General features: G+C 57.7%; 7 protein-coding genes across 15 annotated transcripts; 2 read left to right on the top strand and 5 right to left on the bottom strand.

Annotated features, from left to right (window-relative positions):
• The first annotated feature begins 2,327 nt into the window (after positions 1-2,327).
• LOC309636576 (glutathione S-transferase P) lies at positions 2,328-5,171 on the top strand. Its single transcript, XM_082409841.1, has 7 exons — positions 2,328-2,449; positions 2,643-2,678; positions 2,982-3,082; positions 3,193-3,280; positions 3,665-3,768; positions 4,617-4,724; positions 4,903-5,171. Coding segments are annotated over exons 1-7 (627 nt in total). The 5' UTR covers positions 2,328-2,448; the 3' UTR covers positions 5,092-5,171.
• Positions 5,172-17,612: 12,441 nt separating this feature from the next.
• On the top strand, positions 17,613-23,105 carry NDUFV1 (NADH:ubiquinone oxidoreductase core subunit V1). The gene is made up of 10 exons (XM_082409802.1): positions 17,613-17,794; positions 18,892-18,974; positions 19,048-19,218; positions 19,950-20,133; positions 20,958-21,147; positions 21,585-21,797; positions 21,941-22,107; positions 22,415-22,496; positions 22,705-22,850; positions 22,955-23,105. The coding sequence occupies exons 1-10, from the start codon at positions 17,723-17,725 to the stop codon at positions 23,039-23,041; spliced, it is 1,395 nt and encodes a 464-aa protein (XP_082265928.1). The 5' UTR covers positions 17,613-17,722; the 3' UTR covers positions 23,042-23,105.
• A 337-nt stretch (positions 23,106-23,442) lies between these two features.
• On the bottom strand, positions 23,443-29,368 carry LOC309636567 (double C2-like domain-containing protein gamma). Of its 7 annotated transcripts, none has more exons than XM_082409809.1 (10): positions 29,238-29,368; positions 27,401-27,507; positions 26,925-27,303; positions 26,683-26,762; positions 26,537-26,608; positions 25,857-26,319; positions 24,317-24,474; positions 24,126-24,207; positions 23,844-23,944; positions 23,443-23,765 (listed from the first exon to the last, which is right to left on the bottom strand). In XM_082409809.1, exons 5-10 carry the CDS (start codon positions 26,569-26,571, stop codon positions 23,639-23,641), a joined length of 966 nt encoding a protein of 321 aa, XP_082265935.1. In that variant the 5' UTR covers positions 26,572-26,608; positions 26,683-26,762; positions 26,925-27,303; positions 27,401-27,507; positions 29,238-29,368; the 3' UTR covers positions 23,443-23,638. The 7 variants fall into 7 exon arrangements, with proteins under 7 accessions (XP_082265935.1, XP_082265938.1, XP_082265939.1 ...); XM_082409812.1 differs by having other exon boundaries at positions 25,857-25,910; positions 26,217-26,319; positions 26,537-26,762; XM_082409813.1 differs by lacking the exons at positions 24,317-24,474; positions 26,683-26,762 and having other exon boundaries at positions 26,000-26,129; positions 26,217-26,319; positions 27,132-27,303.
• Positions 29,366-31,480, bottom strand: NUDT8 (nudix hydrolase 8). Of its 3 annotated transcripts, none has more exons than XM_082409838.1 (4): positions 31,194-31,479; positions 30,419-30,551; positions 29,777-29,854; positions 29,366-29,633 (listed from the first exon to the last, which is right to left on the bottom strand). In XM_082409838.1, exons 1-4 carry the CDS (start codon positions 31,385-31,387, stop codon positions 29,448-29,450), a joined length of 591 nt encoding a protein of 196 aa, XP_082265964.1. In that variant the 5' UTR covers positions 31,388-31,479; the 3' UTR covers positions 29,366-29,447. The 3 variants fall into 3 exon arrangements, with proteins under 3 accessions (XP_082265964.1, XP_082265963.1, XP_082265965.1); XM_082409837.1 differs by having other exon boundaries at positions 29,366-29,675; positions 31,194-31,475; XM_082409839.1 differs by lacking the exon at positions 29,777-29,854 and having other exon boundaries at positions 29,366-29,675; positions 31,194-31,480.
• A 218-nt stretch (positions 31,481-31,698) lies between these two features.
• On the bottom strand, positions 31,699-38,815 carry TBX10 (T-box transcription factor 10). Its single transcript, XM_082409851.1, is given in 8 exon segments — positions 31,699-33,004; positions 33,008-33,153; positions 33,588-33,879; positions 33,881-33,964; positions 34,278-34,433; positions 35,418-35,589; positions 35,946-36,047; positions 36,139-38,815. Coding segments are annotated over 8 exon segments (1,305 nt in total). The 5' UTR covers positions 36,351-38,815; the 3' UTR covers positions 31,699-32,863.
• Positions 38,816-41,473: 2,658 nt separating this feature from the next.
• On the bottom strand, positions 41,474-46,268 carry ACY3 (aminoacylase 3; the record flags this gene model as incomplete). The annotated part of the gene is given in 8 exon segments (XM_082476801.1): positions 41,474-42,492; positions 42,496-42,498; positions 44,184-44,290; positions 44,418-44,526; positions 44,747-45,086; positions 45,088-45,171; positions 46,030-46,244; positions 46,248-46,268. Coding segments are annotated over 8 exon segments (1,140 nt in total). The 3' UTR covers positions 41,474-42,231.
• A 2,923-nt stretch (positions 46,269-49,191) lies between these two features.
• On the bottom strand, positions 49,192-56,091 carry LOC309636582 (aldehyde dehydrogenase family 3 member B2-like). The gene is given in 9 exon segments (XM_082409850.1): positions 49,192-52,027; positions 52,264-52,363; positions 52,958-53,124; positions 53,827-54,213; positions 54,480-54,561; positions 54,663-54,724; positions 54,727-54,747; positions 55,062-55,479; positions 55,865-56,091. Coding segments are annotated over 9 exon segments (1,716 nt in total). The 5' UTR covers positions 56,027-56,091; the 3' UTR covers positions 49,192-51,710.
• Positions 56,092-66,663: the final 10,572 nt, after the last annotated feature.

Below are 66,663 nucleotides of genomic sequence, written 5' to 3' on the forward strand. Positions count from 1 at the left end.
ACACACACACACACACACACACACACACACACACACACACACACCCTGTGCCGTGGTCCAGCATGCAGGAACAGTCCAGGACTGCCCTGCAACCTTGCTGTGGGAGGAGGGAGGGACAAGACAAGCTAAAATGAACCCTGGAGATCTCTGATGGTCCACAGGGCACAGGGATGGAGGTTGGGAGTAGGTAAATGCTCCTGCACACCCCAGGGCCATCAGGGAGGTTGAGTTGGGCTAATGTCTACTCAGAGCGATGGGAAAGGGACAGAGACCTGGAGCTGGGGCCACAGCAGGACGGGTGGGGGAGGGGAACACCAGCCAGGGCCACCCCCCTCCTCCACTTCCCCCCCTCCCCTCCCCTCCCCTTCAATTGCCCAGACCTAGCACCCTGCCTACACAGGAAGACCCTGAGGTCTGGCTGTCCCTGTTAGGCCCTGGAGAGCTCAGAGGGGAGGCCTCAGTGCTGCCTGGTGAGACTTCAGTTCCTATCATTTTGCGTGTGTGTGTGCAGGTGTATTTGAATGTGTGTGACAGTGTGTGAAAGGGTTGTGTGAGTGTGTCTTTGGAGATGGGGGCGTGTTGTCTTTGTCAGGGCTGTGGAATTTGCTGCAAAGAGAGAATGTAGCAGGAAGGGAACTGTTCAGGTTATTTTTTGATATAACATTGCAACTGTTTCTTTCCTTTATTTTTTTCTTTGCTCTTTGTAGCTCATTGAATACCAAACGTTCAGAACTGGGGAAGGCAAATTTCAGGTTGCTTTTTGCACAGGTCAAAGGAGCAAAGGAAGCTCTTCTGGAAGAAAAAGAGGAAAAGGGTTTTGTGTGTTAAGGGATAAAAAGGGTGTTGGCGGGACCTGAGGGAAGAGGGTTGTGAATGGCGGAGGGGCGGAGACCCTAAGTCCTGGCCCCCTGGGCGGGAATCTGGAGCCTGTTCTAAGGCCCAGGCACTTGCTGCCGGCTTGGCCCAGCCCTCCCTGGGTCCAGAACTGTCTGCCTCAGAACAGTGCCTGTCCTTGCCTGTACGACCTTTGCCTGCACCACCTTTGCCTGCACCAGTCCCAGAGGGTGCAGTCAGGAAATGACCGTTTCATTATCCACTTAGAAAGTTATAAATTGACCGTGTTTTTCAAGTTTTGCATCGCCCCTGAAGAATCACTGCTGGGGTGGGGAGGGCTGGGTGGTGTAGGAGATGTCAAAAGTGAAGAAAGGAGAAGAGCACTGGTCCTTGAGCAGGAGTGTAGTTCTCCTGACTCCGCCGAACTCCTGCCTGGGTTTTCTTTCTGCCTCTGGACGCCCCCTCCTCCCTGCCAATCCCACAGACGCCTGGACTCACTAGGTCCAACACGGGACATACGATGTCCTCCCAGTGCCTGCCTCTCCTCCCGGGTCCCCATCTCGGTCTCCCTGGAGGCCTCCTTCCCCACACAGTCACCAAGTCCAGAAGCTTCCACCTGGATGTGTTTGGGGAACTTGCCCGGGGCCCAGCCCAGGCCCCATCTGGGGCCTGGCTTCCCTGCAGTCTCAGCCCTCTCAGCTAGCTCTGGGGGAGGGAGAGCGGTCTTGATGAAATGCCGCCTGGACAACCCTCACTGAAGCTTTCTCCATCACTGCCAGGGGGGACCCAGAGTAGGGCCTGAACCCCCAGAAAGGGGTTGCCCGGTGGACAGATGGGGCTCAACAGCGTTGGTGCTCGTCCTGGAATCCTTTAAAATTGCCCTCAATCCTAATGGGACTGAAGGACGGTGACCAGCTTGGTGTTACCGTGCCAGAAACGTGTAACCTTGCCAGGGATACTTTTGAAAAGGGAGGGTCCAGTGTCCCATTGTCTAGATAGATTTCAAAAACCATATCGTTCTCCTGTCGTGATTTTTACCATGCCTACTTATCACAAGTGGTGCCCGCTTCCACGTAGGGGAGTGAAACAGGTTTCCTGTGAAGGTAAGCGTATCTGAGTTGAAGAAATGAGGTAATTTAGAGAAAAAAAGTAAGAAGGAAGCAGCGGGATACTCCAAACGGCGGATGGGTCTGAAAATCCAGCTTGGGGTGTGAGTTGAGTGTGCGTGCGTAGGTGCACAGGGGGTGTGTCCGTCTTTGTACAGCATCTGGGAACGAGTGTCTACACGTAAGGGTTTGTGTCTCTGGGGTCTGCGACCCCAGCAGGGGAAGGGGCTGGACTGCGCGCTCTCTCAGGCCTCTGTAAGGTTCTGGAATCCAGCCCTAGCTGTGAACCCATCAGCCCCGGCTGGAAGTCCGGCAATCGGATGCAACCGGCTGGGACTGGCTGCGCGGCGGGGTTGAGGGGCGGGGGAGCGGCTCGCAGCCAGCGCGGTGACTCAGCACGGTGGGGCGGGCCGAAGCGGGGCGCGCCCACCCGTATAAGGCTCGGGGCCGCCGTCGCGGGCGCCGGAGTTCTGCCGCAGCCGCTGTTGCTGAGGTCCGCGTCGCCATCAGTGAGTCCCCGCCGCCTGCGGCTCCCAGGGGGATTCCGAGGGGGCTCCCAGGGTTTTGGGGAGCAGTTGGGGCTCTCGGGGGGCCTACAGCGCCCAGAGCAGGGGATGCGACCCCAGGGAGGACGGGCGGGCGCCCTGTCCCCCGTAACACGCCTCTCCCAGATGCTAACAGACTTCTCTCTGCATCCTGCAGTGCCGCCCTACACCATCGTCTACTTCCCTGTTCGAGGTAGGGGCCTGTGACGGGGAGGGAGGGGAGGCAGAGGTTGGAGGCTGCAGCAGCCCACGCCCCTCACCCACCTGAGGGAGTCCCCAGCCTCCCTTTTCCTTCCATCACGTGGCTACTAGCTCCGCCTTCCCTGTGCCCCGGAGCTGCCCCTTGCTGGAGTACGCAACTTCCCGGCCCTGGCCCGTCCCTCCGCAATGTGCTGGGAGATCATCGGAGGCGTTCTCACCTCCTTGGCTCTTTCCCAGGGCGCTGCGAGGCTGGGGTCCCTGCCCATCCCCTCTACCCCGTCCTCCCCTCCCCCAGGGCGCTGCGAGGCCATGCGCATGCTGCTGGCCGACCAGGACCAGAGCTGGAAGGAGGAGGTGGTGACCATGGAGACCTGGCCGTCACTCAAGGCCTCCTGTGTGAGTACTAATGTCGTATCCCGGGTCAGGGGCTGGGCACTGGGGGGCAAAACTAGAGGGGGGGGGCAGCCAAGCTCAGCACCTCTGACAGAGCTGTGCATTCCCCCCAGCTGTACGGGCAGCTCCCCAAGTTCCAGGATGGAGACCTGACCCTGTACCAGTCCAATGCCATCTTGCGTCACCTGGGCCGCTCCCTCGGTGAGTCCTGAGGCTGCAGGGGACCCAGTCCGGGGCAGGGGTCGGCGGGCATCGGTCAGAGTTCCTGAGCATCTGCTCAGTGTTGGCCCCCTGAGCCTCTTCCATTTAAATCAAATTGTCCTGCAGCCCTGTGGAGCGGAGGCAGGTGGAGGTTATCTCACTCGCCTAGGGTCAGGCCCGGGTCTGTCGAGCAATCCCTGCCCCGTAGCAGGCCACCTCCCGCTGAATTCTGAGCATGGACTCAGATGGTCCTTTTCTTCATCCACATCCTCCTCCCTCCGCCCTGGCGGAGGCTCACAGGCAGCCACGTGGCCTGTCTGGCGGGTCAGGCTGTAGTGGCTGGTCAGGCGCCCCGTCATGCTGTCTGCTCTCCCGCCACCCCAGGGCTGTATGGGAAGGACCAGCGGGAGGCGGCCCTTGTGGACATGGTGAATGACGGCGTGGAGGACCTTCGCTGCAAATACGGCACCCTCATCTACACAAACTACGTAAGCACAGACACGGGGACGGTCACTGAGGACAAAGAAAGAAAGGGGCTGGCTTCCTTCTCACCCTACACAACACCCCTCACGCAGCTCTGACTGATCCTTCCCTTGGGCTGCTTCTGGCTCTGCGGGGGCGGGGGGGGGGGTCGAGAGCCATTATGGACTGGACACAAGACTCGGCCTCCCTGCCTGGGGGAGGGACCCAGTCAAGTAGCAGGCAATGGCAGAACAGCGTGAGGACAGGAGACATCCAGCCACAGGTGGTCCCCGATCCGCAGCTGGGGGAGGCCAGGAGCACTTCCTGGAGCCAGGTGCAGGAGGAGGAGCACCTACAGTCAGCTTCTAGAAGGGGTGCTGGCACTTTCAGGTGCACGAGGTATCAGGCACGGAGCACATTCAGGGACTTGGGACCAGTTTAGCAGAGGCAAGGCATGTGTGCCTGTGTGTGTGTGAGAGAGAGAGAGGGAGGGAGGGAGAGTGTCAGGAGATGGAGCTGGAGGGGGCAGCAGGCCCAGGTCCTGAAGGCCTTGAACCAGCTGGCTTGGATGCTGTCTTTGGGGAGTCTAAGCAGGGCGGTATCTGTGAGATCTGGAAAGATCCTACAAGGCTTTTGCAACAGTCTGGTGAGCGATCGTGGCAAGAGTGAACTAGTGAAGAATCGGCAGCTGAAATGGACAGGATGTGGCAACGGCCTGGGGTGGGGGGTGAGGAGAGGAGGGGCGGGGGCTGGGTGAGCGGCGATTTACTGAGGTGGGGCAGACAGGAGGGGACGTCTCAGGGCAGGGGCAGAGGCAGGGCGTGCAGCAGCGTGAGCGTCAGGAGGATGGTACACAGTGGCATCTTTCTGGCAGGAGGCGGGCAAGGAGGACTATGTGAAGGCACTGCCCCAGCACCTGAAGCCTTTTGAGACCCTGCTGTCCCAGAACCACGGCGGCCAGGCCTTCATCGTGGGCAACCAGGTGAGCTGGCCCTGTCCCGCCCCTTCCCCACCACCCTCTTCTTACAGATGGCAAACCGGTGCAGAGAGAGCACGTGAGCCATTGGTTCAGCAAAGCTGGGCAGACCAAGGGACCGGCTCAGGCTCCCTGCCTCACACCTCCCACACCCACTGAGTCCCTGCCCCTCTCTGCCGTGCAGATCTCCTTTGCCGACTACAATCTGCTGGACTTGCTTCGGATTCACCAGGTCCTGGCCTCCAGCTGCCTGGACTCTTTCCCCCTGCTCTCGGCCTACGTGGCCCGCCTCAGCGCCCGGCCCAAGCTCCAGGCCTTCCTGGCCTCCCCGGAGCACGTGAACCGCCCCATCAATGGCAACAGGAAACAGTGAGGGCTTGTGGCACCCTCAGCAAGAGGCAGGGAGCTGCCTGCTTCCCTTTCCCCAGGACCAATAAAGTTTCCAAGAGAGAAGCAGTGCTGCGAGCATTGAGTTTTCTGGGGAGGGGGCTCCCTGATCCTCTCAGGCTTGGGGGAGGGACAGGCAGCTGGACAGGATACTTGAATCCTAAAACACAGAGTGTCCTCCTGGAGCCCTCAACCAGCTCTGTGTTTACTGAACTCCAGAAACAAAGAGAAAAGAAAAGAAAGAAACAGGAAGAGAAATCAACCATGGTCCCTGCTCTGGAGATCCCCACAGTCTACAGAGGACAGGCTCACTTAAATAAACATGCTTTCTGCTCTCAGCAGGCCACCTGCCAGAGGGCCTCCATCCAGGACTGCAGGAGCTGAGGGGCCCTTGGCCGAGGAGGGGCGTGGGGAGGAGCTGAGCCGCTCAGAGCAGCCCTGGGCTGGGTCGGTGGGAGGATCAGTCACCTCTGCTCAGATGGGGCTCTCCTTTCTTCCTTGTGCGTCGTGGGCATGGGAGCCACACTGGGCGATCCAGGCGGCTCACCTCCTGCCTTCTCTCACCATCTTTGTCAGCTGGGCAAAGAATGACCCAGCCTGGGTGAGCTGGCTGTGGGGTGTCCACAGTGGGGAGGCATTGGGGTGCAAACAGGTTGTGGCTCTCGGGGCTCCCACGGATGGCTGGAGGGGAGGGCCTGTGGGAGGCCCCCTTGGTGCAGCCTGGAGGAGCAGACCCTTCTCTGGGGAGCCTTGCCCAGCATCAGAGCCTCCTGCCCAAAGCAGGGAACCTCTCAGTAAGTCAACCTCTCTTATTCCTGAGAGAACTCAAAAGTAGGTGAGACTTCCAGGAAATGTTATTTGAGGGCCCAGAGGGAAGCAGCTCTGCAGTGACTAAAGTGTCCTGCCTGCATGCTGCAGGGGTGGTGGGTTGACAGAGGGGTACCTGCACCCATCCCACATACAGAGCCCCAGTTTAGGAGCCATTCATGGTCAGAGCAATCATGGCTCCAGCATCAGGGCAGCCATGATTCAGTTCATGCCTAAACACCCTCGGAGCACCGCAGGAGCACAGAACAGCTGAGAGCAGTGCCATTGGGCAGGTGGCTGGGGAAATGGGTTAGAGGCTGGAACAGACATTGCCCGTGGGGGACATTGGCTTCAGGAAGTGTGGATCAAAACTAAGAGGCATGTATCCCTGAACCATCTATAGCTGCCCTTGCAAATAAGGATAATAATTGCTAAAGCTAATGGAGTACCTTCGATGCCAGGCATTACACTAAATGCCTTAGTATATTACCTTCCTTAGTCCTCACCACCCTTGCGTAGGTACTCTTATCCCTAGTTATGAATGAGGTAACTGAGTCACAGAACGTTTAACTTGCCGAAGAGTGAATAGAGGCACCAGCAGGGTTATCATTACATTATTGCCTGTGATCACAACAGGTTGAAAATAGAACAGGTGTCCATCAGCAGGAGACTGCCTAAGTACATGAGGTGCACACACACAATGGATTTTGCTACTGTGAAAAAGAGCAAGGAGGCCTGGATCAGGCCTCTTGGGAGCACGGGGCTGGGCCAACAGAGTGCAGCCCTCTTGGCAAGAGACTTCTTTCTATTGCTCACCGATGATATTTGGGAAAATGACACTTCCCTGATCCCTCTGCAGTTGGGAGGGGCCATATAACATGTTCTGGCCATGTTGGACTGTGGGCAGAGTGGGTGAATCACTTCCAAGGACACCATGGAGCAGGACACGTGGTGCGGTTGAGCAGTGGCCTGTGGTTTTACACTGCTGGCATTTTACAGTTGTTTGTTATTGCAGCATAACCTGACCCATCCTGTCTGATCTATCCTTTTTTCTCAGCTCAGGCTAACGGAATCCAGTCACCTCCCAACTTTGTCCTGCCTTTGAAGGTGATCAGGGAAGGGGAGGGGGCTATGACTCTGGGGTATTCTCCCCACTCCAACAGTAGGCCCCTCTGGCTCTCCCAGACCAGCCCCTGAGAGCTGTCAGTGATGGGGAACTGAGAAAATGTCTTCATCTGGGAGTGGAGGAAGACACCCAAGCTGAGGGAGGTGATCAGAGAGAGACTAAAGGGCCCAGCCCTCTCCTTGGCCTGGACATTTGGCTGCAGGGCCAAAGTGGGACAGATTCTCCTGGAGACAGCACCTGGACCTGGAGACCATGGCTAGGTGGCTTTGGCCACTGCGGAGAGCAAAGGATGGTTTCAGAGCCGGGCCGGGCCTGCTCCTTCTGCCTGGGAGCACACTGCACTTGCACACCTCGTCCACTGCATCCCAAAGGCCCGCCCCCACGGACTGATGGAGACCTTCTGCACTCCACCATCTCCTGACCTCAGCACCTCCCTCACCTCTCTTTTGGAAACTCCACTTCCCTCCTAGCTGGTTCTAGCTGCCCTCTGTGAAAATAAAGGCCAGCAAATGACAGCAAGCTGTATACTCAGAGCTGGCTCCAGCAAGGGAATCGGCCACTGCCAAAGCCTGGCTCAAAGGCAGGCAGAGGAGTGAAGAAGCTTTATGGGGGAAAAGGGAGACTTCAGCTGTGTCCTGAATGGAGGCTGTCGGCCCGGGGAGCTGTAGGTGGGCTGACTGGAAGTTGGGGCATCCTATGTCACTGCTTAGGGGAGCAGATTTGGCTTCCTCTGGTTGGTCGTAAGTTGGACAAGGGGATAAAAATTAAGGAAGCTGTCACTTATTAAGTCCTGGACATTTGGGGTGATTATTTACAAGGGTTATCGCTGGCTTTCCGGATTGTTCCTAGAGATAGCAGTCTGACTTCCTACAAGTCTGACCTATAATGGGCTGGCTTCCTGTCCGGTTATTGTAGATAAGAGGTCGGTTTCCAGGCAGGTTGCTGCAGGTTGTGGGTCAGATCTTTTTCCATACACGGTCTGGCCATTGTCCGTTATGTGTTCAGTCTCCTCTGCAGAGAGGTGACCCCAGCTACAGCAAGTGGAAGCCTTTTCCTCAGGCATTTACCTTGAGTGGAGAAATCCTGTAGGGGGAAAGCAGGAGCCCACACATTCCCCTTTGAGGAACAGTCCCTGGCTCATTTCTGGGCCCTAGAGGAGACTGAACACTCAGGGGGCACCAGAGGATCAGGCTGAGTTGCCCATGAGAACAGCGAGTCAGAGATGGTGTGCCAAACAGCACTGCTTCCAGGACACGTGAGGGACTCGGGAAACTGCAGGAGTTCGTGGTTCACGTTGCCAATGTGCCTGCACCTGCCACACCCGGTCTGGAGGGCCCTGGGGGCTAACCAGGAGCTGGGCTTCCCCAGGGCTCTGTGCAGCTGGGCTGCTGGCTCCGGCCAAGGTGGGCAGCCCTGAAGGGCCCTGGAGAAGGAAGCTCTCCCCAGGGAAGAACTTTGAGTGGCACCTCTCACTGCCCACTTTGCCAGGAAAGAGAGAAGGCCAAGGTCAGCATCCAAAGTCCTGGGCAGAGAGAGACCAGTGCTCAGGAACTTGGAAGGGGCAAGATGCGGGGCGGGGGGGTGGGGGGGAGGGGGGCAGGGGGAAGCGGGGGAGGTAGGAGCTGGCGTTGAGGTTGTTGGCATAAAGGGTTAAGGGAGGGCCTTAGGGTGGCCAGTGGGATGACCCTGCTGCAGAACAAGGCTCCAAACAATCGGGGGCGCTGACCTCTAGAAGGCTCGCTGCTTCCTCCTACCCCAGCCGACCCAGTGCCTACTCGGTGGGTTTCCAGGCACCTATTGCTGCAGAACAAACTTGGTGGCATCACTCTCTATCAGGAATACAGGCCGGCCGCCGTAGGCCTGATGCTGCACAGGCCTGATCTGGCCTCCCGCCCTTGGCTACATGCAGTGGGCGGGGCTAGCAGCCTGCGAGCCGCGGGCGGGTCCCCAAGCTCCACTCGAGTCTCCGCCGTACCCCCGCCCAGAGCATGCGCAGAGAGGTCCGTAGCCGGCTGGGAGAGCAGCGGAGGCCCCCGCGAGAAGTGGAAACTGATCCAATGACAGGTTCTGTAGCCAGCAAACCTGCCACGAAGTTTACGGTCCCCTCGGTCACCCAGAACTTCCGTCAAACTTCCTGCTCGCTCCTAACACGACAAATATCAACGGACAACAAACAATTGCCAGATATTTGAGGGAAATCTCTAACATAAAAGAGAGGAACAATAATAAACAGGAGGGGGAAAAGGAACTCAGAGAAGATACTGTGCAGGCTGTGCATGAGAAAACTTCAAATAAACTTTAATCAGTATCTTCAGGGAGATAAGAAAAGTTATTACATCTGGAGGATAAAAGGAGGCTATTAAAAAGAGCGTTTCCCGGAAAAATTAAAAATATAATAGCAGAAATGAAAAATCTCAGGGGCTTCCCTGGTAGTGCAGTGGTTAAGAATCTGCCTGCCATTGCAGAGGACACGGGTTCTAGCCCTGGTTCGGGAAGATCCCACATGCTGAGGAGCAACTAAGCCAGTGTGCCACAACTACTGAGCCTGTGCTCTAGAACCCGTGAGCCACAACTACTGAGCCCACGTGCCACAACTACTGAAGCCCGCCAGCCTAGAGCCCGGGCTCCGCAACAAAGAGTAGCCCCTGCTCGCCGCAACTAGAGAAAGTCTGCGTGCAGCAACGAAGACCCCACGCAGCCAAAAATAAAGAAATAAAATAAATAAATTTATCAAAAAAGAAAAAAGAAAAATCTCAGATGGTAAAGTTGAAAAATACATATGAAAATAGAACAAAAAGATAAAAGCATGGAAAGATGAGAAAAACAGAGTATTATTCGAGGGAGTCTAGAGAGAGGGAGAGAAGAGGGTAGAAAAAAATCGGATGGAGCAGATTATCAAATGAATAATACATTTTCTCAGGACTGAAGAAGGTGAGCTTTCACGTTGAAAGGCACAATGAGTGCCCAGCACATTGAATGAAGAAGGACCAAAGACTGATACAAAAGCAGATCATGAGATTCCAGAGCCCCAGAAGGCAAATGAAGACCCTGCAACCTTCCTGAGAGAGAAAAACACCACACACGAGGGATAAAGAATTTGAAATCGTGTCAGATATCTTGTGGTGGTGATGAAACATGTCCACAAATACTTCGACGCTCCGGCATCTCTATGCTCTCCCGTGGAAGCTGGGCAGGACTTTGCTGCTGCCTCAGTGAAGAGAAAACAGTGGAAGCCACACGATGGGGCTTCCCAGGCTAAGTTTGAGAAGGTCACACAGCTTTGCAGTTTCTCTCGAGACACTTGCTTCAGTCATTGTGCAAAAGGTCCAGCCACCCTGAGGCTGCCACACAGAGAGCCCATGTGGAGAGACCAGAGATGGGGAGAAAAAGGGAGGGAAGGAGCAGTGATGAAGACACACCTGCTCCCAGCTGCCCAGCCCTGGAAGTGACACTCTTCACTTCTGCCCCATCCAGATACAAGGGGGCTCTGTGCCCAGGAGGAGGAAATAAGTTTGTCATATCTTGTCAGTCCCTACCACATACAACATCAGATCTATACATATACAGGAACTTGATGTGTGATAGCAGTGACATCACAAATACTGAATAAGTTTGAAGAGTTATTTCGTATTAGTAAAACTGATTCACCATATTGAGAAAAATGACTGGATTCTCATCTCACGCCATTTACAACAATAAACTCCAGAGAGATCAGTTGTTCTCAGCTGGGGGTGATGTTGTCCCCCAGATTATGTTTGGCCACGTCTGGAGATATTTCTGTTGTCACAACTTATGGGGTGCTGCTGGCACTTAGGGATGTTGCTAAGCTTCTCACAATGCACAGGACAGCCACTCACAGCAAAGAACTGTATAGGCCCGAATGTCCACAGTGTCAAGATTGAGAAACCCTGCCATAGGGTTCACCTATATGTGAACGAGAAAAATAAAATAATAACAGGAAAAAAGTAAGAGATTTCTTTATGACCTTGGACTGGGGATGAATTCCTTAAATAAGGCCCCCAAATGAATGAACTTGACTACATCAAAACTGAGGATTTCTCTTGTACAATGATGATTACTATTTATCAGATTATCAGATAAATGATCAACTCAAAGGAAATATATTTGCCACATCTGACGGGGGAGGGAGGACCAGTGGTTTACAATGTTGGAGATGGTGTTCCCACTAATCTTTCAGAATCCCCCCAAAGGGGGCCTTCCTGGTGGCACAGTGGTTAAGAATCCACCTGCCAGTGCAGGGGACACGGGCTCCAGCCCTGGTCCGGGAAGATCCCACATGCCGCGGAGCAACTAAGCCCATGCGCCGCAACTACTGAGCCTGCGTGCGGCAACTACTGAAGCCTGCGCGCCTAGAGCCCGTGCTCCACAACGAGAGAAGCCACCGTGATGAGAAGCCTGCGCACTGCAACATAGAGTAGCCCCTGCGCGCCGCAACTAGAGAAAACCCGCGCAGCAACGAAGACCCGACACAGCCATAAAAAAAACAAAACAAAACAAAACACAAAACCCCAAAGCCACAAAGACCATAAAAAACCAAACACACACTCCTTCTCTCATGTATGTAGGAGACATCTGAAGTGATTACAGTTATGAGCTTCTATGCACCAAATAACATACCCTGACGTACATAAAGCAAAAGCTGATGGGAAGACGGGGACTTAGGCAACTGGAAACAACAAATGTCCAACTCTGAAATAAGAAAACAGAGAAGGCACTGTCCTTTCAATTGCTCATGGGACATTTACTATAGTAACCATATGTCATGGTGCAGAGAAAGTTTTAGAACATTCCAGAGGGAAAGAGAGGAACAGTACAGACAACAGTCTCTCATTATAAGGCAATAAAATGAAAAATAGCAAAACCCAGGGAACAAAAAGACTGTAATGTTTACAGTTATAATATTTATATTTATAAGTATATTTATAAATCTCTCTTAAAATGGCATGGGACTTCCCTGGCAGTCCAATAGTTAGGACTCCACGCTTCCACTGCAGGGGACATGGGTTCGAACCCTGGTTGGGGAATTAAGATCCCACATGCCGTGGTGTGTGAGGCAAAAAAAAAAAAAGAAAAAGAATGGCATGTCAAAAAAGAAATCAAAACCAGAATTGCAGAACTTCTAGCAAATTATGATAAAGAAGCACCATAAATCGGAAGTGTTGGTCTGCTTGTCTCGATTACTCTAGCTTTATCATTAATCTTGCTATCTGGCAGGGCAGATCCCCCCAACCCTCTTGTTCCTCTTCAAAATTGGTTTGGCCTTTCTTGGCCCTTTGTTCTTCTATATCCATTTTAGAATCAGTTTTCCCAGTTCCATGAAAAGCCTTGATGGGATTTTGATTGGAATTGCAAAGAGTTTGTAAATTAACTTGGAAAGATGTGGTATCTCTATGATATTGTCACCCACCTGTTAAAGTCCCCTCAGCAGCTGCAGTACTGGCTAGAGGCAAAGGGAATGTGGGATTCTTGAAGGACGAAGGCAGCCGTAAACACTGGCTATGGTGTCATGACCCATTGCAGAAGTGGCGCCCCTCCATGTGTCCTTTGTGGCTCTGAGTTTTGTGTATTGGGAGGAAATTGTCTTTGGAAGGTGCAAAGTAGTCACGGGAAGAAGAACATGTACCAGAAGATGAATAGCTCAACCTGTCTCTAATAAACACTCAACTGGTTTTTCTTTTTGCTGATTTATAAGGTAGGGCCTGGCGTTTCTAAAAACTGAACCTTGAGTCTCACATTTCTAACAGCTTGGGATTAGTCAAGGGGTGTGTAAGCTCTTCCTGGTATTTGTCCTCCCAAATAGCCGTCAAGGGCTACACGGGGCAAAGAAGAGACTACAGTTTTTGTGTTAAGGGACAAAGGGGGTGTAGGCAGAACGCCAAGGAACAACTTGAGGATGGGAAAAGGACCAACATGGAGACACTCCAGATACCTAGACCTGATCTACTGGGTGTCTGAGTGTGGATCTGCTGCCAGGGAGGTGCCAGGGTGGGTGGGCTGAGCGGACTGTACCGGTCCCTGGGACCTGTGCCCAACTGAAACTTCACAGGTCCTCCCTGTTGGAGACTGCATGATGGTGCCCAGTGCTTCAGGACCAGTATGAGCCAAAGAGGGACCCTGAGACACTGGCAGCCTGACAGGGAGTGGTTCTCACGCCAGGACGAGAGTCTGCAGAGCATGTGAGGGCACCCTACCCTGGAGGGCAGGGAAGGAGGCTGGGTCACATGCATCGTTAATTGTGTTGCTTGCCCCAAATGCACTCACATTGTCCTGTGTGCACCTCACCAGCCATGACTGATCGACTTTACTTTCTCGAATTTAAATTAATGGAAAAAAAGATAGATTTCCAGTTCAAGATATTAGAGTAGAACCTGAAATGCACCCTGTCCTTCTCAAACACATCAAAATCAGAGAAGGAAAAAAAGCGTTAATAATGATATTCCAACCACATAGAAATGAAAAGGGGAATTCTGTGTAGACTTGACATAAGGCTCTCTTTGAAGGAAAGAAATAGGAAGAAACCCACAGCCTGGGGCGGGAGCTGAAGCCTTGTGACTTAGCCAGGAAGCAGGAACACAGCCAAGCCAAATGCTCAGGCTTGGGGCCAAGTCCTCAGTCTGTACCCAGTGCTGGAGAGCAAGGCTGAGAGCCTCCCGTGACTGAGGCCAGGTCTCCACCAGGAGCATGAGGCAGGGGGCCAGAAATGCCCTCCCTGCCAGGTCACAAACAGGGCCAACCCAGAAAACAGGAGTGCAGAATTTGGGATGGAAGTAAGTACAGAGGGAAGCAGTATACCTGTTTTTGTTTCATATTCAGCAGGAGGATAGACGTATGAACTAGCTTTTGCTGGAAAAAGAAATTTTGTCATGACTGTTAAAAATGTAAGGGAGGGGACTTCCCTGGTGGCGCAGTGGTTAAGAATCCGCCTGCCACTGCAGGGGACACAGGTTCAAGCCCTGGTCCAGGAAGATCCCACATGCTGCGGAGCAACTAAGCCTGTGCGCCACAACTACTGAAGCCCGCACGCCCAGAGCCTGTGCTCCACAACAAGAGAAGCCACCACAATGAGAAGCCCGCTCACCGCAATGAAGAGTAGCCCCTGCTCGCCACAACTAGAGAAAGCCCGCGCGCAGCAACGAAGACCCAACGCGGCCAAAAATAAATTAATTAATTAATTTTAAAAAAAAGGAAGGAAAAAAATGTAAGGGAAACCACTAAAAATAGAAATAAAATGTATAACTTTCAAACCAATACTGGGGAAGAAGGGAATAGCACAAAGAAAACTCAATTAATTCAGTAGAAGTCTGGAAAATAGAGGAAAAAGAAATAAAGAGAAAGAATGCTAAATAGAAAACACAATATAATATGGCAGATATATGTTCCAATGGCAATACCAATAAATGTAAACAGGCCAGACTCTCTTTTTAAAAGACAGAGATTGATTGAGTTAAAATAAAACAAAATGAAATTTAATTAGATGTTGTTTTAAAAGCCATCCCTAAAACAAGAGAATGATTGAAAATAAAATGAAAAAAACCCCCAAATACTAATAAAAAGAAAGCTTGTGTAGCAATAGTAATATCAGAGATCATAGACCTCAAGGCAAAATTGTTAAAAGAGATGCAGAGAAATATTTTATATTAGAAAAAGGAAAGATCCATCAAGAAAACATTCTTTAAAATATAGGTGTTCAGGAACTTCCCTGGTGGTCCAGTGGTTAAAAATCCACCTTCCAATGCAGGGGATGTGGGTTCGATCCCTGGTTGGGGAACTAAGATCCCACATGCCTTGGGGCAACTAAGCCCGCATGCTGCAACTACTGAGCCTGCACGCCACAGCTAGAGAGAAGCCCACGTGCTGCAACAAAAGATCCCATATTCCACAACAAAGATCCCGCGTGCCGCCACTAAGACCCGACTCAGCCAAATAAATAAATAATATTTAATAAACTAAAATAAAATAAAGTATAGGTGTCCAAAATTGGCTCAAGGAAATAAACAAATAGCCATAAAAGAAATGGAAATGGTGACCAGATCACTCCTAAGCAGAGCCCCCAGTTTCAGATGGCCTTACAGTGAGTTCTAGTGACACTTCAGGAGATGATAACTTTTACCTTCAGAAAACTCCTGCAATGTATAGGAAAAGGTGGAAAGGGGCACACCTCATTTTAACAAAACTGGAAGAGATCTCCTGGAGAAAATCTGAGCTGGATCTGGAGAGGTCAGCACGGGCCTTGAGTGCCAGGGCCAGGGACTTGGGTTTTGTCCTGAAGACACGAGGGAACCATGAAGGGTCTCAGGCAGGAGAGGGGCAAAATGGATCCAAGGTTTACAACAATCCTGCTCGTTCCATGGTGCAAAGAAGTGATTGCGGGGGCCGAGACTTGAGGCTGGGGGACCTCAAGGAGGCTTTGCAAAATTCCAGGGGAAAGCTGATGGGTCACTGCCATGGGGCAGGGCCTGAAGGCACGGGAACAGGGTGTGTTCAGAAGGCAGAGTTGGCAGGATGCGGTGGATATGGGGACAGGGAGGCATCCTGGATGCCTCCCAGCTTCTGGCCTGGAGGCTGGTAGGGGAGACAGACATGGACAGTAGCATAGGATGAGACAGGTGAGAGACGGTCTGGGATGCCTTGGAAGAGGGCTTCCTGGAGGAGGTGATACTGAGTGGAGCCTGGCAAGTGGGTGCTCTAGATGGGTGGGGACTGAGTGGGGGACTGAGGGTCAGGAGACCTCAGGCCGAGTTCTGGCAGCTGTGCCGACTTGGACAGGCAACTCAGCGTGCCTAATGTACTCTGTCCTCTTCTGAAAACGGGGGCTTATCACTCCCATGCCCTGGGTTGTGGGAGGGTTAAGGAGATAACACATGGCAAATGCTTGGCACAGAGCCTGGCGCTGGATGAACTGGAGCTCCTGCCCCTCACTCTTAGTTTCCCACAGGCCCATGCCCAGCATCTCCCGTCCACAGCATCCCCTGGCTGCCTTCTCCCCATGGCCTTGTGTTCCCTTGACCCCGTTAGATAGGGATGAGGAAAGAATCCACCCTCTGGCTCCATCTTGCCCCCCTTCTGCCACCCCAGAGGGAGGGATCCATGGACTCGGGTCTGAGCTCCGGATTAGCTGTGTAATCCCCAGCTCTGTCTGGGCAGTCTCTTTCCCTGCCCAGGAGAGGGGGCCTGGGGCTGGCAGTCAGGACTGCTGGGCCCTGGGCCTGGTACTGCCCTACCCATCTGTGAGCCCTCAGACAAGGTGCCCAGGCTCTTGCCGCCTCTTTTGGAAACACCACTGACATCCTGCAATGACTGTCACATGTGTGCCGTGTCTGGGGCACTTTGGGAAGGAAGAAAGGCCCGGGGTTGATTCTAGCTCTACCACTCAGCACCTTCATACCCATGGACAAGAGATGAAACCTCCATGGGCCTCAATTTTTTTCATGTAGAAAATGGAGTTAACACTATCCAGGGCTACTGTGGGGAATATATGAGAAAAAAAGGGCATATTACTTTGTAAATGGCACATCTCTTGAGAGATAGGAAAGGATGGTTACAGGACAAGAGAATAGAGGAGCTGGGGAGGGCAGACCAAAACCGACATGCTTATCATGGGACTCAGAGCCAAAGGGTTCCAGAGAACTGACAAACTGATTAACAAGAGTTAATCAGGCTTCCAAGACTTCAAGAGAAGGCAAAGAACAGAGGCCCTCCTCAGGTCACGGGAGCATTGCGGGATGGGGAGGGAGTGGGCAGAAATGCCCTAAAGCCCCAAGAGGAAGAGGTCCTGGGGAGAGTGGGCATGATGTGGCCTGGGCCTGATGACCTGCATCATAGTGGCTGAGTCCTTAAATGCCAGGTTGCCGAGGCAGTAGGAGCCGCTCCAGGATTTTGTGCAGGAGCACCAAGTGCCAAACTCTCCTGACGGGGGCTGAAGAAGGAATGGCTGGGAGAGTTTAGCAGCACTAGCAAGAGGATGTGCCACCCACTGACTATCTCCACCCTCCTGGCCTCACCCCAACCTAGGGCTCTAGACACACCTCCTCTGGGGAGACCTCCGCCAACAACCCCCAGTCTGCCCCGGCTCCTTGCGGCTAATGAGCAATCCTTCTCTGAGCCCAGGGGTGCCCGTAGTGGGTGAGGGGAAAATCATAGTCTGGGAGGGTTTTGGACGGGGACGGAATAATTACAAGGCGGTCATGAGGGTCGGGCTGTCACCGATCTGATTTCTCCTCCTTCCCCCATACATTTCTGCGTACAACAGGAGCACGCGAAATGCGGAACTTGCAGAAAACACCACCAGCAGAAGGTGACATGCGAGGTTTGTTTACTTGGGGATTGAAAGGCTGAGGGTCCACGGGCTAATGCGATGGAGCAGCGCGGGGGAGCAAGAGAGTAAATACCAATCGCGCGAAAGGAGAAAGGAGGTCCCAAAGCCCGCAGGACTGCGTCTCCCAGCAGCCTCAGCGCCAGACAGGGCACTTCCGGCCTTTCCGCCCTCCTACGAGGAGGCGGGGCCAAGGGCGGGGCGGGAGCGGTGCAGAGGAGTTTGGGCGCGCCGTCGGCGCCAGGGCGCGTGACGTTATTCCTGTGCGCCGCCTAGCGTCTAGGTCGCGCCGGTTCCTCAGCCTCAGAGCCGTGAAGGTGACAGCGGGAAGTGACCGGGTTGGCCCCCGCGATGCTGGCGGCACGGCGGCTGCTGGGCGGGTCGCTCCCCGCACGCGTGTCTGTGCGATTCAGCGGCGATACGGTGAGGCCTGACCTGGCTCGGGCCAGGGGTGCTCGCGGGCCAGCTCTCGCTGCCGCGCCTGTGCGCGCACCATCCCTTGGGTCTGTAGTGCCTTCTGGAGAACATTCTCATCTCCGCAGCCCGGCAGGAAGGTTGCCGATCCGGCCTGGGTGTAGAAGGGGAACGGGTCCAAACGGGAGGCTGACTCACCCCCGCCCCCAGCCCTCCGGCACCTTGGCTTTCCTTATTTAACAGCCGCGCGACTTAGCGGAAAATTTTGCAGGTGGCAAAGCGTCCTTGTCTCATTCCTTTCCCGCCACAGCTTTGTAGGGCGTGAAGGGGCCACTGACCCATTTTACAGATGCAGACAATAGTTTTGGAGAGGGCCGTGCGCCTCCTCATTCTTCGTTCAGCGCTCCGATCCCCATATTGGCTTTTAAGGGGTTGGGTGTCTGGAAACCAGGTCCCCTTAGCCCTCAGCTGGGGTGCTTCTCACTGGGTCACGTGGAATTCCAGACCCATCTCTCCTCAACAGTTTTATCCCGAGCGGGCCTCCCTCCGTCATCTTGTGTCCCAGCCGCAGTGAGGCATTTCTTTTCCTTCAGAAAGTGCATTTTGTCGCCAGCAGAGTTTAGTAACACAAGGCTTTGGCCTAACCAAGTTTTGGTCCAGCAGCACAGCCAGACAAGTAAATGGACATAGCATCACACTGGGCTCGGGGGTAGTATGTGCTGTGGCTCAGGTGTGGGCTTTGGCCACGGACGCACCTGAGCTTAGATTTCATCTGCTCCTTTGGGCCGTGTGCCTTTCATAAGCTCATTTTGCTCTGAGCCTCAGTTTCCTCTTCTGTAAAATGGAGGAAATCATTCCTGTCTCAAGGTTATGAGGATGAAATGGGGTCTTGGATATAGAAAGCTTAGCTTCGTGCCTGCTAATAGGAAGTGCTTACTAAGTGGTGATGGCAGCTATGATACTACGAAGGGTTCTTAGGCTTAGGCCCCTGCCCTCCTCCCAGCCCAGCCCTCTCTAATCAGGGGGACTCAAAACTCTGTACCTTTTGGCCTGGCCCCTCATGACCCCAGAGCTCTGCTGGGCCTGCTGACCCTCTGTGTCCCCAGACAGCGCCCAAGAAAACCTCATTTGGCTCGCTGAAGGATGAAGACCGGATCTTCACCAACCTGTATGGCCGCCATGACTGGAGGTGAGATGGTGCCCTTAGGCCGGTGGTTCCCGAGGCAGGGCCTCCCCCTCACTGCCTTCCCCACTCTGTCCAGGCTGAAAGGTGCCCAGAGTCGAGGTGACTGGTACAAGACAAAGGAGATTCTGCTGAAGGGGCCTGACTGGATCCTGGGTGAGGTCAAGACATCGGGCTTGCGGGGCCGTGGAGGTGCTGGCTTCCCAACTGGCCTTAAATGGAGCTTCATGAATAAGCCCTCAGATGGCAGGTGTGTGTAGGCAGGCAGAAATGGGGTTGCAGGAGAGACCTTGGGGGTGGCTGTGGCTTACCTGGGCCTTTGGGCTGTTTCCTTGGAAACTGAGAGTGAATGAGGTGGGAAAACATAGCCAGAGCTCAAGTAGGTGGGACTCAGTTCTCTGTGGTCTTCCTCAGGGGAGACTTGAGGGGTAGCAGAATCAACACAAAATTTTGACTCAGTCAGACTTAACTGATCAATTCCTAGCTCTGCCTTTTAATCATATAGCTTTGGGCAGTCTCCTGGCCTTTCCGAACCTCAGTTTTCTATTCTGTAAATGGATATTATATTGTGCAGGGATGAAAGAAATAATGTTCTTACAGCTTTTGGCCTGCCCTTTGGTTGGCACATAGAAAGCAAAGGCTAAATGTCGGCTATTTTGCCTCCTTTTGGCTCCAGAGATATGGTGGAAGTTCACGGAATGCTCTTTGTGACCAAAAGCAGATTTGGGCTCTTGGGAAAGCACTAGGAGAGACATTTGGACAGAACAAAGACTTTTCCTGTGGTCATAGCCACCTAAATACGGAATAGGCAGTGAGCTCCCTGTCATCGGTGGTGAGCAAGCAGAGCCCCTGGGAACATGTCAGGAGGACAAAGAGGGATTGGCTGTCAGAGGAGGCTTCCCTGGGTGGAGTGGGGTGGCATGTGGTTGAAGGCCCAACCCTGGTGGCCCTGTAGCCCGACTGACCTGCTGGCCCCCACAGGCCCAAGTATCTGGTGGTGAACGCAGATGAGGGGGAGCCTGGCACCTGCAAGGACCGGGAGATCATGCGCCACGATCCCCACAAGCTGGTGGAAGGCTGCCTAGTGGGGGGCCGGGCCATGGGTGCCCGTGCCGCCTACATCTACGTCCGCGGGGAATTCTACAATGAGGCCTCCAATCTGCAGGTGGGCAGGGGCGGGGCGTCAACAGAGGAGAAGGTGCTCAGTGTGCACTTACGTGCCCCAATCCTAGGCAGAGTTGTTCTTAGATTTTAGTTCCTGATCTGTCTGGCGTCGCACTAGGAGAGTGGCGATCACTCCTGCATGCCTTGTGTCCTGAATGGGACATGGCCCCCAATGCCTCTGTCTCTTTCTGTATGTTCCAGAGCGTCAACTTGGGCTCCATGACTCCTGGGGCAGGGGTAGGCTGGGGAACTCCCATATGGGCATTTTTCCTGAAGGGTCAAGGGGTCATTTCAGTAATTCTCAGCTCAGTGACGCCTGTAGTAATTGGTCCAGGGCCAAAGCCTCACCTTTCTATTAGGCTCCTACACAACAGTGATGAAGGATGTGGGAATAATAACCTGGCACATGGTAGCATTATGTGTAAGTGTTATTATTATTATTATTACATATTTAAAAATAAGCCTCCAGGGTCTTTTCCTCTACTCAGAAGCAGTACTCGCTCATTATGAAGATAGGAAACCACACACACACAAAAGAAAACTCTCCCACAGATCCACCACCGGGAGAAACTACTTGCTAAAATTTTCATTATTTCCTTAAAGTCTTTAAAAATACATATAGTTGGAGAATTTGTTAAATGTTATTACAGAAGTAGCACATGCATCGTAAAAATCCCCACCCCCTCCCAGAGCGTCCTCTGTTGTGTCCAAAGGGAGCTTTTGCTCTGGACTTTGGTGATGGGCTCACTGGGCCAGTGCCCCTCCCTCCCACGCACAGTGTTCCTGGGCTCTTGGGGACCGTGCCCTCACACCCCTGTCCCACAGGTAGCCATCCGAGAGGCCTACGAGGCTGGTCTGATTGGCAAGAATGCCTGCGGCTCCGGCTATGATTTGGATGTGTTTGTGGTGCGCGGGGCTGGGGCCTACATCTGCGGGGAGGAGACAGCGCTCATCGAGTCCATCGAGGGCAAGCAGGGCAAACCCCGCCTAAAGCCTCCCTTCCCTGCAGACGTGGGTAAGACCTGGCGCCTGGCCCGATCCTGGGCCTTGTCCTGTGTCCTATGGAGTCCGGGATCTGGTTTCAGATCCCCACTGGTCATTCTTAGGGAATTTCTGAGTCCCTTCTGCACTGGGCGTCTGACACAGAGAGCAGGGTGGGAACAACATAGGGGCTTCACCGGTGCCACCTGCAGTCCCTCATCCTGCCTCAGCTCCCATGTCAGATACCCAAGTCCTCTCCAACCCTCCGGGAACTCGGGGCAGGATGGTGAAAAGGCAGCGCATCTCCTGCTGGAATCTGGGGTCCAGTGGGGGACAAGAATAACAAAGGGGTGAAAGCAGGGCTCTCTGCCACCGGAGCAGGACCCTGGATGTACCCCATTGCCAGGAAACCCGCCCCAACCTGTCCCCACCCACGGGAAGCCACCGATTTCTCATCCCATTCCCCCACAGGAGTGTTCGGCTGCCCTACAACCGTGGCCAACGTGGAGACAGTGGCCGTGTCCCCTACCATCTGCCGCCGAGGGGGTGTGTGGTTTGCCAGCTTTGGCCGCGAACGCAACTCAGGCACCAAGCTGTTCAACATCTCTGGCCACGTCAACCACCCTTGCACCGTGGAGGAGGAGATGTCTATACCGCTGAAGGAACTGATTGAAAAGCACGCCGGTGAGGCCTGGGGCCAGCCAGCAGGGTGGGAGAGCCTCAGGGGCTGGGGCTGGGGCTAGCAGAGGTCCTGGCCTCAGGGCCAGGCAGCTGTGCCGGCCCCAGCTCTGACCATCCATCCTTTTGGGGACCGACTGGGGCCCCAGGGGGTGTCACGGGTGGCTGGGACAACCTCCTTGCTGTGATTCCTGGCGGCTCGTCCACCCCACTGATCCCCAAGTCCGTGTGTGAGACGGTGCTGATGGACTTCGACGCGCTGGTGCAGGCGCAGACGGGCCTGGGCACGGCTGCCGTGATCGTCATGGACCGCTCGGTAAGGGCTGGCCCATGCTCCCCACCCAGTCCCTGCCTTAGGCCAGCCTGGTTAGTAACCCTTCCGGGGCCTCTCGGAGAACTGCCAGCTCTTGGGTCCCGGTTCCTGTCACCTGAGATACAGTGAGGTGGGAGAGGCGGGGAGCAAGGCTTCTCTGAGCGACAAGCCCGTGGAGTCTGGGCAGGGCGGGATGCCCAGGGCAGGTGGAGGAGACAGCCAGAGCGCCGCTGGAATCAGGAGGGTGTGCCGCCGGGGGGCGCTGAGGCTCAGGCCTTGGGTGCCTCCTCACTGTCCCTTGTCTCCCCAGACGGATATTGTGAAAGCCATCGCCCGCCTCACCGAGTTCTACAAGCACGAGAGCTGTGGCCAGTGCACCCCGTGCCGCGAGGGTAAGCGCGCTGGGCAGGCTGGGGGCTTTCTCGGTGGCTCACGCCGGGCCTGGGCCGGGCACTGGACCCTGAATAAACAGCTGCTGCCTCCCAGCCTGCTGTGGCTGCTCTAAGCCCCTCCCTCCCTGTGGCCCGCACCCCTCGGGTCCCATCCCCCCCACCCCGGCCTAGGGAGCTCGTCAGGCCCTCTCTTGCTGCCACGGCTCAGGTGTGGACTGGATGAACAAGGTGATGGCCCGCTTTGTGAAGGGGGACGCCCGGCCGGCTGAGATCGACTCCCTGTGGGAGATCAGCAAGCAGATAGAGGGCCACACCATTTGCGCCCTGGGTGACGGAGCTGCCTGGCCCGTGCAGGTACTCGCTGCCCTGCTGCGTGCTGCTGGGGGCGGTGCTGAGAGCCGGGGCGTTGGGGGACTTTTAGGCCCTGCTGCACCCAACACCCCGACCCTCACCCCCAGGGCCTGATCCGACACTTCCGGCCGGAGCTCGAGGAGCGGATGCAGCGGTTCGCCCAGCAGCGCCAGGCCAGGCGAGCCGCTTCCTGAGCCCGCGGCGCTGGGCTGGCATCCATCTGCCTGGACGGCTGGACAATAAAGCAAGTGCTGCCCACTCGTCGCGTCTTCTCTGTGGCCTTGCTCTTCACTCTGCCTCTGCGGCCCATTATTCCTGGAGGCTTATTTCCCAGACGGAGGTGGAGGTTTGGGAGGGATAGGTCAGCACAAGGTCTCGTTGTGAATTTACACTTGGCCTCCTGTGCATCAGTCTGTCGTAGACCATCCTAGCATTGACCCCTCAGTGCAAGAAGCAGGGGTGGGGAGGGGGAAACTGTGGCCTGGGGTGCAGACCTGGGCCTGGCCCAGTGCAGGCCTCTGGAGGGTGGGAGCAAGGGGGATAGGGCCCAGTCTGCCCTGTGAGGCGATGGGCAGGGAAAGAACCAGCTGTCCGGTCTGGTTTGGAGGAGAGGTTTATTCTTGCTTCATGATTTGGCAGTGGGGTGAATTTGAAAGGGGGGAAGGAAGGAAGCAATTGACTAGGGGTGGACACGGTGGGTGAGGCAGCCCCAGGTCCTCCGAGCTCCATGGAGGCGGCTGCGGGTCAGTCTGGGGGACGGGCAGTGAGCAGAGCCAGGCCGGGGGCCCCCTCTAGTCGCTGAGCTGGAGGGGCACGCCGTCCAGCGGGTGCCACAGCTCCAGCTGGTGGTCACTGCGGCCCAGGCATTCGCGCCAGTGCTGCTGGCGCTCCCCACGGGCCCGGCTATTCAGCTGCACCCTGCCTGGGTTGGGGGACAGGTCAGGAGCCGTGTGGGAGTCCATTGGTCCCCCCCCACAAGCTCCCCGACATTCCCACTCACCAGTGAAGTCGTCAGCTGTGCCCGGGTCACCATCCCACACAGACACCAGCAGTGTCTTCTGCGCCAGCTCCTCCCGCGGGCCTGCGCAGAGGAACTCCTGCAGGGAAGGGGCAGAAAGGCAGGAGGGAGGCGGCCTTGTGTCCTTCACAGCCTCAGAAACAGACTCAGACAGGTGAATGGCTCAGGGTAGCTGGGGCCTGTGCTCTTGGAGGCGGGATATTGACCCCCCTCCTCCCACCCCCTGCAGCCAGGACTGCCTCCCCCCAGCCCTGGCCTACCTCGTTGAACTTGGGGTTCGGGATCTTCTTCCGAACACTGGTCTTATATTTCGATTTCTTCCCCCCATTTGGATGCAGGTAACTGATGGGGAAGAACGGGGCCAGCTCAGGGTGCGGCCCTGGAGAGGTGAGCCCCAGAGGGGCTCTGAGGAACACTCACTATCCACCTGTCCGCCCCTGGTCACACTCACAGGCGGATGAAGGGGGCCGAGTAGCCGTTGGCGTCCGTGGGGGTGAGGTGGGCACAGCGCGGCACACCCACCAGCAGGCCGCCCCGCTGAGAGCTGTAGCACAGCGACTGCAGGATGCGCCCACGCTCCTCCCCGGCCACCTCAGCCCCCACTGCCTCCTGCAGGGGGTGGGCTTGGGGTCAGCTCCCGTGTGGCCCGCAGCCTAGCCACCCACCCGTGCTGGCCTGGACGTGAGAACGCAAACTGGCTGCAGAGAAGTCAGGGGCCAGTGGTTTGATTTCATGATTCAATTTACAAAAACAGTCACTGGCTTAGTGCCCTGGAAGGAAACTTCCAGGTCAGCTCTATCCTCCAGGGCCTGAGAAGGGGACGGGCTTGCCCAGGCCACGTGACTGGCCAGTTCGGGGCATCTTTGTCGTGGAGGGGAAGGGAACTGATGTCCCTAAGGGCCACAAACATGCTAGGAGCTGCCTAGGTGGCCTTAAATTAGGTACCCGTCACCACCCTCCCGCAGGGTAAGCCTGCTGCCACAGAAGCAGCTCCAAGAGGCTGTTCTCTACCCAAGGACATGCAGGTCTGTTCAGCTACAAAGCCCACCCTCCTCACACCCCGCAGCCCAAGTGGCCAGATTCTGAACGTCCTTTGCCACACTCGGCCCCCGGAGCTTCCAAAGGACTTGGGAGGATGCCTTGGAGAGAATGTGCTTCTCCCACACTTAACGAGGGATTTGATTTGCCGAGAGCCCAGCCACCTTGCTGGCGGTCAGCTCTCAGTAAGGGAGTGCTCCGTGGGCCAAGGGGCTGCTGTGCGGGGTCAGGGCCAGGAAGTGCTTGTGGCGGGTCCCTGCCCGACCCGGTAGGGCTCCGCAGCTTCGCCTTGACTGACTGACAGTCGCAGCAACATGCGGCTCCACTAGGCGGCGGGGCAGCAGCACCTGGCCAGCAGCACCTGGCCCTCCGGCCCTGGAGGAGCTGCGGAGGGCCCTGCCTCAGCCTTGCAGGTGCCCGGGGGCCTGCTGGGCTGCAGGGGTTCTGCCCAGGTCTTTGGTTTCCTATTGCAAATCCCCTGCGATCACCATCACTGCCTCCTGCCAAGGGCCTGTCTGTGACTACCAGCCCCAGGAGTGTGGTACCCACACTGCCTCGGGCAGACCTAGCAGCCGTGGAGACCCACCATATCCATTCCCTCCCGGACCTTGACCTGCCCTCCCAGCTCAGGCCATGGACAAATCCCACCGGCTCCAGCCTCTGCCTCAAGCTGGCCTGTGTCTCTGCCCCCTGAGGGCTTGTGCCAGCGCCCCACAGCTCCCCTGGGCTGCCCTGGCAGGGGAAGTCACCCTCTGCCCAGCCCCTGGGGCCTGGCTGTTCCCTGGGCCTATGAGCGCTCACAGGGCCGCTGAGCGAGATGGCCTCAGTTTCTCCAAGCCTGCCTGGGCCTGGACCCCTGTCCAGCCCACATCAATCCCTGCCTGACACACTTCAGCCTGGGCCACCCCAGACCTGCCCCCCCAATCCTCGCTGGGCCCCACCGTCCTACCCACCTCCTCATACAGAGACATGCCACGTGCCGTGTCCAGGCTCTCGGGCCTCTTGGTCTGAAAGAGCAGAGAGCCCGGTCCCCTTGGCTGGACACTGCCCAGGTCTCCCTCCCTGCCTGCCGCACCCTGTGCACCAGCCCACTCACCAGCCTCCGCCTCTCCAGACACACATCGAAGCTCCTGGCTCGGTTGGGCACCAGCTTCCCCAGGGGCACCCGCAGCTCCCCCAGGGGAGGCGCCCACCGCCATTGCCGTGGGTCCTCCTAGACGCACAGACTGGTGGCCACCCAGGTCAGACCTGGCCAGGCAAGCCCTCACCCCCGCCTCGGCCCTGCCCCCTTGTGGCCCAGGCCCTATCCTCACCGCAGGGTCTTGCGCCGGGCGTCCTGGAGGGTGAAGCCATGAGTGTCTCCTCCCAGACAGGCCGCCTTGTGCCCCGAACCGTGCGTGTCCGCGGCTGGCTGGCCTGGGGGCCGAGCAGGGAGGGTCAGAGCCTCATCGGGCCCCAGGGCCCCAGCCTGGTCCCCCTCCCTCATATGGTCTCTAGTTGCACATCCCAGCAATGGGGGGCTCCCTGTCTGAGGTCAAGGCCTTGGGGAAGAGGGGCATGGCAGGCCAGGTGGGTGCTGCAGGCTGGGTGTGCGGCCAAGGGGCAGCAGCAGGGGCCTGTGTCTCGCCCTCACCTTGCTGGCCCCGGGCAGCAGGTTGGCTTTGACATAGGTGTCCACGGAGCCTGAGGCCGGTGGCTTGAGGCCCTGGGAAGAGAGAGTGGATGTGGGACAGGCCCAGGGCCCACGCCTGGGACCCAGGGATGCCGCCCCATCCTCACCTTGGCACGGTGAGCTGTGCAGTGCAGGGTGCTATTGTCCGTGTCAAAAAGAAGCGTGAACTCGAGGGTGCCGAGGGTGGCTAAGGGCAGGTGGCCGGCAGGTCAGCTTCTACATCAACCCCCCGCCCCGGCACCACGCCTCCTGCCCTGCCTCTCCCCTGGTCGGAAGCCTGGGATGCCCCAGACCCCATCCTGGCTGGGCTGGGCCCAGAGGGTCCCCCTTGTCCCCCGCGCCCACTCACTGCTGTCGTCTGAGTCTCCCTCTGGCTCTGGGTCCGGCTGGGACTGGGATGCAGAGCGGGTGGTGGTGGTCACTGGAGGGCGTAGGTCTCTGGTGCGCAGGGCGGCTCAGCGAAGGGGTAGAAGTGCGGGAAGTAGTCAGAAATGAGGTAGATGGGCCGGATGGGGCCCGGGCTCATGTCAATAGCCACGTGTTCCTGCACGCTCACCCGCCCCCGGCCCACCGCCACCGTGCCCGCCATGGGGGCCCGGACATGGAGGGGGGACTCAGAGGAGCCCCCGAGGACCGGAGATGAGGGGACCGCAACAGGCCAACCAGACAGGGCGAGGAGGCATCACTGAGGGTGTTGGCGGGGGGCGGTCCTGGGCAGCAGCTGGGACCTGAGGACAGAGCGCAAGGTCAAGGCCGGCGGGGTGGGGGCCTCCAGCCTGGACGGGGACCCCGTCGGCTGGCAGGTAGGCCGGCTGGGCTACTTACCGCTCTGAGAGCTCCTCCACCTGGTTTGGGTCGCTGCCGGTGCTGGGTGTGCGCCTGACGGAGGTGACACGCCCGACGGAGGTGACCTGGAGAGCCAGAGTGTGTCCCTGGGGGAGCGGGAAGGGGCGGGACTCAAGACTCAGAACACTTCTCTGGGGCCCAGGAGACCAGCAGCTCCCTGCCCTCCACCCCAAGGGCCCCTTCCCTAGTGCTGGGGCCCAGCCTCTCTCCTCCCCCAACCCCTCCCCAATTCACACACAGCCGGGGAGAGTTATTTTTACCGCCATCACGTGGCCCTGCTCCCAGGTGAGGAGGCTGGAGGGCCAGAGGTGACACAAGGGGTGTGAGGGGCAATGGGAGGGGAGTGTGGGGAGGAAGGGGTAGGTGAGACAGAGGGGTCGGGGGAGACGGGTGGGGAGGCGTGTGGGAAGGGGGAGGGGTGTGGAGGGCAGGCTGGGGGGGAGGGGAGATGGGCGGGCGGGGAGGGCTCTGTGGAGGCGGCAGGGGTGCCGCCGCAACCTGGTCCCCTTGGAGCTCAAGCTTCTTAACACCTGAATCCGATCACTTCGGCACCTCTCTCCCCCTCTCCCAGCCTGGAATAAAATCCTAACCCATCACTGAGGATTGCCCCCTTGGCCGCTCACTGGGGCCCCCTGAGTGCTGGACCCCTTCCCCCCACGTCCCCATGGCTCCTCTCCGTTTCCTAGAACACCCCAAGCTGTGTGCACATGCTGCTCCCTCTGCCCCGACTTTCCTCCCTTGCCCTTTGACCTGGCCTGCTCCTGCTTACCTATGGTCTCAGGGTCACTCTCTGCAGGGGAACGTGGCTGCCTTTACCTGCTCAACCTTCCCTGTATTTTCCCAGGGGTCTTTTGGGGGCCACCCCTTCGCTACTCTCACTCTAGGAGGTTCACCCTGCTCCCCAGGCCTGTGCCCCAGACCCTGCCAATCAATGAATTCCAAATCCAGCAGCCACGTGACAGGCTCAGGGAAGGGCATGTGACCCGAAGCAGGCCAATAAAGTACAATTCTGGGATAGACTGGCCCAGAAAGAGAAGCTGTTTTCTGTTGATGGGATGCTGGTACCGTGCCATCCTAGAGCTGTTGCCCTCTCCTCACCTCTCACCCCTGTGGAGTAGACAATGCTCCTGAGAGTGAGGCCAATACAGTGGAAAGCACAGAAAGAAGAGAGTTCCTGAGCTCCTGGATCCAGCTATGCCTGAAGCTGGTCTATCTCTGGAGTTTGTAATCACCATTCCTCCTTTGGCAAAGTCAGCTAGTGGGTAGGGTTTTCTAGCACTTGTCCTGCCTAATACTGCCCAGTCCACCGTGTCAAGGTTAGACTGCCCACCCCTTCAACTCTCTCACAGAGATTTACATAATTGATACATAATTCCATTACACATCTGTGAGTAATTAATGTACAATCACATGATTATCTGTGTGACCTGGTCTCAGATCTCCCACAGACTGAGAATCCCCAGAGGGCAGAGTAGCATCTGGCTGGTGCACAGATGGGACCCCAGCATAGCACCTGGCACATGGTGGGAGCTTGGCACGTTAGAGGTTTGCAGTAGCATGCAGGGCTCCTTTCTGGATGCCTACCGCCCAGCACATGTTCAGCCAGGCACGGAAGATGGAACAGGAGCTCGTACAGTGTAGTGGCTAGGAGTTTGGTCTCTGGAGTCAGAGAGGGCCTGGTTCAAATCCCAAACTGGGGTGACCTTGGGCAAGGTGTCTACCCTCCCTGAGTCTCAGTCTCACCAGCCAGGGACAGCGTTGGCCCCACCTCACAGGGTTGTGGTGAGAGTGAAATGAGAAAAAAGACTCCAGGCACCTGGCACACAGTGAGTGGGCACAGCAAGTAACAGTGTGATTATCCAGAGGCACCCCAGCCAGGAGGCCAGCTGTCCCATGGGGTCTGCCCAAGGTCAAGGCTCCAGTGCAGAAGGTGCAGTCGCCGCGGAGTTGGCAAAGGCTCTTTATTCAGTCCTGGAGTGGAGCTGGCGTGGCAGGGCAAAGGCAGGGGCTGCTCAGGGCCAGGTCATCAGCCCCTGGGCAGTTCAGGGCTGGCCAGGCAGGGCTGGTAGATGCCAGGTGCCAGCAGCTGCAGGGTGAACTCAGTGATGACGGCCGTGAGCCCCCAGATCCGGTGTGGCCCGTGCAGGAAGACAGGCAGTGTGTAGCGGAAGTGGCCACCATGGCAGAAGTGGGTATAGCCCTGGTTCTGTTCCTGCAGCAGATGGGCCAGGGGCAGTGCAAACACTTCATCCACCTGTGGGCAGGAGGCAGCGAGAGGGCAGACAGAGCACTGGCCACTGCAGCCTCCGCCCATCCGGACGACCCAGACTCCACCCCTAGCACCTCCCCACTCACCTCATCGGGGTTGGGCCTGAGGCTCTGGGGATCCAGTGGGCCCACGCCGGCCAGCACCGGCACCACAGTGGCCTTTTGCTGAGGCAGGAGGAGGGCAGGCAGTCAGGGGAGGCATGCCCTGGACGGGGCTCTGGGGCTGGGGCAGGGAGCCTGAGAGGAAGACTCCGGGGCCTTTAGCAGTGCAGGCCACGTCCACCCGGCCCCTGCCCTTGGACTTGCTCCAGCCACGCTGACTGACTCAGGCCCCCCAAACACACCAGACCCATTCAGGCCTCTGGGCCTTCGCTTTTCCTTACTTTTACTACCCTAAAATCTCCCAGTGGTCATTCAGTCCCTGCCTACCCTGCGAAGCCCTCCCCAACCTTTGTCCACTGAGCAGAGCTGATTCACCCTGGAGCCACCTCCACTCCAGGACCTGAGCCTCAGTATCCCTCGTGAAAGGGGATAAATACCCCGGCCCCTTCCTGACGGGCTGTGTGAGGATGGAACGCAACTGCCAGGCGGGTGTCCCCACCGCACTCCGTGACTGCCACAGTCCATGACCACCCTCCTCGTCCCTGGGTCCCTGCTCCTAGCCCAGGGCAGGCAGAGGGGCTGAATGGGGCAAGGGCCGCTGGTGGTTTCAGGGCCTGGCGGGCTTACCTGGTCGTGCACGGGCCTCAGGACACCCCACACGTGCTCCTCAGGCACAACCAGGCCCACCTCCTCACGGGTCTCCCTCAGGGCCGTGTGCACCACGTCCCGGTCAGCGGGGTCACACTTGCCACCTGGGAAACTGAACAGGCACAGGGAGCCTGGTTCTTGGGCTGCTGGGGCCGTGGAGGGGTGGGGGTGGGGGCTGTGGCAGTGACCCACCTAAATAACGTCTCTGCCCCTAGTTTGCAGAGAGGGCTAGGCAAGCCACACGACCTCTCCAGGCCCGGTTTACTTCCCTGAACAACGGGAGTAAGGGAGAGAGGCCCTGGGGCTCAGACATGCAAACTCTGCTTATGGTGGCCCCAGAGGCGCTGACATTGACCCTAGGGTGTCCCCAATTCCCGCCGGGGGCGGGGCCAGGGCGGGAAGCCAGGTAGCCCCGCCCCGCGCGCTTCCTCGGCTCGGGGACACGAATCTCCCAGTAGTCGCCGGAAGGGGGCGGAGTCCTGCCTTTCTGGAGGGGGACACAGATCTGAGCAAGGTGTCGAGCGATCCGCGCGGCGCCCGAGCAGGACCACCTGCGGCGCCAGATTCGGGGCGGAGGGACGTGGGTTGCTGACTCCCGCCATAGCCCTCTGCCGGACGGGCTCTCAGACCCAGAACCCATTCTACAGAGGCGGAAACCGAGGCTCGGAAAGGCTAAGTGCCTTGCCCACGACCCTGCGGTCTCCGGGTTCAGCTGCCTCTTCCTAGAAGGGAGAGGAGTTCTCGGCCGGTGTACCTTACGTCACCCTTGTGCCTCCCGGCCAGGCGGCTGGACCGCAGCGTGTAGAGCAGCGCCGGGACCCCGCGCACCGAGCACAGCGGCACGAGAACCGCGGCCGCAGCAGGTCGCGCGCGGAGCCGGGCCGTGGCCCCCGCCAGCAACCGCCGGCAGCGCCGCTCGCCCTCCGCCGACAGGCAGTCGGGCAGCATGTCCGGTCCAGCGCGGCTGGGACACCGAGGTCACCGGGCGGCGAGAGGGAAAGGGCAGAGCGCACACTCCAGGGTGTCTCGGGAATCTGGGGGGCGGGCCGTGGGAGGAGTCTTCCCGCAGGGTGGGGCTCCGTAGCGGCACCGGCCTCGCCCATGGGGCGGGGCCCGATTAAGGGGCGGGGCCCAGGCCGGGAGGGGGCCTCTCCGCGAGTTGTGGGGCGCGGCCAGAAGGGGCGTCACCAGATAGCCTGGACTTCCGGTAGAGGGGCGGGCCTGGGGTGGGGCGGGGCGGGGCGGGGCGGGGCGGAGCTGGAGTGGATGATCTGGAGAGTGTCCCTTCCGAGCGCCTAGAGCAGCTGGGGTCGCACCTGGTCCGGCGACGGGGCTCGGCCGTGCTGACCGCGGGGTTCGCGAGTCGGGGTGTCTGGCTGTTGAGGCCCCGCCGGGACCCGTGTTTCTCCGCGCCCGCGGGGGTCCGGGACCTCAGAGGAAGTGCTCCAGGATGTTCGGGGTCGACGTTTAGGGGGTCTACCAGGCAGAGACGCCTGGGACCGCGGGAGGAGTGCCCGGCCCTCCCCACCCTCCGAGCCCTCTCTCCTGGTTCCACTGGGTGGCACGCGCCGCTCCCTCTCGCTCCAAGGGTCCCACTCCAGCCCCCGGCTTTCTCCATGCTTTTCCCACCGCCGGGGAGCTCGTGTCTCCTCCCGTCCCCCGTCCTCCGCAATTTGTACTCTTATAGGTGTTGGTTTAAATGTCACTTTCTCTAGAAGCTCTTCTACCTGGAGTGTTGATCGGATTCTCAAACTCCTCCCGCCACCCTCACCTTGATCCCTGTGGTCACTGCCTGTGGTGTTGTGCACCCCTCGGCCAGACTCTGGCCCCTTGAGGACCACACACCCCAGCCTCGCACTTAGCACCTAAACGTGGAGTGGCAGATGTCCCATGTTTTGCTTCGACTTTGAGCAGGTGCTTCCCTGAGCTGCAGTTTCAGTCCTCATCTGGGCACACGAGGCAGAGGGCAGGAACGCAGCCTCCTTCACAGCCCTGCCACTCAGCATGTGTCGCCACCTTTACCATCACTCTGTGCTCCCAGGGATGCCAGCAGCACTGGGCAGAGCTTTGCGATGTCTGCAGCCCAGACTCTGGGGTGTGGGCACTCCTGAGGCCCTCCACCTTGGCCTCCAAGGACAGAAGTGCAGCTGACCACCCATTCCAAACAGTTCAATGTTGCAGGGAAGAGAGAGGTAAAGCAGGGTTTGGAGAAGTCACCTCCAAGGCAGAAGGGGGCAGGTTGGGAGGTAGGGGCTCTGGTTCCAAGCCTGACACCATCCCAGCTTTGCTGGAACTCTGGGCAGGTAGCTTTCCTCTCTGGCTTCCACCTGCCCTGCTCTCCTTGTGAGGGGAGGATGTCTGCAGAGGTGAGGCTGAGGAGGGTGGGCTCCAGGGTAAGAGCACTCTGTCCACAGGGCCTTACTGTCACTGCGGGTCCTGGCCAGGCCCCAGGCGCACTGCAGTGGGGGAGAGGAGCCCCAGCCCAGCTGGGAAGCGGAGGACCCCCTGATCCCTGTCAGCCTGGATATTGGGTAGGGGGTATGGTGTCGGTTGGGCCCTTGGGATTCAGAGGGGGCTTGAGGCTCCAGGGTACAGGCCCTGGTAGGTGAGGGGCCGGTAGGTGGCTGGGGCCAGCAGAGCCTCAGGGGGAGCCAGCAGCTGATGGTGGAGCCTGACAGGGGTCCTGGAGGTGAAGGCTGGAGCTTTGTTGGGGTCTGAGGGAGGAAATGGTCTGAGTGGACCCCAGACCTCCCCTCACACCTTCAGCCTTCCTGTCCCCTTCCCTGCTCCTCGCATCCCAAGTTGCCCACCGCTTAGCCTTTGCTCTTGCTCTGCCCTCTGCCTGGAATTTCTTCCCCACCTTCTGCCTCTGTCCAAACCCTTCCCAGTCCTCCAAGGCCCAGCTCGGGAACCACCTCCTCCAGGAAGTCTCCCCGACCCCCCTGCCCCTGCTCTCAGCACCTTGTCCCGGCCCTGTTCTCTCTGCCGTGGGTCCCAAATTGTCTCAGAAATCTCTGCCTCCTCCTCTCTGTCCACACAGATGCCCAGGGAGCTTGCTGAGCATGCTGAAGCCCCTTCCTGGGGGCCCCGGGGCCCTGTCCACTATGCAGGCTCTGGTCCCACTGTGTCTGTGGGCCTGGGGGCTGACCTTTCTCCTGCTCTGTGGAGCCCTTCAGCACGCAGGGGCGGAGGCTGCTGCGACTCCAGGTCGGGACGCTGAGCAGGGGCCGTGGAGATATAGGCCTGAAGGTGGGGCAAGCAGGAATGGGGCAGGGGGTCAAGATGGAGAACCCAGGCCAAGGGTCATGGTCAGAGTCAGACAGTGGGACCCCAGGACAAGCCAGTGGGCGTGACCCTGAAAGAAGGGTCGGAGGCCTTAGGAGATGCCTGGGGATAGGGATGGGGTGAGGGGGTGGGTTAGGGCAGCTGGGCGGGACTGTCAGGGGCCAGACGGTACCAGGAGTCCGGGTCACTCTCCCTAAAGCCCTTGGCAAAAGGGTTGCTGGCGATTTTCAGCTGGGTGATCTGCAGAGGAGAAAGGGTAGTTATGGGCCAGCCCTGAGCTGGGGAAAGGCCGTGGGCCCCAGGCTCAGCCACCCTCTCCTCCCTGGACACCCCCATCCCCGATCTGGAGGCCCTGGGACCTGGGCCCCCCAGCCCAGGAACCATAGAGCCAGTGGGCATGAAGGCAGGGGAAGGACTGTGGGTAGATGCCCACTGAGTCCGGGAAGGAGAGAATGGCAGGGGTCTGTGCCTGTGGGGCCTAAGAGCCTGGCGCCTCAGTTTCCCCCCTGTGAGATGGGCTGGCAGCTGCCTCACGAGCTGTGGCCTCACCCACCCGGTGGTTCTGATACGCCGTCACGGCCGTGAACTGGGTCTCCGTGAAGATGAAGGACTTGAAGTTCTCCTGCGCGTAGCGCTCGCTGTCTTTGCGTGGGTCCACGAAGACCACGTGCAAGCGTGGCTGGTAGCGGTGCATGGAGCTGAGAATGATCTGCGGGGGGTGCGGAAGGGGTGGGGCAGCAGCAAACCCTCTCTGAGGCCGAAGCCCTTCTTCCAGGGCCCGCTGCCCCCATCTGATAGCGGCGGTGCGGGGTCTGAGCTTGAGAGTCTGCAGTTCTGTATCAAAGGCCCCTCTGTCTGAGCATCCAGGCTGCTTGGTGTCTCTCACTCCCACGTCCCAGCTGTCACGGAACTATCTGACCACCTCTCCCACCCCACTGGCTCCACCCCGCCCGGCCACCATCATCTTTCTCCTGGATTTCCGCAGCTGCTTCCTGGCTGCACTCTCTTCACACAGCAGCCCCAGTGAGTCAGCTCAGATCCCTCCTGTGGCTCCCGAGCTACACAGAGTAAAGACCAGAATCCTCTCCACAGCCAACTGGCCCTGCAGAGCAGCGCCAGACACCCCTAGGATCCCTTCCCCTCCCACTGCCCCTCTGAGCTCCACCCCAGCCAAACGGGAGTCTCCTCACAGCTTCCCCAACTCCCCAGCATTCTCCAGCCTCAGGGCCTTTGCACTTGCTGTTCCCTCTGCCTGCAACGGCTCCCCCTTCTATATGCACAGGCTCCCTCCCCCACTTCCATCAGACCCCTCTTCAAATAGCGCCTCAGCTGCTGCCTGAGCCCCCTGAACTCAACGGCCACCTCTGTCTCAGCCCCCCTCCCTGTTTCATTTTTCTCCTGACATTTATCACCCTTCTGCCATCTGGATTCTTTGCTCACCATCTGCCCGGTACCCCAAGAGGTAAGCCCCCGTGAGGGCAGGGATCTTTGTCTGACACAGTGTCAGTGGTGCCGGGTACCTGCACCTACGTGGGCCTCGCCCCACCCGCCTGGCAGTCTCTGCTGTCCGACCCCCGGCCAGGTGAGCTCGGGCACCAAAGGCCCAGCCAACCCTGGCTCGGGCTTCATCACAATCAGGCCCCAGCGTCCCCTGCCCTGGCCAAACCCCTCCCCACTGTGGCCCAGGCCTCACGTGGCCATTGTCGTCCAACAGGTTGTTGGTCAGCTTGAGCTTGTCGAAGGACACAATCTGGCGCATCCACTGTGCGCCCTTGGCCGGCGAGTCGGGGTGGAAGTGCACACGGCCAGGTGTGGTCGGGTCCGCCTTGCCCGCCACCAGCCAGGCTGAGCTATGGAAGGCATATCTGGGGACAGAGTGAGGTGGCGAGGGCGCCCTGACTGCAGCCCACGGCACCTCATCTGTTGCCCCCACCCGGAGCCAAGACTGATGGGGCACCTCTCCTACTGCCCATGCACTGGCCCCATCTGCACATGAGGATCCGGAGGCTCCAGAGCGCTGTCTGGCCTGGGTTCACCGTGGCTGCATCTGCTGCCCTGGGCTAGCCCGCCCTACCTGCCCAGGTGCGCCCACTGCTACCCAGGATAGGCGCCCCCCGACACTGCTCCGACTGGCCCCTGCCTCCCCCAGGGTGCTGGTGGGGGTCTACTTCCCCGACCAAGTGCCTGAGGTCTGAGCTGCGACCCCCAGCCAGGCCCGGACCTGTATCTCTTGTCATCCAAAGGCACGAAGTCCATGAGCAGGGCGTAGTCAGCCAGCGTGTCCATGCCCGGGATCTTCACCTGGAAGGTGGGGAGCATCCTCCTGCGGGAGGGGGTGCTCAGCAGCCCGAATGTGGTTCCGGCCTGCCCCCAACTCCCGCCACCGCCCCACCCCCGCCCGCCACTGCTCATACCTGCCCGCCTTGGTGACAATCATCTCTGTGCCCAGCTGGTTGAATTCCTCCCACAGAGCCTTCATCTCCAGCTGAACCGTCACACCAGACACACGTGGGTTCTTGGGGCCCTGCTCTGTGGGCTCAGCCATGGCTTGGGCCCCTGTGGAGCTGGTGGAAGGGCCTGATGGTAACAGGGAGTCCAGCTGGGGCTCCCAGCTGGAGCTCGTCATGGGCAAAGGGTAGGTCTCCGAGGGGACAAATACCCCGAGGCCAGCAGAGAGGAAGGCTGGGGAGAGAGGACGGAGTGTGGGCCCCTGTTCACCTCACCCACCCCCACTCCACCCAGCCAGCCTTCATCTTTCAGGCTGCACCTAGATGCCTCTTCTTCCAGGAAGCTCTCCCTGACTGCCAGGCCTGTTTTCCCACAGGATCCCCAACTCGGCATCACTTCATGAGGTAAATGCTCACTTAAAGCTCCTGGAGACCAGAGACAGGACCTGTCAGGCTCCCCAGGGAACCTTTGAGCCATCAGGAGGCCGAGTGGCCTTGAGCAAATTGTTTCACCTCCCAGAGCCTCAGTTTCCACATCTGTCACAAGGGGTTCTTAATATCTGCCTTATAGGGCTGATGTGAGGATTTGTGAGGACACGCACGAGCCTGGCACACAGTAGGCCCTTCATAAAGGACATCTGTTATGGATGATGCGACACGTGGGGTCATGGGGGTGGGGGGTCTTTCTCAGCTCTGGGGAGACCTGGCTGCCTCATGCTGCTTAAGGAATACTGAGCTGAAGGAGATCCCCGAATTACCACGAATGACTCTTACCCATCTCTGACCCCTGAAAACTGGCCCAAATCCTGCCTCCAGAAGCTGGTTCTAACATCTTTCTGCTGTGGCCTCCTCACTTTTTTCTAAGGAGCCCACCTTTTGATCTGCAGTCCTGGCACAAGGCTTGGCCAAAAGCTTTGCCACAGCTCCACCCTTCTGATTAAAAAAAAAAAAATCCTAACTATTGATACAACGAGATACTACTTTACACCCACAGGGATGGCTATTACCAAAATCCAAAACAATAACAAAAACAAGAAATGAAACATTACAAGTGTTGGCGAGGATGTGGAGAAATTGGAGCTCTTGTGCATTGCTGGTGGAATCTAAAAATGGTGTAAACCCTGTGGAAAACTGCTGACAGTCCTTCAAAATATTAAAGATAGAATTACCATACGATCCAGCAGTTTCACTTCTAGGTATAAACCCAAAAGAATCCAGAGCAGGGACCCGAACAGATATGTGTACATTGGTGTTCATAGCAGCATTGTTCACAATAGCTGAAATGTGGAAGAAACCCTGGTGTCCATCGATGGATGAATGGATAAGCAGAATGTGTCTATACAGACAATGGAATATTATTCAGCCTTTAAAAGGAAGGAAATTGTGCTACAGGCTACAATGTGGATGAGCCTTGAGGATGTTATGCTAAGTGAAACAAGTCAGTCACAAAAATACTGTGTGATTCCACTCATGAGAGGTGCCTAAAGTAGTCAAATTCATAGACAGAAAGTAGGATGGTGGTTGCTAGGGACAGGGGGAGGGGAAGGGGAGTTAATGTTTAATGGGGACAGAGTTTCAGTTTTGCAAGATGCAAAAAGTTCTGGAGATGGCTGGTGGTGATGGTTGCACAACAGTATGAATGTACTTAATGCCACTGAACACTTAAAGGTGGTTAAAATGATAATTTTTATGTTATGTATATTTTAACACAATTACAATTTTAAAACTAGGAAAAATATCCTGAAAAACAAACTGTTAGTTTCTAGCAGCCCCATAAAGGGCTGAGGACCTAGTAGAACCATGAGATCCTCTGGGCAGAAGTAGAATTTTGGTGTTGGATGGATGGATGCATGGACGGAGAGATAGACGGGTAGAGGGAGGTTCCTGGGATGGTATAGCGTGTGATGTGCTGGCCAGAGTCAGTGCACAGTAGGTGCCTGGTGAGAGTGTGGGGCTCCGGGCCCATGGCCCCATCCTTAGCAGCCCTGAGAGCCACGTGTGAGAAGTGGCACCTCACTAAAGCCCCTGGCAGTTCTGTAGTCTGGAGGTGGGTGGGTCTCACTGAGAGGGGATGGGCCATATCGGGTCCAAATCCCCCAGAGGGGCACGAAGGGTGGCTGGGCTAATGTCCCCCACCACCTAGACCAGGCCGTCACATGGGCAACTGCCCGTCGCCCAGCTGTCCTGCTGGAGCATGTACATCACCCAGGTAACCGATGCCAGCCCCCAGGGTCCGTGGTGATGCGTCCCAAGTGGGGGAGGCTCGTGGCTTTGCTGGGCCTGGGGCTTCACAGGCTGCTTACTGGCTTCCAAGTCTACAAGCCCACACCCTGCCCATCCCAGTCAATGTGCCAGCCCTGAGCACCCTCAGTAACTCCGGGCAGGCGCCTGTCCTCTGCCCAGTTCCTCTAAAAGCCAGCACCTCTTGGGGTCAGGAGTTGACAGTTTCCCACCGGCATGAAGTCAGGTTTGGAGGGGAAGTTAAAGGCTCCTTGTCCAGCAACCCCGCCAACCTTGATCCTCAAGGGGTGAGGCCCAGAGATGGGCGGGGCCAGGCCCAAGGTCACCCACGTCTGATAAGGCTTTCACCTCCCAGAAATGGCTGTGTCTCCCTGCCTGTCAGCACCCCTATATTTGCACTTGGGTGGCTGTGAGCCCATCGACCCCGCCCTGGGGGATCTGAGGCCTCAGCCTGGTGTGCCCCTGCCCCATGCCCTTGCCCAGGCCCTGGGTCCAGTGGGGTTTCCTTGGTCCCCACGCCCAGTGCCTGCCCCCCACCCCACTCACCCCAGGGCCTGAGCCCACCCATGGGGCTCCCTTGGCTGCCCGCCCCTTACCTGCCATGGGGACAGCCCGGACTTCCGGCTCCAGGAGAAGGGCGGCTCAGCTGGGGTCCCTGCCTGCCCCGCCTCTGGTCAGTGTCTCCCGGTCTCCCGGTCCATTCGGGAGCACGGCTCAGCTCTCGGGTCCTCAGTCCCCAGTCTCCTGGCAGGACTGTCCTTCCCTCCTCGATCGCCCAGGTCTTGGTTCTCCACCAAAGCCAGGCACCTGGTCTCTGCAGGCAGGACCCTGGCTCTGGGGTGTGCAGAGCCCCTTCTCCAAGCCGCCCTCTCGCTGGACTGTGTGAGGCCCCTGGCTGGGCTCGTCCAGCTCCAGGCGTGATGCCGTGCGGGAGGAGGGCAGGTGGGAAGGCTCTGACGTGGCAAAGCCTCCTCTCCCTCTCCCGGTCCCCCCTCCCGGCTTCCTCCCTTCCCCAGCTAGGAGCCCCCCAGCCATTCCTGATCAATGGGCCCAGACGCAGGACAGGGGCCCATCTCGAGGACAGGCTGGGTGATCTGCAGGGGGCCACGCCTGGTTGACTGGAGGGGCCGGGGCTGACAGGGCCTCGGGGAGGTCAGGGGGCTGCGGTGGTGGCAGGAGCATGGAGGGCTGAATGGCAGAGGCGAAGCTCTCTCCCCAGGACCCAGACACCTGACCTGGGGCTGCTGGTGTGGAATCACCAGGGAGCTTGAGCAGGAAAGGCAAGGGGGCAGCAGCCGCAAGTACTAGCAGAGGCAGAGCCCCAGGACTGGGGATGGCAGGAAGCCAGGTCCTCCTGACCGCTCGGCCAGATGAGCTATGCAACGCTGGCAGGACCCTGACATCTCCGTGCCTCAGTTTCCCCAACTGAACTAAGTGCATAATCGCTTCTGCCTGGGATGGGCTGGCCCAGCCTGGGGGGCAGTAAGCTGTCCCCATCCTGGTTGACGGTGCCTACACAGTCCCCACGGGGGGGACGCTGGCCCAGGTCAGAGGCCTCTGGGGCATGTCCTGATCAGACACCCTCCCCGGGTGGCCCCTGCCCGTCTGGGGCTGGGCATTCAGGGAACACACAGATCTCCATTCAGGAAGGCAGATGAGGGGGGTTCCCCGAAGCTGGTGTCTGCCATGTGGTGCGAGGAGGGTCATCGGGCTAGACCCCGGTTAGCCCACTCCAGGGGGGAGCATCGCAGGCTAGCCCCCAGGCCGGGGCACTAGGTGAGAGCACACCGAGCTGGGCGTGCTCGACTGGGGTCCCCAAAGGCGGCTGGACCCCCGCACCTCCTCCAGAGTCTGGCATGGGAACAAGGGGTTGGCAGAGGCCATACCTAACAGGGGGCAGAGAGGGGCTGCTCCTCTCGAGTGTAACACCCTGGCCCCTCCCAGAGCCACATGTCGCATGTCGGGGGCAGACCTCTCCTCCCTTCAGCTCAGGGAGGCCTGCTGCTTCCACCCCCTGTGCCCCCGGTCCCTGCCTGCCAGGCTGGGAGCAAGCCCTCGGGGAGAGCATGGGCCGACCCCCAGCATAGACCCACGGCCAGCTTTGGGAGGAAGGCTGCACCAGCACTGGGGTCTGCTGCTGGGCAAGATGGGGGAGAGTTCTCTGCGCCTGTGATGGAGGGTACCAGCGGCTCCCAGGTGCGACCCTGTCCCAAGATGCACAGTGGGGCAGGTGAGAAATAGGCAGGTGATGGAGGGGTTTGGGGGATCTGCACCAGTCCTAGTGGCTCCCCCTCAGCCCGGACTCCCAGGGCCCCGGGGTTCTACTGGCTCCTGGTGTGTGTGTGTGCTTGCACGTGCCTTTGGTCTGTGTGATGGGACATCCCCCCACACACACACATGCTCATGCATACGTGGGCACACTCACATGTCAGCCCAAATGCATAAACGAACTCAAGACCTGATGATCTGCCACCACTCCTGTGCACATGTGCACAAGCTCCTCTTACACACGCGCACACAAACACATACACACCATGCACACAGGCACGCTTCCCTTTACAGCCTCCTCCCCGGCCAGTCTGCCCTTCCTGCCGGAGGCGCCTGCTGGCCCCCTGCCCCCTCATCCATCTTGCCTGCCAGCCTGTCCCTGGTGCCCCCACATCCTTCACACCTTCTCATCTCGCTGCTCAATAGCAGAAGTCAGCGTGGCAGCTGTGCCCGCGGGGAGATGGATGGGCCAGGAGGCGGGGGTGTAGAGGGGCCAGGGAGTGATGCCTGGAGAGAACGGAGCTCTGGGCTCCACCAGCCCCACCGTCAGGCAGGAGCGATGCTCTCAACACAGGGGTGGGGTGGGGTGCGGGCCCGGGGGGTGGAGCATGGAAAGGGTGAGGCTGTGTCCAGGCCCCATCCCGCCCCATCCAGTTCAGCCCTGCTGTGGACACCCTGCAGAGTGTCTGGGCAGGACTGAGGGGACCCCACCGCAGACCCTGTGCCCGCTCCCTCCCCGACGCTGACTTCTTGTCCTGGGTGGTGCAGGAGACTTCCGCCTGCCCTACCTGCCCTACCTGCACCTCCTCCCTGCATCCCTGTGCCTGGACGGCTGTCCTGGGTAGGAAGAGCCTTGTCGAGCTGCACCCCTTCCCCAGCCTTGACGCTCCCTGAGCCCCCATGAGCCCTGAGCTCATTACATACCTGGAAATGCACATCTGGGCTGTGCCACCAGCCACACATGGATCCCCCCGGAAGAATGCCCAAGATACTGAGGCTCTCAGAAACACATGTGTGTGCAGACACACACACACACACACACACACAACCACGGAGCACCTGGGGCAGGCACACGCCTGGACACACACACACACGGGCACACAGAGATCGACCTTCTGGCCCTGGGAACGCAGAGGGGTTGGAGCCCTCCTCTGGGTCATGGCCTCCTCTGGAAGCCCCTCTGCTGGCCCCAGGACAGTATTTCTCCAAGTCCTCCCCCAACACACACACACACACACACACACACACACACACACACACACACACACTATGGGATCTTCCCCCTGGGCACTGATGAAAATGCGTGGGCACAGAGACAGACACCCCTGGCCCCAGTACACACAGAACGTCCAAGAGCACCCTGAGCCAGACCTGCCCCAGATCCTGAGGTCACAGAGAGGGGCCATGCAGGTGAGAGGACGTGAACCATGGACCCCTGGACATCTTCCATCTTATAGAATGGGAAACTGAGGCAGGGAGGTGTGGGGATATGGCAAGAAACTTGGTACACAGCGGGTGGCAAAGGGGGGGCCCTGGGCTCGAGATTGTGCCTCAGGACCCACTGTTCAGAAGGGCGGGCTGAGGCCGGGCAGGTGTGGCCTGGATTAGGGACCCTGGCGGGGTGGAGGCCAGTGCGGGCAGGGCAGGCACGGAGAACGTGAGCTTCTCAGTCTGGAGGAAGGCAATGCCCTCCTCATAGTAGGCAACCTCGTTGATGAACACAGGGTCCATGGCGGACTCCCCCTCACAGAGCACGTCCTCACCGCTGAACATCTGGAAGATGGGTGCACCAGGCCACAGTGGTTCGAAGTCTCAGTCCTGGGAGAAGAGCCAAGGGCCAAGGTTGCTGGGGCCGACCTCTGCCCTGGCCCCAGTGCGAGCAACCCCAGCAGGGACTGCCTAAGAGATGCCCCTCACTTATGGCCCTGCCCACTTGCTCCTTCACTTCCTCGATCAATGCAACAGGGTGTCTGCTGAGATGCCAACTGGCTCTGTGTCTAGAAATGGAGACACAGGTCACCTTAGAAAGACGCTTGTCATTGTGGAAGTGTACCCTAGTGGTTACGGGCACAGATAGTGAAGGCTGCGTTCAAAGCCTTGCTAGCTGTGTGATCTTGAGCAAGTTACTTAACCTCTCTGGTCCTCAGCTTCCCCATCTGTAAAATAGGGATTATTCTATCTCCTCCTATTATCCTGAAGTCTAAATTAAACAGGTAATAGTGCTTAAAACAGTGCCTGACACATAGTGAATGTAATATAAAAGTTTATTAAATAAATTTTTAAATTGTGGGAGAAATCACTCAAAATGTCTATTATCCAGCATCCACAAGAAAGATGAGCCTCTAGCCCTAAACACTGAAAGGGTGGTGCCCCCTCCACCATAATGCTGTTACAAGTAAAATAACACCTCAAAATAAAACATGAAGCTGTAATAAGAGCAAAAAAGTCCAGCCAAGTTCTGATTTTTCCTACCGTTGTTATTTGGTCCTTTTAAAAGGACCACATTTTTGAAATGTCAAATTCTTCCTAATATTTATCTCTCTTTTGTGCCCATGCTTTGCTGTGCCCTCGGCTGGGGTTCTGCTTGCCTTGGGAGCCAGACCACAGCTGCCCCTCTCAGGGATGGGCAGGGCTGACGAAGCAAGGTCCCTGAGCCGGAACCATATCCTTGCAGAGGTTCAGCATTACCTGGTCAGCTCTGGCAGGAGAGGACCCTGCTGGCCCACAAAGACTCATTATGAAGGAGGGGGCTCCGGATGGTCACTGGGCTCAGGAGCAGGGCTTTGCGGTGGGTGGGGGAGGGCCAGTGCCAACAGAGCAGGTGGCTCTCTCTGAAGCTCCTCCCACCTCTGAAGGCCAGTTGGGGGGCTTGGGGAACAGGTACTAAGCAGGCTAGGACCCTGCCGCCTGGGACTGCAGGACATAAAAGGCCACTGGAGGGCATGGGCACTGCTCAACAGCGACCCCATGTGGCAGCAAGTAGAGCAGCAGCTGGTGGGCTGCCTATTCTTCCCCACCTCCTTTTTCGCTAGGTGTAGAAGCAGGATTACCCCATTCCTGTGACAACGAGGAAAGGGAGGCCTGGAGATGGAGATGCTGGACTCCCTGCTAACGTGCAGAGGGATGCTCGCGGAATTAATTGGAAGGGTTTAATTAAAGAGAGGGTTCTGTATTTGCACCTCTAAGCAGGTGAATTGGGTCCTGCCTGCTCCACATCCCCTCCCTTCTTCCGCCTTCGGAGGCGAGGGAGGCGTGTCCAGGCTGTTGAGGAGCCCCCCCTGCTCTCCGCAGGCGCTGTGAGGATCACTGTGGCCCCGAGTGCCAGGCCTGCGTGTGGGGTTCCCCGGGAGGCAGTAGGGGCGGGCATGGGGGGCCCAGCCTCCTGTCCTGCTCCTGATTCTGAGGTGCTGATGACACACCCTGTGGGAGGCACCTGTGATCCCTCCCTCTGGGCCTCAGGCTCCCCTGACACCCCAAGGCTGTGACCCTGGAGTCTCACACACCCGCAGCTGAGGGTGCACGGTGCCGGCCAGGTCCCTGGCCTCGGTGCGTGGGAAGTCCACGCTGCTCACGGTTCCGTATGCCTCCATCTCCATGCCTGTGCAGGAGGCTGGGGCTGTGAGCCCGTCCCTCCCTCCAGGCCCAGGGCCGAGTGGGCGGTGGGGAGCCTGGCTCCTTGGTCCCGCCGGGGCCAGGCCCTCTCCTCTCTGGGCCTTAGTTTCCCAGCAAGACCCCGGGGGGTCTCTTGAACAGCTCGATGAAGTCTACAGCTGCGGCCACCAGGACCCTCATCCTGGTGAAAACGTTGGCCCGCAGCACCCTTGAGGCCGGGGCGCAGCTCCAGGGCTGAGGACCGAGAAGGGAGGGGTCAGGCCACGCCCGAGAAGAGGGGGCGCGCCAGACCTCAGGCCCGGACCCCGCCCATCGTCTGGCCCCGCCCTTCCAGGGCCCGCCCACTTCTGAGGTCACCACCTACCCTTTCCATTCTAGTTCGCAGTGTGCTCGCTCTGACTCTCCTCCCCCCGCCACTGGTGCGGGATGACCGGCCGGGAGCTCAGGGCTCTGCAGCCGGGGGTTGGGGGGGGCGGGTCAGGGCCCCAGGCTGCTCGGGAGTGGAAGATGAGGCGGGAGTGGGGTGAGGGGGGAGAGCCCGGAGGGAGCACTCGCCTCCCTGTGCCCTCCTGTGGGGAGGGGAGAGAGGGACCACAGGGTCCGGAGCACCGCAGGCCCCGGGGGCTGAAGCCCAGAAGAGGTGGCCGGGCAGGGCCTCTGTCCCCTTCTCCCCCTCCCCTGCTGTGTACTCTGGGAGGCTAGGGCCACCTGTAGGTGGTGGCACAGGTACATGGCATAAACGTTGTAGGTGCCTTCCAGGTGAGGCCGTGGTGTTGTGAAGGTCTGGGATAAGTAGAAGGCTGGCCCGAGGCCTTGGGCCCCAGCAGCTGGTTCAGGTCTCTGGCCCTTGACAACTCGTGTGGGGCATCCGGGTTGGCCCTGGCATTTCAGGGGCGAAAACGTAGTGTCAGCCCCTGACAGTCTCAGTCAGAGATCAGAGGGTCAGAGTGTGTGGGTGGTGCGGGGGAGGGCAGCCTTGTGCCGACAGGAGTGAAGCCCCTGAGACCCTGCAGGAGGGACAGAGCAGCTCAGGGGCTCATGTGGATGCCTGCCCCCTCGCACGGCCCCAAACCCTCGGCCTGGCCCTGCCCACCTGCCTCATCAGCTCTCACGGCGGCCACACCTCCAAGCACTGTGCTGGTCTCGCCTTCAGGCCTCATACCTGCTGGGCCCTTCCCTGGAACTCCTTCTCTCCTCTCCACCCGGTTAACTTATACTCACCCTTTGGGGCTTGGCTGAGATCCCGCCTCCTTCCGGAAGCCTTCCCTGACTGCCCTTGACCAAGTTAGATGCTTCGTGTAGCCCCCACACCTGCATTTAGCCTCCTGGTTTGTGGTCGCTGAGTCCTTTCTCTGTCTCTGTCCTTTCTCTGTCCTTAGTAAGCTGAGGACAGCGCCTCAGTCCTATTCCCCATTCTCTCAGCAGAGCTGGCCTGAGATGGGGCTCAGAGATGGGGCTCGGCCAGTATCCACTGAAGGAAGGTATAAACAGCGGTTGCTTAAACGCAGCCTGTGGGGTGCTGATGTGAGGCAAGCCCGGGGTCTGGGGAACCCAGAAGAGGCCCCGTCTCAGCCTGGGATCAGGAAGGGCTTCCTGGAGGAGGTGACATCAATCTGAATTTCTCTAAACTGAAAAGGGGGGAATGGGCATCACAGGCAGAAGGGTGCCTCCTGCCGGGTGGAGGACTGGACCAGCTTAGCAGGTGGGGGCCCTACAGCAGCGGGGCAGGAAGCTCACCTGAGGAAGGACCCGGTGAAGGCATGACTGAGGTCATGGCCCACGTAGCGGCAGCAGGCGGCTGAGGCCACCGGGCTGGCCAGCAGCACAGGCACGGTGGAGAAGCTGAGTCTCTGCACCTCCCCTGGGACCCGCAGCCAGTGCCGGGCCAGGTAGGCGCTAGCTGTCTCATTGCCGTGAGTGGCCCTGGTCACTGCCACGTGGTGCAGGGCCTCTCAGGGCACCAGCAGCCAGCACATCGCCGTGTGGGGTGGCGCACCTGGTGGGTGGACCTACTTAGGCAACCCTGGCGCCAGCACAACCCCCAGTGCTTAGAGCTGGGCTGGTGGTGGTGAGCTCCCTGAGGCCTGAGGAGCCCAAGCCAGGCGGGGCGGTTGCTTGTCCAAAGCCGTGGCTGGATGTTAGCTCAGCGGTGTCCCACCTGCACCTCCAGTGGCCCAGGTTGGTCCCTCCTGGTGCCTGCAGTCCCTCCCTTGGCACCCTTCCCTCGAGGGTAAGCATTGCCCTCCCCTGCCTTTCTCTGAGGAGATCATTTCTCTGCTCCCTTTGGAGAGAAGGAGTTTCTTTCTTCCAAGTTGAGAAAAGGGGCCCAGACTAGGGAAGATGGATTCACCAAGGCACACTCCCTATAGCAAGAGGGCTGTGCTCCCATTTTACAGATGAGTAAACCGGGCCCAGCACGGGAAGGGGACGTGTCACAGGAGCTGGCTGTGGAGTGTCGGGTTCCAGGCGACTCCTGCTCCTTCCTGCCCCTCCCCCATGCTCCTCTGAGCTGGTGCAGGGGCCTTAGGGAAGGGGTGGTTACCTGTCAATGCAGGTCTCAGCTTCCTGGGCCACCAGGGCTGGGATGTGCACCTCCTGGAACAATGGGTATTTATGGGCCAGGAGATCGCTGGGCAGGAAGTGTCTGTGCTGAGTTGGTGGAGAGCAGGGGGCAGGAGTGGATGATGGGCTGAGGTCCACCCAGAGGTCAGTAGTGCTGGGGTCTCCCTGCCTGCCTCTACCTCACACTGTTGCTTGCTGCTGCCATGGTCCATTGAGTCCAGGTCCTGCGGCCAGGACCCTGCCCTTGCCCTTGGTCCCTCCTCTGGGAATCTCAACATCCCCGCCTCCTGGGGCCAGCTGGGGCTCCCGCTGGGGAGCTGCACAAGGCTTTGGGAAATTGCTTTCAAGGACTCTTTAAAGCCTGGGATGAAGACTACTCCCCCAGAGAGAGCCCTGGAGGGCTGCCAAGTGCAGGCCGTTCATTGCCCGGGTGTCCAGCCAAGGGAGGGCAGGCCTGGAATCCACCACTGGCTGAGCCATGGGCCACCACCAGACCAGGCCGCTACAAGTTGCCTGTTGAGGCGGTAATTTGGTGGCCACCCAGATGAGGAATATCCCCCTCCCTCTATCCCTTCAGCAACATGCTTCTGTCCCTGCAGCCCTCAGAGGGCTAGGGTCACTCCTGGGTCACCCTTTACCCTAAAGGACTATGAGCTGTGGGGTCCCAGCTTTACAGCTCTTTGATGCTTTAAACAATTTCAAAATATTTCATTGTTTTTGATCGTTTTCAGGGACAGGTATGACTCAAATGATTCAGCTTGCTTTGTTTTGGAAATGACCCTCAGATCCATTTTACAGATGTGGAAACTGAGGCTCAGACAGGATGCCCAAGGGTACCCAGGACACTAGAGGCAGAACTGGAATTGGAACCTGGTGGGGGGGGTCCAATCTGAGCCCACTCTCCTCTTGCTGCTCTCAAGGGACAAGGGGGGAAGGATGAAGACTAAAAGTCCCCTGCACGTGGCCCCAAGTCCTGTCCTTTCCCCAGGAGCCGAGGGCGGTCCAGTGGTCCCTGAGGAGAGAGGCACTGTTGGGCAGTGACCGTCAGGTCACCAGTGCCTACTGTGTGCCAGCACTGGGGCCCTGAAGCTGGGCCTCCCCCAGGCGTCTGGTCCCAGGCCTTCTTCACGACCAGGCTGAGTCCTCCCAGGAGGTGTCAGCCCTGCTCCAGAACCAGGCCCAGCAGCTGGGGCTCCCTCCAGGCCAGCCCTCTTCGCAGCTGCTCAGATCACACGCAAGGGCTGGGCTCACCCCGCACTCTCCTGCTCTCCTGCTCACCCCCATAGGTGGAGCTGTGGGACCTGTCAGGCCTGCTGGTACCTCAGTAGGGTAGCTGGAGGGGTGGGGTCACTGAATCTTCATGGGCGATGGCCCTGGCGGCCGCAAACGGAAGGCAGCTGTAATTCGCTCTGTTCGTGGGGCTGGACCTGGGCTCTGGGAGGTTGAGCGACTCGGCCGACCCCCTGGCCAGTGGTGGCGGAGCGAGTCAGTGGGGTGTCTGCCTCCCTCCGGGTCCCTGCTCCCCGCTTCGCTCAGGGTGGGGACCTCAAGGCCCCGCATTCTAAGGCAGAAGCCGCAGTCTTTGAGAGGCCCGCCCAGGCTGTCGGAGTTCTGCTGATTCTCTCGGTGCTGGGCCTCTTGGGAAGGAAGGAAGGGCCTGAGCAGCAGCCCTGGCTATTTGGGGGGTTGCTGGAGACCAGAATGCTTCCTGCCAGGAGGTGGTGGGCCCCCAGCTCTGGGGAGGACAGCCTTACGGGGTCCTGGAAAGTTTCACTTCCCCTGGCTGGGGTCCAGCGTCCCCATCTTAGAAGGTATATATATATATATTTTTTTTAAAGTAATTTATTTTTTAAATTGAAGTATAGTTGATTTACAATATTGTGTTATATATATATATATATTCTTTTTAAAATTCTTTTAATTTTTTAAATTAATTCTTCATTATAGGTTATTACAAGATATTCAATATAGTTCCCTGTGCTATACAATAGGACCTTGTTTTTTATTTTATATATGGTAGTATGTATATGTTAATCCCATACTCCTAATTTATCCCTCCCCCACTTCCTCTTTGGTAAGCATAAATTTGTGTGTTTTTTTAGTTTTTGTTTTAAATTTATTTATTTATTTAGGCTGTGCCAGGTCTTAGTTGCAGCATGCGAACTCTTAGTTGCAGCATGCATGCAGGATTTAGTTCCCCAACCAGGGATCGAACCTGGGCCCTCTGCGTTGGGAGCACGGAATCTTAACCACTGGACCACCAAGGAAGTCCCCATAAATTTGCTTTCTATGTCTGTGAATCTGCTTCTGTTTTGTAAATAAGTTCATTTGTACTAATTTTTAGATTCCACATATAAGTGATATCATATAATATTTGTCTTTCTCTGACTTACTTCACTTCGTGTGATAATCTCTAGGTCCATCCATGTTGCTGCAAATGGCATTATTTCATTCTTTTTATGGCTGAGTAATATTCCATTGTACATTTGTACATTACATTGTACATTCCTTATCCATTCATCTGTCGTGGGACATTTAGGTTGCTTCCGTGTCTTGGCTATTGTAAATAATACCACTACAAACATTGGGGTGCATATATTTGTTTGAATTAAAGTTTTCTCCAGATATATGCCCAGGAGTGGGATTGCTACATCATATGGTAACTCTATTTTTAGTTTCTTTAAATAATCTCCATACTGTTCTCCATAGTGGCTGCATTGATTTATATTCCCACAAAAAGTATAGGAGGCTCCCCTTCTCTCCACACCCTCAGAAAGTGTTTATAGAATGGAAGGGCATCTGGGAGCCGGGCCAAGAGCTCCCAGGAACAGCAGCCCCCAATCCCAACTAAGTGTGCAAGCTCGTGCGTGTGTGCACTGGTGTCCGTGTGTCTGAGGATCTGTGTATTCACGTCTGTGCTGCGTGTACCAACGTGTGTGCGAGCCACAGCAGTGAGAACAGTCTGGAGGTGGGCCTGCTGAGTCACACCTCTGAGCCCCAGGAAGTAGAGGGGGCCCCCAGCCCCCACTGGCTCTGACACCCCTCCCTGACAAGCTGTGTGACTTGGGGAGTCAGTGCCCTCTCTGGGCCTTGGCTCCTGCCTGTGAAATGGGAATGAGGCTCCCTCCTGGGTCCGGGCAGCTGTGAGGAGTGAGGGAGCAAAGGGGCAGGTGCAAGCTTGGAGAACGGACACATGCACAGCAGACCCTGGCCTGATGGAGGGCAGAGGCATTGTGAGTATCCAAAGGTCCAACTTCTTCACTGCAGTTGAGGAAACTGAGGCCCAGAGAGGGGTCAGAACCTGAAACATCCCACAAAATTGTAAGTCTTGGCTCAGGAGAGCCACGTGACCTGGGAGCCACACCCAAGGGCCACTGTCCAGTGGCTTTGTTTTTTTTGTTGCTGCTGTTGTTGTTTTTGGCCACGCCGCGACATGCGGAATCTTAGTTCCCCAACCAGGGATCAAACTCGCGCCCCTTGCAGTGGAAGCACGGAGTCTTAACCACTGGACTGCCAGGGAACGCCCTGTCCAGTGGCTTTGGAGCCCCTGCCTGACCCTCTACCATCCTGACCAGGCTCTGAGTCCCCCTTTGGCCTCTGCTCACCCCCTCCTGTCAGCCTTTCACAGCGCCCTCATATCAGGTGCTCCTTTATGCCCCCCCGGACCACCCTGCTCACTCCTTCTTGCTGGCCTAGTGTCCTGGGGTGGGGGTGGGAGGAGGACTCACCCCATATTGTTGTTTTTCTTAATGACCCACTCTGGACTGTGGCCTGTTCCCAGAGTGGAACCAGCATCTATGGCTGAAGCTGACCTCTGAGCCCTAAGGAACCCTGGGACCACCCCCAAGCCTTGGGACAGCAGCATGCCATGATTGCTGGACAAGCAGAGGCTGCTGTCACAGAACCTGTGACTGTGACAGAGCCCTGGGAAGCACTGGGAGGTGTGTGGCCAGGGGCACCTCTGCAGCCAGGGCCTCTGCCCAATGCTGGCTTAACTTACATCAGAGTCTGGACTCTACTATGTCCGGGGTGGGGGCCCCTGGGCCCCAGACACATATGATCCCATTTAACACTCACACCAACTGTAAGAGGTAGGTGGGAACCCCATTCTACAAGATAAGGCTCAGAGAAGTTAAGGGACATGCCCAAAGGCACTCAGTAACAATATGGCCATGGACTGACGCAAACCCGAGCTTTCTAGGTGACGGAGCTACTGCAGGGATGGGTAGGGTTCTGTGTGAGCCAGATGAGGGCCACGAGACCATAAATCCCACTGTCACTCAGCTCTGCCCTGCTTTACCATATAAACTCAGTTCAGCCCTATCCTGGCTCTAAATCTGTTTTCCCACGTGTCAGATGAAGAGACCAGATTTAGATTCTGCCCGCCCTGACCTCCTTCTGGGAGATTAGAGCAGGAATGACGGATGTGGCCAGCATGTGCACAACCCCCTCCTATGCCCATAGCAGACATCACTAATCAACCATTGCACTCCTTCCTATAGATTCCACACACACCATCAGCGTCCTTGTAAATAACGCACTTCAGGCCGACACCACCGACTGGCCAGATCTGAGTTCAAGATCAGATCACTTCAGGTCAGACAAACCCAGCTCCCCAGACCAGGTGTGACTGGAGCTGTTAGAAATCACTCTGTATTTTGGGAGCTTATTTATAGATCTGACGTGAGGGAGTCTTCTCTAACCACCAGAGCTGCCCAACCTTGGGGGTGAGTTCTCTGTCACCAGATATGTTCAAGCAGAGGGTCAACAAATCTGTCAGGAGGCTGCAGAGGGGACTTTGGCCCTGAAAGGGGCTGGACCAGTGTCCCAGAGGTCCTGCCCAGCCAGGGGTCTGTTCAGACAAAGCCCCAGGAGCAGGACCTTTGTGTTCCTGGACAGGACACCTGCCTTTGGGGGGCCACTGAGCGCCTGGGCAGCAGCAGGGCAGGGGGGTCGTGGGGATGCGGCCCTGGAGATGGACAGGGTGCTCCCAGAAGGATGCAGCGCTGGTTGCCCAAGGCCCAGCTGAGCAACTTCTCTTTGCAGGCAGGAAAGGGCGGGTAGCGGATGTCCTTGAGCGCCTCCAGGCCCGAAGCGGAGAGCAGGCAGGTGCGGTGGTGGGAGAAGGTGTCGAAGGAGAACTTGCCGTGGTAGCTGCCCATTCCGCTGTTGTCTGCATGGGCACGGAAGTGAGGGCCGGCTCAGCAGCAGCCCACCGCCCAGCAGGGAGCTCAGGGAAAGCCAGGCCATTCTAAGAGCCATTTTGCAGATAAGAAAACTGAGGCCTTGAGAGGCCTGGGGCCTGGATCAACAGTGAGGGAAGGCAAAACTGGGCCTTCCTGGGTCTGGGGTGCCAACCCGAGCTTCCCTGGGAGTTGGGGCTGGAGGGTGAAGGAGGGCAGGGCTCACCGACTCCCCCTAGTGGCAGGGACGGCAGAGTCAGGTAGATGAAGCCCTCCTTGCCTCCAAAGGGGCCGCTGCTGATCCGGTGCAGCACCTGGTTCACTATCTGGTGGGAGGAGGGAGGCGGGGGGCAGGGGTGGGGGTGGGTGGGTGGGGGGTAGGCTCGTCATTCCACAGGGAGCAGAGGAGCCTCCCTTGTCTCCATCCTCTACTGAGTGAGTGTCGCCGCTCTGAGCTCACAGAGGCGAGTCCGTGGCCCTGAGAAGCGGCAGCGAGGGTCACAAGCAGCTGCAGGTCACAGGCTCCATGGCGGCCAGCCTGGCCCTGCCTGCCGGGCCCCACCTTTGCTCTGCCCCATCCCCCTTCAGGGGCTCTGCTCGCCCATACAGAACTTTTGCACGATTGAGGAAAAGAGGGCTGCCCCGGGGCAGGCCAGATAGAAGGAGCACCTCCTCGTCCAGGTGGGAGCTGCCCCGGCGCCAGGGCAGACAGTTGGCCAGCCACGTGTTGGCAGCTTCTTGACGCTGCTCCCCGTCTCTGCCAGGCACCTGCGTGCAGGGAGCCGTTGTCCAGTGGCCTGGAGTATAGTCACACTGGAGGCACCTGCTGCCCTAACCCTCACAAGTGGGCCGGGAAAGGGGAGGTGACCAGTCTCACTCTTTTGGGCCCCTCTGCTGCCCCCACCTCTGTCCAGCCCCACCTGGTTGCTGTTGGAGAAGGTGTACAGGGCCAGGGGCTTCTCCCGACGGTTGATGAAGTCGATGGCCTCGTCCAGGCTCCTCACGTTCATGATGGGCAGGATGGGCCCGAAGATCTCCTCCCGCATCACCAGCTCCGTCTCCTGCACGTCCACCAGCACCGTGGGAGCTGCCCGGGCACAGGGCACGGCTCGACCCTAGGGGTGGGGCCTCGGGCAGGCAGGGCCCAGGGACGCAGGGCTCCAGGCTCAGGGACGTTCTGGGGAAGGTGATCTCCCCACAGCCCCCGGAAAGTGACCTTGAGGGGCTCCCCAGCCTGACCGGAGCCCGTGGGGCCCAGAGAGCCCCTGAGCCTTGGTCTTACAGTCAGAGGGTGACCGGACCCGAGGTCCCAGGTCCCAGCCTGTTGGGGAGCAGCGCCACCCTCTGAGCCATTCGGCCCAGGAGACTGGGGCTGCTCTGTTCACAGCATAGCGGATGCTCAGGACGGGCTGTTGAAGTTCAGAACCAGGAACCGTGGGCTCATAGGACCTGGGGTCATGGCCCCGTGGAGCAGCGAGCTTGGGGCTGAAGTTTGGAGCCTGAGCCCTAGAACTCTGGGGTCTGAGCTTGGAGAAACCAGAGCCTGGGCCAGAGTGCTGAGTCGTGGGGTCACAGGCTCAGACACGGCAAGGCGGAACACTAGTGTCACAGAATCGTGGCACCAGAGCCGTGGACCAGGCTGGGCTCTAGCAGTGGGGTCGGGGAGCCTCAGGGCCCCAGGTTACAGGCTGGGCCCGGACTCGGGGCCCAGCTGTGGCCCCCAGCGTGGAGGGGCCGTAGCTGGGGTGGGCTGGGAGTGGGGCACAGTGGCAGGGAGGGCGGGACTCACCGATGTAGCGATCGCTTTCATCACTCTGGCCCCCGATGGCCACTCGGCCACAGCTCAGCAGGCCCCGGAGCCGCTGGAAATTCTTCTCACTGATGATGCGGCCCAGGTCTGGGGAGCTCTGGGGGTCTTCGCCATAGAAACGGGTGATGGCACTCTGCAGGGCGGGCAGCAGTCGAGCCTGCATTTCGGGGCTGCACAGGATATAGTCGGGGGCCACGCAGGTCTGCCCGGAGTTGAAATAGCGGAAGAAGGCCACGCGGTTGGCCACGGTCTGGGGGTCGCAGTTGTCGTCCACGTAGCAGGGGTTCTTGCCCCCCAGCTCCAGCGTGACGGGCGTCAGGTGCTTGGCGGCAGCAGCCATGACGATCTTGCCTACACGGGGGCCCCCTGGGGACATGAGAGTTGACCCCAAGCCTCAACTGCCCTTGGCCAGATGGTTCAGGCACCACCTTCGCAGCCCATCCTGGCTCACCCACTGGGTTATGCCCCCTGCCCTGCTGCCCCAGGATCCCACCGTGCCAGGCCCGCCTGCCTGGGGTGATTGCCACCTGGGATGCTCCAGCCCACTGGCCACCACTTCCTCCTTCCACGGCCTTCTCCATCCCGTTCTCAATGTCCCTCTCCCCCAGGACACTGGCCGGGGCCACCCTCACTCGTGAAGAGGATGTAGTCGAACTTGTGCTCCAGCAGCTGCCCCGTCTCCTCGGGCCCGCCCAGCACCACGGCAAAGCAGCTCTGCAAAGGGGGACAGACGGCTCAGGGGACACTGCAGGAGCTCCTACCGGCAGGGGTGCAGGTGTGGGACGCAGGTGCTGAAGGAGCAGGCCCACCCTCACCTGGTCCAGGTATCGGGGCAGCACCTCGGCCAGGACCTTCTCAGTGCTCTTGCTGATCTCGAGGGCTTCAGCAGTGCGCAGTTCCCTGAGGGGCGGGGCGGGGAGAGGGGGTGGGGCGGGGCAGGGAGAGGAGGGGGCCAGTTGTAGCCACTCCCCGTCTCCATTCAGTCCTCACACCTGCCGGGCAGGTGCCGGCCTCACTCCACCTTCAGGTGAAGAACATGGCTCAGAGAGGTGCCATGCCGGCCCCAAGGCCACACAGCCTGGGGATGGTGGGCCAGATGGGAACCAGGCCGTCTTAGCCACTTGGTGCTCCTCTTTCCTGGCTCTGTGGGTGGCTGTTAGGCCACGGGGCTGGGGGCACTGGCAGGGGGCAGGAAGGAGGAGGCTCTCCTTCACCTGCCGCGAGGGCGCCCACCAGGGGCACCAGGGTTAGGTACAGGGGGTAGTTCCAGGGGGCGGTGATGAGCACCAGGCCCAAGGGCTCCTTCCGGAGGAAGGCCGAGTCCAGCTGCGTGAGCTGGGGTGTGGGACGGACAGTGAGGCCCCACCGAGCATCACCCCAAAGCCCACCCCCCCAGGGTCCTCGGGCTGCCTGTGCAGTGGCGTCCCCACAGGGAGACAGAGGTCCCGAGAAAGTCCGCGACTCTCCCTGGGCCTGGGCCGAGCCGCCCTGGAGTTGCCCCCGCCTGGCCCGCGGGCTCACCGTGTTCTTGGCCACTGGCTCGTCCTTCATCCACGTGTGCAGGTTCTTGAGAGCCAGGTCGACCTCATTCTGGCAGAGGATGAGCTCCGAAATGTCCCCGCCAAAGGCCGACTGCGGTGGTGGGATTCGGGGGTCAGATCTGGGCGGGATGGGGAGGGAATCTAGTGCTTGAGGTCCTCAGGAGTCCCCAGGGTGGGTATGGGGACAATCTCCAGGGGCAGCACAGCTGGACCCCTGGGAACTGCCGTGAGGAGCGTGGGTCCTGGGGTCCCACCCCAGCTCTGCCACTTCCTGGCTGTGGGACCTTGGGCAAGTGACTTAACTCCCACGTGCCTCACTTTCCCCATCAGTGACATGGGACAGCAGTCAAACCTGCCTCGCAGTTTTGCTGAGCTGATGCAGAGCGCCTGCCACGCACGGCAGGCCAGGGAAGGGTCTGCTAAATACACAGGACTGAACTGGGGATGCAGCCAGCTCCCGCCCCCTCCCCCACCACCTTGTGCAGGTCCTGCGCCAGCGCCTCCTGCAGAAGCTGCTTGTTCTCTTGCAGGAAGCGGCTCAGGCCCTTCAGCTGGGCAGCCCGGAACTCAGCCGGCCGCGTGCACCCCGAGCCGAAGGCCTCCCGCAGCTGCTGCAGCGTGTCCGCGAAGGGGTCCATCCTGCCGGGCGGGGCAGCGTGGGCCGGGGCGCCCCACCTCCAGGCGCCCTCCACCGCCCCTGCCTGCACCCACATGGGCCCAGGGGCGCCCCCATGGGGACCCAGAGGGTTCCTTGCCTCAGAGGTCACAGAGCTTTCGTGGTGGCAGATGGGGAAACTGAGGCGGGGTGTGCCACAGGTCCTTGGAGCACGAGGACGGCTCAGTGTGCTCTGGGGAGGTGGTCCTGGAATAGGGTCTCAAAGCAAGGGGCAGAGGGGGCGCTGGGGCAGGCGGGGCGTCCATGGGAAGGCCTGCGGCACGGCTGACTGCGGCCTGGCGCCCATCCGGGCTTTGGCCTGACGCCCAAGGGAACCCCAGTGGGGCTGAGAGTGGAGAGGGATGGGGCATGGGGGTGGGAAGAAGGAGCCCAGCAGGGCCTCTGGGGGAGAACTGCCTGGACCTTGAGCAAGAAAGCGCTCTGAGCACCCCAGCTGGGGCCACAAAACCATACCATTGCCTGTGCCTCCACGTCTCTGTCTGTCTGTCTGTCTGTCTCTCTGTGACTCTGTCTGTCTGTCTTTCTCTGTGTGTGGACATGAGTCGTCCTCAGCATCCCACAGGCCTGAGCCCAGGACCTCTGCCTCAGAGCGCTGGCCGTGGAGTGAGCTGGGTCTCCACGTCCCCCTGGGCACCTGCAGCCCGGGGCCCCATCGGTACCTCCCCCTCCTCCTCTCTGGACCTCAGTCTTCTCATCTGGGAAGTGGGGACAGCACTCCTCCACGGGCGTGTGCAGCACAGGCCTGGCCACTGACGTTATTATTCTTAGGAGCCATAAGACGGGGAAAGCACTGGTGCCCGACTCAGGGGGCCACCCAAGCTGAGGAGTATGGGGAGATAGGAACAGAGGCTGGGCACGTTCCTGGGCAACACCTGCAGAACGACCTCCCTCCGCCTGGCAGTGAGGCCCTCATTCCCGGCACTGTCCATCCCCTCCCCCCATCCCACGGCCTGGGGGAGGACGTGGCCCACAGTAGGTGTTCAGTAAGGACTTGTCCACCATGCCTTAGGCTGGAACGGGCCCAAAACTGTGCCCACCCACAGCCGGGCCCAGGGGTGGTCCCACCTAGACCCCTGCCCCAGATTGCAGAGGGGCAGAGGAAAGTCAGTCCTAGGCCCAGGCTCCGGGCCAAGAGGGGCAGGGGGCCGTTTCCTCCCGAGTGCGTCCTGGAGGAGCTGGGACTGGCTGGGGCTGCTTTGGGCCCAACTCTGGCCACTGGCAGCGCCCACCCTCAGTCCAGGGTTGCCTGGAGCCCCTTCAGGCCTTCCCGTTCCAGGGCTGCCCCACAGCTCTGCCTGCGGTGCCAGCATCACCTGTCTCACCCGGCTTTCCCTGCCTGGGTTCAAGTGGCTCGTGGTCCGATCAGCCCTGCTCCAACTTTGTCCATGGCTCCCTAGAGACTCTCTAGGGCTGAATCAAGGCCAGAGTGGAGGAGTCTGGGGTGAGCTATGGCACCCAGGTGTCCTGAGGTCTGTCGAGGGACCCTGGCCCCAGCTCAGTCATACGTTTCCCAGGTGAGGCAAGCAGGGCAGGGGTTCCCTGACTTTCTCCACTGTCACTGTCTGTGTCCTCACTGTGCACACCTGGAGTGCCTGGGGACAGCCTCGGGCTTAGATTGTGCATGGCCAGATCCCCAGGCCCAGCCCCACCATTGCCCAGTCAAATGAGGAGGCAGACGGCTGAATGGGGCTGAGGTCGGCCGCATCCCCAGGGGCCCTGGAGCTGGACGGCTGGCTCCTGCTCTTCCTCCCAGGTGTTTGTTGAGGTGGGGCTGACTAAGGACCCTGGCTGCTGACCAGGCAGGCCCTGGCTGGACCTGGGCCACAGAGGTGACCACGGCAGACCTAGCCAGCCTGCGCAGAGCTCACAGTCTAGACATGGAACAACAATGACACTGAAAACAAGATAATTATAAACATGAGCTGGTGGGATTTCCTTGGTGGTCCAGTGGTTAAGACTCCGTGCTACCAATGTAGGGGGCCGGGTTCGATCCTTGGTCAGGGAACTAGATCCCACATGCTGCCACTAAAAGATTCCTCGTGCAGCAACTAAGACCTGGCGCAGCCAAATAAATAAATATTAAGAACAAAACAAAACAAAAACAAAAACATGAATTGGTGCCGCAGGCCCTGGGAGAGGCCGGCTGGAGACCCAGCAGAGGCCCCGACTGCAGTGGGAAAGGGGCAGGGGAGGGCCCTCGGAGGGCAGGCGTCGGGACAGAGGGGCTGGCACAAGCAAAGGCAAAGATTTAGAGAAACAAGATGCAACTGGGCAGGTCAGCAGCCTGACAGGACCTTCACATAGGGATTTGGGATCTATTCTGTGGGCACAAGAACACAGGCTGGAGGGGAAGCAGAGCTGGCACCTGGGGCCCAGCGCTCAGCGTGCATCGTCTCATTTAAGCCTCAAAGGTCTTTTTGTTACCTCGTTGTAAGGACGAGCAACCCGAGGCTCTGAGAGGTGATCCGATTTGCCCTCCTCACAGCTGCTACATGGTGGCTTCAGTCCCAGTCCTTGTGGCCCTGCAGCACCTCCCTCACCAGCATCAATGTGTGCCCTGCACTTTTTTCGACTTTTCAGCATCCTTCTGCAGCTTCCACATTTTCTACAGTGAGCATCCGATGCTTCCAGAATCAGAAATGAACAGTGAGTGTTGCTTCTACAACCTCCCAAGAAGCTTCCCTCGTCCCAGCTCCCCGGCACATCCCAATCACAGCCCGGGCCACACCTGGCTGGCCCCCGTCTGTCCACACGCCACCTCCTCCCCCAGCCTGGGGAGACTCTCGAGGGAGGACAGGGTCTGCCTCTACCCCCGGGGCCAGGCCAGCAGAGGCCAGGGATGGAGGGTTCCTCCGAGGGTACTCCTGGCTGTCACAGGGGTTGGGGTGGCGGGGGAGTGAGGCTTAGACTGCACGACGGGCTGGAGGTCACGTGCACAGCTGGGGCAGGGCAGCACCCACCTCCCTGCTCTGAGCCAGGCCCCAGGACCACGGCCCCCCATCCTGTGGCCTCACATCCCATTCCTCTCCCCGCACCTCGTGCTGCCGGCCCTCACCCCGGAACCCCAGGTACCCCGCAGGTGTGGGCTCCGACCCTGGATCCTTTGCCGAGCCTTTGCCCTCTTTGCCTGACATGCTGCCTCCAGATGTGCCGACTCTGCTCCTGGCCCGTCTCACCGCTGCCTCTGCTGACGGCCAGTCCTCCCAGGAGCCTGCGCAGCCCCCCACCGGATGCCGCGGGCCCACGTCTGGCAGTGGAGTGGCACCCGGGCTGACCTAACCGAAGCTCCAGCTAGTCTGGCCTCCTCCTGGTTTACACATCGGCACCTCCGGCAGCTGCCTCACCCGACCTGGCACAGCTGGCCTGGGAACAGGTCTGGCAACTCCAGGCTGCTCTGTGATCGCTGGGAGGGCCTGGCAGAAAGTTACCTGATAAGGAGAAAGATAAGGTTACAGGATGAAAATATCAGTGGGACCCTGGCAGCCTCCTCCAGGATGCCCTCAGCCTGCAGGGCTCTTCGGCCCACCGAGGCCCCCGCACCAGGTCCTCATGTCTATGCCCCCATCTCCACCCTGCAGGGCTCCTTCATTTGCACTCTCCTAATGTGCCCGACTGGCATCCTTGGGGCAGAGGGAGGGGCCCTGGCAGCTGCAGAGAGAGCCTGGACGGGCTGGGGAACCTGTGGCTGCAGGGCGGCACACCTCGTTCCTTTTTTCCCTTATTCTCCTGTTTACTGTGTGACCCTAGGCAAGTTACTTAACCTCCCTGAGCCTCCCTGGGGTAACATTTGCACTTAATTGTCATGGTTCTTGAGAGGATCACATGAGAAGATGAAAGAATAGACAAGACATTTCATAGCTCCTGGCGCAAAGTCAGTGCTCTTAAGTGTTGGCTACTAATGTTTCCACGAGTCTTTCTTGAGCACCTGCTAGGTTCTGGGAAGCAGAAGAATGCGCTCAGGCCCCACCGCTATCCCTCATGTATGGTCTGACCCTGTCCCCCCACCAACCCCCAGCCTGTCCCAAGGGACCAAGAACACCCACGGCCAAGGGCTGTGGAGAGCCGTTCCAGGCAGAGCGTGAGAACCCTCTTGCATCGTGGGCAGGTGGGGTGTCTGAGGTCATCCCTGGCTGCGACTGGAACCAGGCCAGCGGGAGCCACACAAGACACCAGAAGGGAAGACAGGGCTGGCAAGACCGGTCTGAGAGCAGGGCGCAGAGGCTGGTGACTGAGGAGGCCCACCTCCCTGGAACCATCGGACTTTGCACTTCAAACGGGTGAATTGTATCTCAGTAAAGCTGTTAAAACTAAACAAGCTAGGGCGTCCCTGGTGGCGCAGTGGTTGAGAATCCGCCTGCCAATGCAGGGGACACGGGTTCGAGCCCTGGTCTGGGAAGATCCCACATGCCGCGGAGCAGCTGGGCCCGTGAGCCACAACTACTGAGCCTGTGCGTCTGGAGCCTGTGCTCCGCAACAAGAGAGGCCGCGATAGTGAGAGGCCCGCGCACCGCGATGAAGGGTGGCCCCCGCTCGCCGCAACTAGAGAAAGCCCTCGTACAGAAACGAAGACCCAACACAGCCAATAAATAAATAAATAATTAATTAATTAATTTAAAAAAAAACAAAACTAAACAAACTAGGGAATACCCTGGCGGTCCAGTGGTTAAGACTCCACGCTTTCACTGCCGAGGGCGCGGGTTCAGTCCCTGGTCGGGGAACTAAGATTCCAAAAGCCGCACCTTGCAGCCAAAAAACAAACAAACAAACTAAACTGAACGGAACCGGTAAGCAGCCTGAATAGCCCTCAAGCAAATGAAAATATGTCCAACCCCCAGAGTGACTGTGAAATGCAAAATAAAACAGTTGTAAGATGCTTTGCAAACCCATTGGATCAGTTTCCTGTGGCTGCCCTAACAAACAGCCGCAACCGCGGAGGCTGGAAACAGCGGGGTTACTGTCTCCCAGTCCCGGAGGACAGAAGCCCGAAGTCCAGGTGCTGCCAGGGCTGCATCCCCTCTGCAGGCTCCAGGGGACGATCCTCCCGGGCCCCTGTGGCTTCTGTGGCTGCCGGCACTCCTCAGCTCCTACCACACCCCTCCTAGCTCTGCCTCTGTCCTCACATGGCCTTTGCCGTGTGTGTCGAATCTCCTTCTGCCTCTCTCTTACTGGGACACACCTCCTCAAAAACCCGAAAGTTCTCCAGACACTGCCAAGTGTCCCCAGGGCAACGACATCGGCCCCCGGTTGAGAGCCACCGCCCTAGATGATTCTTTCAAGAAGTTCTGCTGCTCTAGGGAAGCAGAGAAAGGGTGACGGCTGACGGGCGGGGTGGGGTAGAGAGGGGTGGTCCAGGGACACGCTGGGTGCTTACAGGATGATCCCCTTGACGGGGATGTCACCGGGGGTGGCGTGTGTGGATGTGGGGTGGGGCGTTGCAGAGTTGGGGGTGGGAGAATGAGGGGTGATTTCCTCTGGGGGTTTCTGTGTTTTCCAGGAAGTAACCACCAGCCAGGGTAGGGGAGTGAGGGATTTGCTGTGACAAATCTGAGGGCAGAGCAGCAGACTCTGGTCTAGGCCATGACCTTTCAGTGAGATCTGACGGACTCCTGTGGTCTGAATGGTGTCTCCTCAAATTCATATGTTGAAGCCCTAACCCCCAATGTGTGGTATTTAGAGCTGGGGTCTTTGGGAGGTGATTAAGGTTAGATGAGGTCAGGAGGTGGGGCCCCTGTGATGGGATCGGTGCCCTAATAAGAAAAGACACTAGGGAGATTGCTGGCTCTCTCTGCCACGTGAGGATACAGGGAGAAGACAGCCATCTGCAAGCCAGGAAAAGAGCCCCCATGAGAAACCGAATCAGCTGGTACCTTGGTCTTGGACTTCCACCCTCCAGAACTGCAAGAAAGAAATATTTGTGGTATTTTGTTAGAACAGCCCAGGCTGCCTAAGATACGGACCTGGCATGATTCTCCACCTGGTGGGTGGGGCCTGGAGAAAGGGACCCTCTATTCCCTCAGGTAGGAGCGGGGAGAGAGCCAAGTTGCTGGGTGCCCTGTGAGGGAGATTCTTCTTGGGGGGAAAAAAACAGCAGTGCCCAGGACTCCAGGACTCCGGCCTCCTCAGTGGGACTCAACAGGTTAATTCAGGGGCCCTCAAACCTCCCTGGGAACCTGAATATTCCAAGGCCCACTCTGTGTTTCTGCCCCAGCAGGTGTGGGATGGGCCCTGGCATCAGCGGTTTTAACCAGCTCCCAAATGATCTCGAGGTTCAGATGGATTTAGAAACTGCCACTGGATTCTCTGGACAGAGCAGGTAGTTGCTCCCTGGTCATTCCTGGGAAAAGCTACCCAATAGGTTTGTGACAGATCTGGGGGCCCCTGGCAGCATCCCTCCGGGCCTCTTCCACGTGGAAGCTCTTCAGCCAGGAACCAACCCTGTCCAGAATGCCCAGAGCCTCAGTCTCCCCACCCATAGAATGGGGAAAAAGAAGCAAAAATGTGACATCCATCCGACAAGTTTGCTGGGAGGTAGTTACAGGACCAGGTGGGATGCTTTGAGAAACTTCAAAGCACTGCAGGCAGTGAGAAGCCTAAGGGGTGGTGGGAGGGACAAAGGTCGATGTGTCCTCTCCAGCCCCAAGGACCCAGCCAGGTGAGGGTGTGGCAAGGAGCAGAGGCAGGGCCAGAGGAGCCTGCATGCCCCTCACACCACAGGGCAGAGGGGCAGCTGGGGAGCTGTGGTCCCAGGACGGGCTTGAATCGTAGTGAGCGAAAACCCCAGAACCACTCTGTTTTAGCACCGTGGACCCAGGGAAACGTGTAGTCTTGAGAGCTCAAGCTCTTCTTAGCCGCTCTAAACTTCAGAATATGGAGAACACTAGGATGTGGGACACACAGAATCCTCTTTTTTTCTTTATGCCTTAAGCGATGTTTCAAGCATACAAAAAATACACAGGATAACATATAATCATCCATGTACACACCACCCAGCTTTGTCAGATCTTAACGTTTGCCTTATGTTTATCACCCTGTGAGTGTCATTATGCTCTTGGTGTATATCTGCTATCATTGAACATTACATAGGATTGCTTTGCATAGCTTAAACTTTAGACCACTAGTGTCATATTCTACTTATCTTTCTGCAATTTGCTTTGTTCCTCAACATTCTGTTTCTGAGGTTTTCCCACCCTGGTCCGTACTTACTCATACTGTGGTTGAATAAACACACCACAGTTTACTTACCCGTTCCGCTGCTGGTGGAAGTGCTCCCTTTTTGAGGATTACAAACATTGCTGCGAGTAACATTGGGTCACGTCTCTTGCTGTGTATCTGGGAGTGAAACAGTTAGGTGATGCGGTTTGTACATCTTCAACTTTCCCAGGATTGGGGATGCTGTCTCCAAAGAGACTAATTAAAAGTCCTCTTGACAATTGTGTGACAGTTCCCCTTGCTGCATATGGTCTCCAACACTTGGTATTGTTGGACTTTTTACTTTTTGCCAATGACTGTAGCAGGTTGAATGGTGCCACCCTTCCCCACGAAGATATGTTCATGTCCTGGAACCTGAGAATACGATCTTATTTGGAAAAGTGGTCTTTCAAGATGTAATCAAGGGAGTTCCCTGGTGGTCTAGTGGTTAGGATCTGGTGCTTTCACTGCCGTGGCCCAGGTTCAATCCCTGGTTGGGGAACTGAGATCCTGCAAGCTATGCAGCGTGGCCAAAAAAAAAAAAAAAAGATGTAATCAAGTTAAGGATCTTGAGATGAGATCATCCTGGATTGTTCAGGAAAGCCCTAAATCCAATGACAACGGTCCTCATAAGAAAACGGAAGGGAGAGATTTGAGACAGAAGAGGAGAAGGCCATATGAACACGAGGCGGAGATTGGAGTGATGCTGCCACATGCCAAGGAACGCCTGGAACCCTCAGAAGCTGGAAGAGGTGGGAAGTATCCTCCCCTAGAGGCTTCAGAAGGAGCACGGCCCTGTGACACCTTGATTTCAGACTTCTGCCCTCCAAAACTGTGAAAGAATAAATACCTGGTTTTTAAGCCACCAAGTTTGTGTAATTTGTTACGGCTGTCCTAGGAAATTGATCTAATAGATGTGCAAAGGCATTTACAATTGTTTTATTTTACATTTTCCCAGTTGCTATCGAGGTTGACCATATTGTCATTGGCTTGTGGGCCATTCAGGCTTCTGGTCAGTTCAGTTTTTTGCTCAGTTTTCTATTGTCTTATTGGTTTGTCTTTTTTTCTTTTGTCTTATTGGTTTGTAGGAATTTTTCTTTTGTCTTATTGGTTTGTAGGAATTCCCTATATATTCGCAACAGTAATCCTTTGCCAAGCATCTTTTTTAAATTAATTAACTTTATTTTCTAGAGTAGTTTTAGGTTTACAGCAAAATTGAGCAAAAAAGAAAGAGAGTTCCCTTTGTCCCCCCTCCACACACACCCCGTCAACACCCTCCACCAGAGGGGTACATTTGTTACAACCAACAAACCTCCACTGACACACCATCATCACCCAAACATGAACGTTGTCCAGACCACAAAAGTGACTAAACATTCCACTATCCTGGCTAATATGAGTAACTGCTGGACCAATTACAGCTTTACCCTCATTCTAGTCTATACTCCCTACAGATAAGATTTATTCAGATACCCAACCATAGAAATAGCCCTGCTTCTTGTATTTTTTTAATTTATTTATTTATTTATTTATTTTTGGCTGCGTTGGGTCTTCGTTGCTGCATGCAGACTTTCTCTAGTTGCGGCGAGTGGGGACCATCTTCATTGTGGTGCGCAGGCTTCTCACTGTGGTGGCTTCTCTTATTGCGGAGCACGGGCTCTAGGCGCGTGGGCATCAGTAGTTGTGGCACGCGGGCTCAGTAGTTGTGGCTCACGGGCTCCGTATCTGTGGCTCACAGGCTCTAGAGCTCAGGCTCAGTAGTTATGGCACACTGGCTTTGTTGCTCCACGGCATGTGGGATCTTCCCGGACCAGGGCTCGAACCCGTGTCCCCTGCATTGGCAGGCAGATTCTCAACCACTGCGCCACCAGGGAAGTCCCAGCCCTGCTTCTGATAACACCCAATCCAGAGAAAAGTCCAACTTCCTCAAATCCTCCCAGTCACCTGACATAAACCTGAGTCTTACAAGTCCTCTCTAACGCCCTCCTACTGAGATGCCTCAGGGCTCTCCACGGTCTCACGGTCTCACGAACAATACGTCCAACTTGTTCAAAGATAAGTGTGTTCTCAGTGGTCTCTGGCTGGAGGACATCAACAATATAGTCCAATTAATTTTTTCTTTAAGATTTGTGTTTTTTATACTTTGTTTAAGAAATCCTTTTCTACCCTAAGTTACAAAAAAAAAATTTTTTTTGGTGTTTTCTTCCAAAAGTTGGCTTTTCACAATAAGTTCTGCTAGAATTTATGCACTTTGTAAGTGGTGTGAAGTAGAGTTCCAATTTAAAGTTTTTCCCATCAAGATACCCAGTTGTAGACTTCCCTGGTGGTGCAGTGGTTAAGAATCCGCCTGTCAATGCAGGGCACACGGGTTCGAGCCCTGGTCCGGGAAGTTCCCACATGCCGCGGAGCAACTAAGCCTGTGCGCCACAGCTACTGAGCCTGCACTCTAGAGCCCACGAGCCACAACTACTGAAGCCCACATGCCACAACTACTGAAGCCCGCGGGCCTAGAGCCTGTGCTCTGCAACAAGAGAAGCCACCGCAATGAGAAGCCCGCGCACCATAACGAGGAGTGGCCCCTGCTCGCTGCAACTAGAGAAAGCCCGCGCACAGCAACAAAGACCCAATGCAGCCAAAAATAAATAATAATAAATAAAATAAATATTTTCTTTAAAAAAAGAAATATCCCTGATGGCTGCAGCCTCTACTGTGTTTTGAATGATGAACTTCTTTTTTTTAATTTTTATTTATTTATTTTTTGGCTGTGTTGGGTCTTCATTGCTGTGCGCAGGCTTTCTCTAGTTGTGGCGAGTGGGGGCTACTCTTCGTTGTGGTGTGCGGGCTTCTCTTTGCGGTGGCTTCTCTTGTTGTGGAGCACAGGCTCTAGAGCGCAGGCTTCAGTAGTTGTGGCTCACGGGCTCAGTAGTTGTGGCATGGGGGCTCTAGAGCGCAGACTCAGTAGTTGTGGCGCACGGGCTGAGTTGCTCCACGGCATGTGGGGTCTTCCCGGACCAGGGCTTGAACCCATGTCCCCTGCATTGGCAGGCGGATTCTTAACCACTGCGCCACCACGGAAGTCCCTGAATGATGAACTTCTTAACGGATTTGCCCCTGGGCACACACTGGGCACAGCTGGTGAACGAGTAGGCTGCATGTTGCCTCAGCCCTTTTAGGCACGACTATTGTTCCTTCTTTTCTTGGTCATCTTGGAAGCGGGACCTGAGAGCTGGAAAACTGAATAATTTTTAATATGGCAATATTCCCCAAAGCGATCTATGATACAATGTAATCTCTATCAAAACTCCAATGTTTTGCAGAAATGGAAAAGCCAATCCTCATACATAATTGCAAGGGGCTCTAAATAGCCAAAAATATATTTACAAAGAAAAGCAAAGTTAGAGGACTTACATT

Source organism: Balaenoptera physalus (genome assembly GCF_965194825.1).
Source record: "Balaenoptera physalus genome assembly, chromosome: 10".
Lineage (NCBI taxonomy): Eukaryota > Metazoa > Chordata > Mammalia > Artiodactyla > Balaenopteridae > Balaenoptera > Balaenoptera physalus.

Bases quoted from the DNA above. Each gene is read 5' to 3' on its own strand.
- LOC309636576 (XM_082409841.1), top strand. The intron at 3,769-4,616 runs GTAAGCACAGAC...TCTTTCTGGCAG, and splicing joins CCCTCATCTACACAAACTAC to GAGGCGGGCAAGGAGGACTA. The intron at 4,725-4,902 runs GTGAGCTGGCCC...TCTGCCGTGCAG, and splicing joins CCTTCATCGTGGGCAACCAG to ATCTCCTTTGCCGACTACAA.
- NDUFV1 (XM_082409802.1), top strand. From the start codon at position 17,723: ATGCTGGCGGCACGGCGGCTGCTGGGCGGGTCGCTCCCCGCACGCGTG. The intron at 17,795-18,891 runs GTGAGGCCTGAC...CTGTGTCCCCAG, and splicing joins TGCGATTCAGCGGCGATACG to ACAGCGCCCAAGAAAACCTC. The intron at 22,108-22,414 runs GTAAGGGCTGGC...TTGTCTCCCCAG, and splicing joins TGATCGTCATGGACCGCTCG to ACGGATATTGTGAAAGCCAT.
- LOC309636567 (XM_082409807.1), bottom strand. From the start codon at position 26,676: ATGGGGCGGCATCCCTGGGTCCCAGGCGTGGGCCCTGGGCCTGTCCCA. The intron at 26,320-26,536 runs GTGAGGGCGAGA...CTCGGCCCCCAG, and splicing joins TGCTGCCCGGGGCCAGCAAG to GCCAGCCAGCCGCGGACACG. The intron at 24,475-25,856 runs GTGGGTAGGACG...CACCCCCTGCAG, and splicing joins GCATGTCTCTGTATGAGGAG to GAGGCAGTGGGGGCTGAGGT.
- NUDT8 (XM_082409837.1), bottom strand. From the start codon at position 31,387: ATGCTGCCCGACTGCCTGTCGGCGGAGGGCGAGCGGCGCTGCCGGCGG. The intron at 29,855-30,418 runs GTAAGCCCGCCA...CTCCTGCCTCAG, and splicing joins TGAGGCCCGTGCACGACCAG to CAAAAGGCCACTGTGGTGCC. The intron at 29,676-29,776 runs GTGAGTGGGGAG...TCCTGCCCACAG, and splicing joins TCAGGCCCAACCCCGATGAG to GTGGATGAAGTGTTTGCACT.